Raw genomic sequence first — 72,089 nt, forward strand, 5'->3', positions numbered from 1 at the left:
TTGCGGCGCCGGCCAGGAGGCCCTGGCCGTGCACGTGCTCGCACTGTGGTGGCCACGTAGTGCTCGCGGCGACGCCAGGAGGCCCTGGCCGTGCCCGTGCTCATGCACACGCCGTGCTTGCGACCGCCAGAAGGCCCTAGCCACGCCCGTTCTGATGGGGGTGCAGGTCGCTCCCGTGCTGGCGGCGCCCACAGGGAGGCCTCGGCAACGCGTGCCGTTGTGGAGCGCCATGGCCACGACCGTGCTCGCGGCGCCCACAGGGAGGCCCCGGCAACGCGCACTGTTGTGGACCGCCATGGCCACGACCGTGCTCGCGGCGCCCGTCGGGAGGCCCTGGTCACGCCCTGCTTGCGGCGCCCGTCGGGAGGCCCTGGTCGCGCCCTGCTCGCGGTGGTGCCCCGAGGTGGAGCGCCTTGGCGCACCTGTGCTCGAGGCGGTGCACCTGGCGCGTGCCTCGCCGCGGTCACCGCCTACGGATCCTCTGGGGATGGCGACTACGACGTGAGATGATTGATGCGGGTGGTCCTCTGTCCGCGCCGGCAATCCATGCCTGCCTTCAGTCAGCGCCCTGCCACCGGCCACTATCGCGCGCCCGCACGACCGAGCTCCTAGAGGTGGCGTCGGGGGAGAAAGAGAGATGGGAGGAGGTAGCCCGCGCCAAGAGCGAGCTCCAGACAAATGGAAAAGGGAGAGGAGGATCTTAACGTCGAGCTAGGCTGCGCCTAGCTTGAGCAGGGGCTCAGCTGCCATGGCCACAGACCCCTTAGTTCGCACAGGCCCAGCCGCTCACAACCTGCTCGACGCAATGCTCCATAGAAATAGAGATGGGATCAATATGGCCGTGTATTCAATGATAGGTGGGGCCTGTAACTCATCTGCCACCTCAGTTGGTCAAAGTTTTTTTGGTGCTTGGTCGTTGCCACGTCAGCCCCACAGACGGGCCCCACCTGCCGGTTTCGCTGTCTTCGCGACCAAATTCGAGTATCAGTGCTACGTGTTACTAATTAGGCGCAATTTTGGTGGTTTTTTGTGCCCTGCCTAGAATGTGGAACAAGTTGTTAACCTTGCCCCAAGTGTGGTGTTTTTTGCGTAAATAACTCATGAAGGGGAGAAGACAGTGGCGTGTTTTCGGCTCGCTTCAGTGTTTGTAGTCGTTGCTAGGTGGTTTACGGATCTTGATGTAATTTTTATTATTTCTAGCGTTTGTTGTATTACTATGATTGAAGATGAATAGATTGAAAGTTTTTTTTTTAAAAAAAGATGAAGATAAGAAACACGAGCAAAACCGAATGCTCACGCGGCGGAAGATAACCGAACAGACCGCCCGCCATGAAAGAGGAATAACCCGAGGTGCGTTGCACAAGAGCTGACTCATGTAACCTTGCTTTGACTCCAACACTACATACCCACCGCGGCCGTTGGCATATTTGCCACACAAGCCCTGACACCATCAGCCCCATCTTCCACAAGTCGTTGCCGTGACCACCACGACGACCCCCACTAACCTCACGCATCCACTGGCCCCATCAGCCGGTGACCACTCCCGAAACCACGGGAGTTCTTGCTGCAAATCCACACCAAAGCGGCTCTATTCATCCGATGTTCTCTGGTTAAGCGTTACGCTTCATGCCAGATGACTAGCTAGATAGTATCATTTTCTTTTTTTATTACCTTTCTTAACTACTTGCAGTTGACTTGACCACCTGGATATTGTAGCCAAGGATATTGTGTGTGGTTTCATTTCTGTGAAATGGGACCGGGTACAGGGCCCCTATTTATCAAAAAAGCAAGGAGATTTAAGGTCTACCTTAGAATGGTGGAGCTTTCACCTGTGCCACCGTCGAAGCTTCTCCAGATCCATGGCCCTATCCACCCTTCTTGCCTATGTCACGCTAATTTCAAATTCATCATATGTTACTCCCTCCGTTCGGAACTACTTGTCACAAAATGGATGTATCTACAACTAAAATACATCTAGATACATTCATTTCTTCGATGAGTAATTCCGAACGGAGGGAGTACATATAACCCCTCAATCGGTGGCACTTCAATTGGCTTCTCTGGCCCGTACATAAGACCAACGGGGTCAAATCATATGTTCTTCATAGCGCTAGTCATCTAATCGACGGCTTTAGTAAACCCGTGCTTCTATTTTTTTATTTTATTTTAGGAATGTTATAGACGGTTTTAGCAAACCGCGCCCTTCCATTTCTACTTTTATTTTGTGAATGTGTTATGCACGGTTTTAGCAAACGGTGCCCTTCCATTTCTACTTTTATTTTGCGAATGTGCTATGCACGGCTTTAGCAAACTGCGCTCTTCCAGGATATGAATTCCCAACAGTGTGTGCACATTATTGTGATTCAAGACCTGCCGGTGTACAGTGCAGGATATTAACACTCTCTTAATTTCTTACCACGATGGAACAGGCCAACACGGCATTAACGTACCCTTGACCCTAATCCATCGAAATAAATAGTAGGGCATGCAGCCGCCTGGTCTGAAATGACAGGGCCTCCCATTATTAATTCATATAGTATAATCAAGCTTGTCAGATCGACATTACTCATTATCCTGTCTAAGTCGTACGGGGTGCACCATATGTATCCATGCAGAATTAACCGCGAGATTCATTGGTGTGCGATCATTCACCATACACACCTGGATACTGTGATTAGTGGAACCGACGCAAATCCCCAACGGAGACATATATGGTGGTGAAACTTAATTATCGCGATCATAATTAACAACTGAATTCGGCAATCGATCGGATGCGGTAAAAAAAAAACTACTGTAGTGTAATTTGTCGTGTTATTTTACTTATCGACCAAGGACAGGAACAAGAATGCAATAAACAAGAGCAGAGGCCCATTGATATATCATTAAGGCCTTCACCACTGCGGTGAGTAAAGTTTTTTTTTTTGCAGCCCAACGCTATTAATACTCATGTAGACATCCTAATTACTACCATGAGATCACGGCGAAGATCTTCTGCCCTGATATATTTGCATGCATGCGTCGATCCTGCATGCCTGTCGGATACACAGCTAGCCGCTGCACTGGCTCAGTACGTACGTCCTGGAGCCAATTTACCCGGAGGGCCGGAGGGGAATATGTTCAGTCTTATCAATCAATATAAGCACACGTACGCATCATTAGCCCAGTGAAATCCCTGCGAGAAATTTGTATCCTAGCCTGCCAGCCGCAGGCTAATTGCCATTTGCCACCATGTACGTGCCTGCAGCATGCGTACAAGATTTTCCTAGACGAACTATGAACATGCGTCCTAAATCCACTAATTATATTTGTTGGTTAGTTTAGCTAGTGCCAGAATTTATTAAGGCTGGATCGACCGAAGCTTGCATTTTGTTCCTGTGTCAAACAAAGCGGTGCAAAGTAAAAATAAACTAGACGCGAGCTAATTGTTTGTTGGACCTACTACCTGCTCAGCACTGGCTTGCTTCAAATGGTTGCACAGAGGGTTCACTCTAGTGAAAGAGCATCTCCAGCCGTTGGCCTCCCAGGGGCACCTAAAATCGCCGCCTGAGGCCGAGCCGGCGCAAAAAAACGTCCTGGGGACGAATTACCCCCCAGTCGCCGTCCCAGGGCCGCCCCCAGGCGCGTCTAGTTTTTTTCAATAAAAAAGACGTTTGGTGAAGTTCGGTTAAATTTTGGCGAAGTTCGGTTAAACACGGCTAAATTTCGGCAAACTTTGACATATATATTACATGTTCGACACGTTTACATAATATAACTAAAAAAAGAAATCGCTAAACGCGGAATAGTCGCCGTCGTCGCCGCCGACCTTCTCCTCCTTGACACGGCCGTCCCGACTGCACCCCTGCCCGGCGTCACCAAGGCGGACAGGTGTCGGCAGCGCGTCATCGTCGCTGTCGTTGAGGTAGACGACTCCTCCTTCTTCGCGGCCCCGGCGGCGCTGCTCGAAGCGCCGTAGTGCGTCGACCTGGCGCTCCCTCTCTATCCTGAGGAAGTCCTCGCGCGCCCATTTCAGGGCCGCATCATCATCGAGCGCCACCTCGCCGGTCTCCGTCTTCACGGCGGGGAGCCCCGGCTCCGTTTTACCGTCGCGTGCCCGGGCTCCGTCTTCGGCTTGACGAATCGCGGAGGAGCAGACGAGGGGGCGCGCCGGCCGCCTTCGTTGATGACAATACCGGTGCTGCGAGTGCGCCGGCCAAGCGACATATCCGCCGCGGGCTCGGTCTTGATGCCGAGCAACGCTGGAGAGCCAGAGAAGTGGGAAGAAGATAGCGACGACGAGGAGGAAGACGACGAAGAGACGAACCTCCTAGGCAGCCATTGCCCGGCGCGTCGACGACGGGTCGGGGCCGGGGCCCCCGGGGGAGGGTACGTCAGTGGCGGCTCGTTCCCGCCCTCAAGGTGTGCCAGCACGCCGCCGAGCATGCGGCCGGGGACGCCCCACCAAACGCGGCGGCCCTCACTGTTCTGTCTGCCGCCCACCACCGGCGCCCCGTTGGTGGACGCCAATCTCTGCTCTTGGCGGCGCTCAAAGTACGCCGCCCATGCCGAGTGGTTGTCGGCGGCGTACTGGGGGAGGGCGCGCTGCTCATCGGTGAGGGAGACGCGCGCGAGCTCGACCTTGTCGGTGAAGTAGGCGGTCCGCGCCGCGGCGTCGGGCAACGGCGGAACGGGCACTTCCCTGTTCTGAGCCGCCACCCCGACGGCCCGGCACGCATGTCCGGCGGCGCTGGAATGTTGGCCTCAAATAGGAGCCACGACTCCTGTTTGCGGAGGGAGCGGCGGCCGAAACCGTTGGCCGCCGCCTCATCACCGGGGAATCGTTCGGCCATTGGGTGAGGGAGGGCTTGGAGGAGGCGCACGGGGGAAGGAGAGGGAGAGGGAGGGCTCAACGGCGGCGGTGCACGACAAAGTTAGGGGGAGAGGGCTCGGCGGCGAAGGCTGGTGTGGACGGAGGCGAGGGAGGGCGCTGGCTTATATAGCCGCGCCCGTATGTACACATGGCGGGAGGGGAGGCGACGTCGCGCCGCCCCATGACACGCCGCCCGTGAGGAATCAATGGCAAGGCTGACCGTCGGCGGCAGCGTGATAGCCTTGGCATTGATTCCTGCGGGAACCGAGGCGATGAGGGCGACGAAGCGCCCGTCTCGCTGACTAGGCGGGCCCGCGGTTGCTTCACACCAAAACCACTCGCCCCGGCGCCCTCGGGCGCCTCCCAGCGCGCCGGGTTCGGCTTGCATCCGCCAGCGCTGATTTCGGCCCAGGCCAGCGAATATCGGGCTCCTGGGGGCGCGACTGGGCCGTTTTTCGGCGCCGGCGCGAAAAAAGCGCCTGGTGAGGCTGTTCCGGGTGCGCGGCTGGAGATAGCATCTCCAATGGACGCGCCAAAAGACGCGTGCGCGGTAAACGGGCATTTTAGCGCATGCGGCAAGTTTTGGCGCGTTCCAGCGAGGCGGGAAACTAGTGCGCGCGTGAGATAGCGGCAGCTCGCGCGGGATATTTGGCGTGCCGCTTCGCATGTGCCAATAAAATGCGGCACTCGCCACACGCTCTACCATACTGCCGCGCGTTCATTTTCCCCGCCTCCTCACCCCTTCCACCTCTTTCTCGCCGCTTCCAGCGCCCCGCCACCACCCCCGCAACCATGCCGCCGCGTCGCCGGGGATCTTCGGGCTACAGCGGCGTCCGCGAGCGCCCCAACGGCTGGTACTACGCCGAGATCCGGTCCGGTGACGCCCGGCTCGGGCTCGGCACGTTCCGGACCGTGCACGAGGCCGCCCGCGCGTACGACGCGGCAGCGTGGCGCCTAGAGAGGCCTCCGTCACACTTCCGTGACGTCTACACGCGCGAACAAGCATAGGCCGTCACCCCTCCGCCTCGTCTTATCACGGACCAGGACCGTGCGGACCACCTTCGGCGGCAGCGCCGCCTCCTCATCCCCGAGGAGGACGAGCAAGCCATGGCGGAGTGGCGCCGGCGTCACCCGGAGGACGTCGTCGACGAGCGCCCCTACTGGGCGGAGAGGACGGCAAGTCGCCGCGCGGAGCGGGCGGACTGGCGTCGGCGGAATGCACTGGCAATATCGCAGTGCGATATGGTTGAAGCAGGTGGGAAGTCGATCTTCACGTCAGACGATGAACGTTGGGAGGACATATGGATCGATACCTCGGACAACGCCGCCAAGGATGAGGATGATGATGTGGACGACTCGGATTAGTTCTAACTGCACCGCAATTTATCTAGTTGCACCATAGTTTAATTTTATGTAGTTGCACCGTAGTTCTGTTTATCTATCTATGCTATGAACTTGTTATCTATCTATACTATGTAAAATATATTTGTATTGTTTTTTTATTCTCTATGCTATGAGAGAATATTTATGCACCGTAGTGTTTGTGCGAGAGCGCGCTCTGCATTTTAGTACGCCGGCTGGAGCTACGCGCGCTGCGTCTTAGCGCGGCTGCTGGAGTCAATGCTGCGCGCCGCGTCAAACCCGACGATCGGCATGCTGCAAACTGATTTTAGGGCGCCGCGTTTTGGGCGGCTATTGAAGATACTCTAAGTATGTACTACGAGTTGAAGGCCGTGTCCCGTGTGGTTGCGCGTGCATGGGTGCCTGCACTGAGACACGCATGGTAATATACTGTAAAAGGCTCTCTCAACAGTACGTCACTACCGACCATGCACACTGTGTAACTATCAAATACGTACGGTTTACCTTACGGACACACACACACACACAGACTGCCTAGTGCCTACTACTCACTCCAGAGTACGCTCTAACGGTTCCCACGTGCCGGCCCGCCGGCCGACCCGTACGTGCGCTGGTCGATACTAACATGGCACGTACACGTACATTTAAAGTAAGTGCATATCGATCTGTATGCCGCGTTACGGACGGCCGGCTGCGGGCGTTCGTACGCCATGCATGCATGCACGTGACGCGATCATGCCAACCCGTATCTTGGGCTAGCTATAGAGCTAGCTAGCTCTTGATCGGTCGATGATCAACGTAATGCACGTACTGGCTTACGTACAGTCGACGTGTATATGGTCGTATAAATATAGGATCTATGCGTATATCGCACACTGTAGATCGACATATAACGCCTAGCTAGCTAGAGCTAGCCCATGTTCTCACAGTTACTCCACTGATGATCGATGAAGTTCCTACTATGTGCTTGCATGCGTTTGTCATATTGTTGTCCCATGCCTATTGTCAAAGGCGAAAAACATCAATGTCGATGCCATGCATATGATGGATCCAACGACATACATAGATCTGCAAAACAGTGGCCTCGCTTGCGCTAACTTGGGCAAAGGACGTAACGCCGCGCCTAGCAAGCCTAGGCATGGCCTCCTTTACTACTGCCTCTGAGGCCAAATCTCTGGGAGCAGGATCCTGCTCACACGGAAGTCAATGCTAGTGCAACTAATGCATGCATGCACGCATGTCAGCATGTGGATCCAGTTAATAATGCCGTGATGATCTATCGTCGACCCGTTGGGCTTTGTTTCCTTGTCCTTATTTCTTGCCTTTATCTCTTGCATACAAATGCCAGGAGAGATCGGGCGGATCTGAATCAGAGAGATACTATTTCTGTGTATGTGTGTGTGTGTGTGTGTGAGAGAGAGAGAGAGAGAGAGAGAGAGAGAGAGAGAGGGAGAGAGAGAGCATACATACATGGAAGCCATACATTGTGTACAAAGTAGGATCGATGGATCGTGTACGGTGTACCTACGTACCCGTGTCACACTCAAAGCGGGGAACATGCGCGCGCACGTGATGACAAGCTTTCCCGCAAAAAAAAGGACGTGATGACAAGCAAGTCAACGATCAGCTAGCTAGCCAACCAAACATGAATTTGGACGTACCGCGTAGCATGCATCGATAGCGAAAGATTCGTGCACGTTTGCACGAAAGATCCACGGGTGGCGGACGACATGAATAGCCAATTAATCATCGAGCAATGTCACGTCGTACGTGCGCGATCATTCCTTTTGCGCGTGTACGTGGTAACCACACACAAGCACGTAGTACGAAATACAAAAATGTCCGTGCGTACATAGCCTTATGCATTCAAGTGTGTGTTTTCCAATTCAGCTTCCAAATGCCATGTTAACGTTTTGTTAGGAATGTCAAGTTAGAGATGCGTTACCATGGTATAATACACTAGTAGAAAAAGGGCCAATTGTCCCGGTTCGTAAGGGCTTTTTGTCCCGGTTTAGGAACCAGGACTAAAAGATCGTTACTAATGCCCTTGACCTTTAGTTCCGGTTCTTACACAAACCGGGACAGATGGGCCTCCACGTGGCCGGTGCGGCGAGTCCAGGCAGGAGGCCCTTTGGTCCCGGTTGGTGGCACCAACCGGGACCAATAGGCATCCACACATCAGCATTTAAGGTGCTATTTTTTTGAAGGGGGGGGGTGTTAGGGGGTTTTGGGGGGGTTAGTTTAGGTGTTTCATATATTGTGTTAGCTAGCTAATTAATAGAGAGAAGTGTCATCTCTTATCTCCGTGCTTGGTCGACTCTACGTACTATACGTATAGAGAGGACTAGACACGCTAGCTAGTAAACAAATGAAGGAAACAGGAGATCGCCATGAACATATGCATACAGAGAGAAGTGATATCGACCACCTCTCCTTCTCTGAGAGATTGGTCGAACAACAAGTTCTCGTATATCTATTTGACTCTACTGGCTACATATATACAATATAATTATCTCTTACAATATAATCTCTTAATTAAAAACCAACTGATTAGGGTCCACATGGTATTCTCCGTCTTTAGCGATCACGTGGTCAAGAAAGAATGCCGCCAATTCCTCTTGAATTCCTCGCATACGATCTGGTGGTAGGAGTTCATCCCGCATCCAAAATATCTAATTTGAAGAAGGGGGTCAATACATATATATGAATAAATTAAATGAAACTGCACACAAATGATGGCAATAAAATAAAATTGTGAATATTATTTTTTACGCACTTCATATTGTTTCTCAGAGTAGCCCCGCTCACAGGCCGTGTGGCGGATGGACTCGCAAATGTAGTATCCACAGTAATTATTTCCTTGTTCCTGCCACAATCACTTTACAAGAAATAGAGGTCAATCAAACTGACAATTAGCAAGCATGCTAAATGGTATTGATGAAACTAGCGCTTGAATCACTAGGAGATGCGTGGAACATGCTACTATAGTACTTACTTTCGGGTGTCTAAATTGCAGCTTCTTCGGCAGTCCCGGAATTTTTGAGGTGAATTTTTTCCAAACCCTGCCAGGCAAAGAAAACAATTACTTGATATCAGGAAATGAACAAATTGAAGTTGCCGATATGGTCCGATAATGATCGATTTAACTTACTTCTCTAGAATTTTAGTCATGTCCGCATACTCCTTGGGATCTTTTCGTCTCGAGTCTGAGACGGTTACTAGTCCCTGCTCAAGCTTAATCTCTAGGAGAATATAGTGGAACCTGCACACGCATGCATAACTCATCAATTACATTACTATAACCTCGACTAATAAGGGAAACCGAATACGCACAAGACAGTAACACTCAATGGAATTCGTAAGGGAAGAGTATTATAGCTTTGTTTTGATTTAATACAAACGATTGTAGCAACTTGGCCTCGGTATCTTTGACCTGAAATTCAACCATATATGCATCTATGAGATTTGTGTTAATGAACCCAATATCACCGATTTGTCTTTTCTTCAATTCGGCGAACTTCAATCTGCATAATATAGTGAGGATAATTAAAAATACATGCAATGAAAGAGCTGACCTATATATAGAGACTTAATGACAGAAGTAGTACTACTTACAGGCAGTAGCAAGTGATCATTAATTTATCGAGGGCATTTAGATTGAAAAACTCGGAGAACTCCTCAAATGGAACATTCAACAGTTCAATTTCAATGAGGTCATGCTCCTCTCTAACTCTCAGCGTCAAAATATTACTCCCCTCAAACTCTCTGCAGGTTTTCATGTACCAATCATGCAATCTTCGCATCATCATTGTTAGAGATCTTTCATCTTTGACGAGAGCCTTCTCGTACACGTATTTGTGTTCGTCCACCTCCAAGAAATCATAATGTACATCGTCGGGCAGGTAATCTTCAAGATTGTTATAACCGGGCACCATCCCGCCCGGATGATTAGCGACGATATCGCTAGACACCTGGAGCGGGGGGAACGATTGGTTCGCTTGTTCGCCGAGCATGGCAACTTTTTTCCCAGCTCATTCTGCTAACCTTTGACCACTCACAGTACTTCCCGACCGCTCCGCTTCGATAAATGACTTTTTAAGAATGCGCTCATAGTTGCATTTCGCCGGAGACTTTGGTGGTTTCTTCAGGGCAGCCAGAGTACGCTTCGCTTTTACCAGATCTATCTTTTCCTCCGGAGGTGGATGTTTCTTTGCTTTCACCCCTTCAAAGAAGTTGTTCACTTCGGCTTGCACGATCTTCGTGTTTTCCTCTTGGCTCCTCTTGTATGGTAACTTCTCTGGAGTCTTCAGAGAAGGACCATATCTGTATTGCCTGCCTCTGGCAGTACTGCTAGACGCCGGAGCAGATGGAGCGGCTGCAGCTGTCGTTCCTTTCTTACGAGGCGGTGGAGAAGGATGACGCGCCGGAGCAGCCAGAGCGGCGGTGGGTCTCTTCCACCCTTGTTGACGAGGCGGATAAGGAGGAGGCTTTCAACTTTCCGTCTTTCTTACGGTCTTCTCATTGCCACCGCATCGCCTTCGCATGCTCTTTGTTTTGGAACAAACGTTTCAACCGTGGTATTATAGGAGCATACCACATCACCTTGGAAGGAATCTTCTTCCTGGGGTGCTCGCCCTCGACATCACCAGGGTCATCGCGACTGATCTTATAACGCAATGCACCACATACCGGGCAAGCGTTCAAATCCTTGTACGCACCGCGGTAGAGGAGCAGTCATTAGGGCATGCATGTATCTTTTGCACTTCTAACCCTAGAGGGCAGACAACCTTCTTTGCTTCATACATACTCTCGGGCAATTTGTTGTCCTTTGGAAGCATATTCTTTATCATTACCAGCAATTTTCCAAATCCCTTGTCAGATACACCATTCTCCGCCTTCCATTGCAGCAATTCCAGTGTGGTGCCCAACTTTTTTTTGTCAGCTTAGCAATTCGGGTACAACAATTTCTTGTGATCCTCTAACATGCGCTGCAACTTCTTCCTCTCCAAATCACTTGCGCAGTTTCTCTTTGCATCGGCAATGGCCCGACCTAGATCATCAGCGGGCTCATCTGATGCCTCTTCTTCAGCTTGTTCCCGCATTGCCGGCTCAGCTTCTTCCTCCATTGTTGTATCATCATATTCAGGGAACCCATGGCCAGGATAGATGTCTTCGTCCTCTTCTTCTTCATTGTCTTCCATCATAACCCCTCTTTCTCCGTGCTTGGTCCAAACATTATAGTGGGGCATGACACCGGACTCAAATAGGTGGACGTGAATGGTTCTTGACGTAGAGTAATTGTGACCATTCTTACAGCCAGCACATGGACAAGGCATAAAACCATCCGCCCGCTTGTTTGCCTCAGCGGCAAGTAGAAAAGTATGCACGCCATTAATGAACCCGGGAGAGCATCGGTCATCATACATCCATTCTCGGCTCATATCTTCATTATACACAACACCGAATAGACCAAATTAATACAAGTTCATAAATAAAGTTCATACATAAAGTTCATATACAACACTTAATTAAATGCAACATACAAATAACTCTCTAGCTAAAGAATTTAAATGCAACAACAAATGCGATCAAGATCACAACTAAGGTAACAATTGATCCAACAGCATATGATACCAAGCCACACTATTAATGGCATATTTTCTAATCTTTCTAATCTTCAACCTCATTTTCTCCATCTTGATCTTGTGATCATCGACGACATCGGCAACATGCAACTCCAATTCCATCTTCTCCCCCTCAATTCTTTTTAATTTTTCTTTCAAATACTTGTTTTCTCTTTCAACTAAATTTAACCTCTCGACAATAGGGTCGGTTGGAATTTCCGGTTCACATACCTCCTAGATAAAAATATCTATGTCAACTTGATGGGCATAATTTTTCATAAACACGAAATGCAACAACTAGTTTTAAAAGAGAATATACCACATCTGAATCATAACAAGGACGAGGGCCGACGGGGACGGATATCAAAACCATGGTACTATGTATAACAAACAACGTACGGGTAAGACAATTATACGAGTAACTATATATCCAAATCACACAAACATCAATTTGGTAATGTAAAACATTCATGAACAAGAGCCTCACCAAAAGGAGGTGCCGGCGACGGGACAGTGCGGGCGATCAACGGTGGTTATGACGGAGATTTAGAAGGCACTAAGTAAACCACACCTACATATGCAAACTAAGTGTTATTTTTGACCTCAAATTGCATATAAATCAAATACTAGCAAATATAATTCCTCCCAAATTAATCACTATACAAAGCATTGCAAGAGCTAATCTAGCAATGAGAATTGAAAGGACAAAGTTGCTAAACTTTGTGATCATTTGAATGGATGGGGGCCTTCAAATCTTGACAAATTTTGGGCAAACTTTTTGAGGAGCTCGAGGAAGAGAGGGGAAGAACAGAGGAAGTGAGGGGAAAGGGGAAGAACAGAGTGGCTCGGGTGGACGAAGGGTTTATGTACGTCGACCTTTAGTACCGGTTCGTGCCACGAACCGGTACTAAAGGTGCTGGACGGGCCCCAGACTGACAACATCCTACCACCACTCTCTTTAGTACCGGTTCGTGGCACGAACCGGTACTAATGAGAGCGGCCGTCTAGCCGTTGGAACTGGCACTAATGGACACATTAGTGTCGGCTCAATATCAAATCGGCACTAATGTGTCTCAGATTTGCCCCTTTTTCTACTAGTGGACCCTAAAATTGAAAAGCATTTGAAATGAACTCTGAAAAGGTTGAAATTTGGCATGGTATCATCATTTCACCCACATAGCATGTCCAAGAAAGTACAGAGGGTTACGACAAAAACTGGATGCACTTCGTGTACAAAACGGACAATCTCTTTCGAAGTATCAGGGTTTCATACGAAAACTCGTCTGTTACAAAGAGATTTCATTTTTTTGAACTTATTTGAACTCCATAGTTTTTCTGTGTTCAAAATTCACCATTCAAGGCCACGTCATCAATTTACAACCCTTTCTGGCTTCATTTGTTATTTTTCATGCATTTACTGATTATTTTGAGCAATAAGACCATGAAATTGAAAAGCATTTGAAATGAACTCTGAAAAGGTTGAAAGTTGGCATGGTATCATCATTTCACCCACATAGCATGTGCAAGAAAGAATAGAGGGTTACCGTAAAAACTGGATGCACTTCGTGTACAAAACGGACAATCTCTTTCGAAGTATCAGGGTTTCATACGGAAACTCGTCTATTATAAAGGGATTTCACGTTTTTGAACTTATTTGATCTCCATAGTTTTTCTATGTTCAAAATGCACCATTCAAAGCTACATCATCAATTTACAACCCTTTCTGACTTCATTTGTTATTTTTCATGCATTTGTTGATTATTTTGAGCTATAAGACCATGAAATTGAAAAGCATTTGAAATGAACTCTGAAAAGGTTGAAAGTTGGCATGGTATCATCATTTCACCCACATAGCATGTGCAAGAAAGTACAGAGGATTACGGCAAAAACTGAATGCACTTCATGTACAAAACAGACAATCTCTTTCGAAGTAACAGGGTTTCATAAGGAAACTCGTCTGCTATAAAGGGATTTAACCCACATAGAATGTGCAACATATAGCTCTCCGGAGCATCTAATTAAACCATACATCGAAATTATGTAAAACATTTAAATGCAAAAAAATGCGATCATAATCGCAACCAAGGTAACAACTGATCCAACTGCATAATGATACCAAGCCTCGGTATGAATGGCATATTTTCTAATCTTTCTAATCTTCAACCACATTGCATCCATCTTGATCTTGTGATCATTGATGACATCCGCAACATGCAACTCCAATATCATCTTCTCCTCCTCAATTTTTCTTATTTTTTCCTTCAAGTAATTGTTCTCTTCTTCAACTAAATTTAACCTGTCGACAATAGGGTCGTTTGGAATTTCCGGTTTAACCACCTCCTAGATAAATAAAATCTATGTCACGTTGGTCGGCATAATTGTCATAAAAAATAAATGAACCCAATAGTTATCAAAAGATAATATATACCACATCCGAATCATAGACATGACGAGGGCCGACGGGGGCGGATACCAAAACCATCGCACTATATACTAACAAGAAATAATAAAAGTAAGAAAATTAGATAAGTATCTATCTGAAGTACGAAGGATATAATTAGGCATATATGCCACTTTCTTTCTTTGTCATGTAATATAGGTCTCCCAGGCCATCTAAACAAATACGAAGGATATAATTAGGCACATATGCCACTTTCTTTCTTAACGTGTATGAAGAAAAAAGAAAACCTGTACTAGCAAGATTGTTCAATATTTTTAGTCGAGCAGTACACATGTATGAACAAAAAACGAACATGTATGAACAAAATCGTTCAATAGTTTTATTCGAGTAGTATATAGAAAAACCATCGCCCAAATGCATAAGGAGTATTCAAGCTGAACAAGCCAATTGGATGGTAGAATATGCTATCAGGCTTAAAGTTTATATTGAGGTTTGAAGAGACAATATAGAAAAGTAAGGGCCGAAGGTAAATAGAAATATAGAATACTGAAATGTGTTTAACTAAACATCAAGCATTCATATGTGCACTTCCTCATCTAAAATAATCATATCAGTTCTATTATCCTTTATCTCACATTCTCACAAGTGCACTGTGCCAGTCACTGGTCCTGCTATCTGAACTTCATTGCTCTTATCTTGGTTCATTTCTTTGCAACATTTTATTCCTATTGTAGCCTTCAATCAGTTTTAGCCTTTTGAATCATTCTGTATGTTTAGCCTTTAATCAGTTAGCATTTCCCCCTTATTTTGATACATTGCTCTACAACAGTTTATTCTTATTGTGTTACAGGTACTTCAATTGTAAGTGCATGCTTATGGAGTTCTATCATGCACAATCATGTGTGCACACCGGTCTCTCCAGAAGATTAGCTCGCGACCCTCTCCGTCGGCTCCCCAGGGGTCGCATCCGGCTTGCCGCAAGTACACCTACGCCACGGCCTCCCCGGGGGGCGCAAGGTGAAGTGGATGACCGGGGAGAAGGCATGCGGTGGGGGGCAGGCTCTCAAGTGGGAGACAGAGCTCGCCTCCCCCAACAATGACGACTTCGACCTCAAATGGAAGTGGGAGGCCAAGTCCAAGCCCAGCGCCGTTGGCAAGGCCAAAACCAAGTGGGCACTGAGGAAGCCAACAAGGATGACAAGAAGAAGCCGGTGAGGAAGTGTGTCTAGAGCAAGGAGATCCCCGTTGGCTGGACGTCTAGATCAAGGTACTCAACCTGACCCTGAATATAATGCCTCGTGACTCTACCCCCGGCTACACCATTTATTATCTATCCTTTTGTGATCTGTGTTTTATTCCTCTCACATGCATTCTTTTTTGTGCTTTATGTGATTCTGTTTTTATTCTAATGCATCCAATAGACTTCATTTGATAGACGCAATAACAGGAACTGGCTTCTATGGTGTACGAGACAAGCTCAAGCACTACAAGGACACAATGGGCATTGTCTAATGAATTGTGGAAATAGGGCATACCATTAAGTATTAGAACCATCAGAAGGTAATGATGGGGTAAAACTTCTCTAGGAAAGGACTTGCCATCCCCTTCTAATACAACTCGGCGTCACCGGGTAAGACACTGATACATTACAAGGCAGATCTCGGCTGAACTCTCCCTCCCCGCCCTTGAGTCCAAGCGTTTGTGGCCTACATCCGTGAGCTCCGTGTCTCAGTCCCTCCACCGAGTAGAGGCACACACACAAGGGGATCAAGCCCAACCAAATGGACGATGCTCCTTCCTGCCACACACCTGTGTCCCGTTCAGGTGGTGAGATGTCACTTTTTGTTCTCTTTCTCTAAATTATTTTACAAGCTGGTAGAAATTGCATACTCATAAGGCCATAATATAGGTTTCTTTGACCATTCTTGATAACAAGATAAGTTTAGAATATAGTCGTGAGAACTTTTTAGTTCCGAGAACTATATATGGTTTAGAACTATACAGCTATACACATATATATCTAGTTCAGAGCAATATATGTTAGATCAGATAGCTGAATTAGTTAGCTACAAACATTTGATTTTGCTCCCTGGTTCATTCAGTAGGTTTAGTTCCAATAGTCTTCTTCACAAAAATACACAAGCAAATGTATTAGTGTTCTCATCCAGGTTCTCATTGCCTCTATTTGTTTGCATTTTTTGTGTTGCCATACAGATTACAGGTTGCATGTATGAATATCCAAGTGGGATGCTTGATCTATTTACTGAAACAAGACGTGTTTATATATGTCAAAATGTCTGTTGGAGAGGCACGAAAGCGCAAAGGTCGTGATGTGTAAGGATTTAATCAAGGAGACAACCCGGTAGAGCTATCAAGTGTTAGGCTATAGCCTAACTAAGTAGGTTTATTATCTCCCATTGCATCTCTCTTGATCAAGACATGCCATGACCTGGTTTATTGTATTTGTCATTGTTCAAAAAAGCGCTAGGCGTTAATTGTGTTTTTTGCCACCGCCTTGCACTTTTTTGATCAAAGCGCATGCTTATGCGCAATTGTGCGCAGATTAAGTGCAGTTATGCGATAGGCGTTGTGCTATCGCATAGAGCCTAAGCACACTTAAGTGCTCGCTAGCCTTTTTTAACTATGGTATTTGTTATGTTATAATGGATTGTCTTGGCTTGCTTTTGGACTAAAGCCTTTTGTAGTTGTCTGGATCAATTGCTATGTACTGGATGTGTATGTATTGATGCAATGCTTCTGATATAAACTTGATATATTAGATTGATAAACACAACTACATTATGCTATTTTTTATATTTGTAATGCTTCAATAACTGTATTACCGGATTGGATATGAGTATACCCGGCAGCGGTGCTGCTGGGTGCGGCAAGCCGCAGTTCCTACCTAGTTGCTATGACTCGGGTCGTGCTTTCCCGATATGTAATTGCATTATATGTACAAAATTTTATGTATGCATGAATTCACGGACGCGGAGTTTTGGCTCCCAAGCTCATCTGCACCGATGCTCAGAAAACAAATCAAAACAAATATTAGAAAAATTCAAAAAAATCCAATTTTTTTTGGGTGGTACATAATTTGACGCATGAGGTCCGCTCCAAATTTCAACTCATTTGAGCTTCTGAGCAGCTCTCGGCAAAAAAGACAAAATCAGGGTATGTAAAAATGTTTACTGTTCATGCATTGTTTTGACCCAATTTGTCTTTTTTGCCGAGATCTACTCGGATGTCCAAATAAGTTGAAATTTGGAGCGGGCCTCACACGATAAATTATCTATCACACAAAAAAATTGGATTTTTTTTAATTTTTCTAGTATTTATTTTGATTTTTTTTCTGAGCGGCAGCAGATGAGCCTGGGCACCAAATTGGATATCCATGAATTCACCTAAATTACAATACATTTGCTTCTCCAAACATAGCTTACCATATAGAAAAATAACTTTAGTAGAATAATCACTGATTTGCATTAGTAATTTGATTTGCACTTATTAACTAAGCCTATGCAATCCAAAATTGCCACTTCTTAGTCCCATATTTTTTTGGTTAAGCCATACCCTTGAGCGTGCTATTCATCGAGAAGCTAGCTTGCCAACAACACTTCGGCGGCATTGGTCTAAAATGAAGGCGGCGCACTTGGACTCCGCCAGCCCTACTTTAAGGAGATGGTCTTTAATCCGCACCGGCTGCAGGTGTCCGACTAAAAGATGGTCTTAGGGCACCTAGTGTCGTGGGAGTAAGACTGATAGTAAGAATAGGGGGTACATATGAGGAGGCAAGGTCCTAGGTACGGTGAGGTGGTATACGCAAGTTTATGAGTTCAGGCCCCTCTCAGAGGAGGTAAAAGCCCTACGTCTCGGTGCCCTGAGGCTGCGTCGACTGGATATGCGTGAATGTTACAATGGGTGCAAACCCTTGTGCCAGAGGAGGAGGGTGGCTTATATAGAGTGCATCAAGACCCTCTCAAACCTCCGTTACACAGGGTTCAATGTGAGTTAATATGGGGCGTTACTGGTAACGGCTGCCATAAATGATCATTAAGATTATGGAGTGAATATCGACCGTTGCCATTCTGGGATAACTTTACATCTTCTATACACCAAATGGTTGTTCATATGGTCGAGTGACTATGTTGTGGTCGAGTGGAATTGGGGTATCGGAGTGGAGTCTTCTATCGACTGGAACATACTTCGGGGTGATTCCAGTCGGTATTCCCTGTTGGCCTTTGAATGCCTTTGACTGTAGGTCAGTGTCCTTGGGTGGGGTGTCTAGGTCAGGCCTAAGACCCTACCCTAGGTACATGTCCTCGTCATTAGCCCCAGAATGGATTGAGATCCGAGTGGAGAAAGGTTGAAGTTGACTCCGACCCGATTCAAAGCTACGGAGGCATCTCATTGAGGTCCGGGAAGTACATTGGTACCTACAATCTTGCTTCAGTTGGATCGATTCATTTTGATAGCTTGAAGTCATCGAGTGAATAAATGTGGTAATCCTTCGAGTGTATTAGGACGCGAAAACTTAGACGCGATTGACTGCTCTACGGTTTCCGGATTACACAGGATTCGAAATTTCAGAGAAGTGCGCCGGACGGGGCGTGGCGCGATAAACGGAACGAATCGGCCTGGGCCTCCTCGATTTTCATGCCGCCTTTTTTGCCACGTATTTCTCCTGCGCCTGCGAAGGGATATGATTTGATTTCTGGGGGCCACTGGTGAGCCACTCGAAGCCAACCTCATAAAAGGCGTCAGAGCCGAGGCACGACACAGTGCCTTCGATCGATCCCAATCCTCTCTTCTTCTCCGCCTCCTTTCTCCCTGCTCCCCACGCCCCTCCTTGGCCCTCTCAAGATCCATGCGATGGTGAAGGAAAAGACTGCGGCTCTGGAGTGCGCGAAGAAGGCGTCGGTGATGACGAAGCGGAAGAAGACGGTGCGGGGCTCGTTGTCGCGTTCCGCTCTCTTGCCCGGCTGGATCCAAGAGGATTGGACCCGCTCAACGGTCTCGCAAGAGGACTTGGAGAATCTTGCTCACGACGGCTTGATTAAACATGGGTCCTGGAGGTTGCCTGGAATTTTAAGCGCTGCTACTGTGTCTGCGACACTATGGATGTTGACGAGGATCGTGGCGATGCGGAAACTGCAGACGCTGCCACCTCTCGAGCAGGTATGAATCCATGACTGCCTTTGTGTTCTGTTAATAAACTTTAGGGTCGACTGAAGTTTCACTGTCGAGTGTTTGGAACACCAACAAATGTTATCTAGCTCCTTGATGATGATGAAGAAGATGTGCCTCTGAAGAATATTGGGAGGAGAGGTCGAACTCTGAGCAGGAGGGTCCCAGGATCTAGAACGCCTCGCTCGTCTTCTGAGCCTGTGATCTAGCCGGTCAACGATCCAGCACGAGCTTCTGTCTCCTTTGCTAATCCTCTGTCAACTGACCAGCCTTCAACATTGACTGCTCAGGCTTCAGATCCCATTGTGCAAGTTCAAGTTCCTACTCCACTAGTCCAAACGCCTGCTCCATCATCTCGCATGTTTGGTGCTTATCCTATCCCATAGGACCAAGTAGGAGCTGCCAAGGAGGCCATGATTTCGACAGGTCTAATGATGGAGCGACTAAAAGTGGTGTATGACACCATCAAGGCCACATATAACGCCAGCTCTGCTCTTCAACCCAATGTCCAAGTAAGTGGAATTGTAAGTTAATTTTCGATTGTTCTCTCTGTCTTGATTTTTGCTCTGTTCAGACATACTTGCTGCAAACTTTTGCTTTATTATTAGTAAGATGTTCATGCATCAAACTTGAATTTTGCAACTTGCGCTTGTTCACCCACTGGGTGTTTTATTTCCATAGTGTATCTTCTTCACGTGAGTCGACCAGGTCATGCCGAGTGAGAAACTTTTGGTCTAGTGGGAGCACGCTAAGTGCACCCACTGGGTGTAGTCCCCAAGACCGCCGTCGAATGTTTGATTCGGCGGGGTATTATCAAAATATTTGCTTGTAGCACATCCACTCTACCTAGACATGTCTTGTCGAGTGGGAACCGAAACTAGTGGGGCACGCGAAGTGCACCCACTGGGTGTAGTCCCCAAGACCATGGTCGACTGCGGGCAGTCTGCGGTGGTGTGAAAACCTATGTTGTTTGTTTTTTACTTCTTCCACTCCAGCTGGGCTGACCATGCTAAGTGGAAAATGAAACCAGTGGGGGCACGCTAAGTGCAGCCACTTGGTGTAGTCCACGAGACTGTTGTTGGATGTTTGATTCAGCAGCAGTCTTAAAACTCTTTTGCTATGTAATTAATTCATGTATCTTTCCATTCGGAGGTAACGGTCAACTGACTTGTCCAGTTGTTGTTTGCAGAAGTCTTGTGAGCTTGGGGCCCAATATGCCACTGTGGAGTAGGAGATGACCAATCTTAAGCTCGAGCTGGAACTAGCCAAGGAGAACTTGAAGAAAGCCCAAGAGGAAGTAGCAATCATGGGAGGTAACCACTCACTGACTGCATGCCTTGTCATTTTTCCTGTCTATCCTTTGAACCAAGTGATTTCACTCAAACATATGTGCGTAGTGAAAATCGTCAACTCCAAGCACGTCTGAGGAATGTTATTTCTTTAGACAAAATGAAGCAGGCTCTGGAGCAAAAAGATCTTGACCTTGGTGCAGCATAGAAGGATACTCATGAGAAGGCTCAGCTTGCCGACCAGATGTTGGCTTCAGTCAGAAAGTTGGAAGATGAGAACGCCAAGCGGAAGAGTGTTGTTGATGAAGCAAAGAAGGAAACCGTGCAACTGAAGGATGAACAAGCAGCTCTGACCAAGAAGAGGGACGAACTGAAAGCTTATCTGAGTGATCTCGCCCAAAAGATGTTCCTGAAGCTGGAAGGTATTCTTTTTTGGTAGACTGAAAAACTTTCATGCCATGTTGTTGTCGATTCACTAACTTTCCATGCTTGCAGAATTCTTTCAGAACTTTGAGGAGGAGACCGGGCAGATCGAGACTGGACTGGACCCCGTCAAACTCCCCTGTCAAAGATGAGACTGCCATGAACGTGTTGCGACTGGAAGCTCGTCTTGCTAATGTCTTGGACTACATCGTCGGCCTGAAAACCGCGATGTCTCGGGTCGACAAGGAGCTTTGGCCAGAGGTTGTGCAATAGAATGACCTCGAGTCACTAATGACTCAACTAAGCATCATCCCCGACCAAGTGCAGGCGTGGAAGAACTCAGTTGCGCGTTGTGGTGCCAATGTCACTTTATCCCTCGTCTTCGTTCACAGTAGAGACGTCAAAGAAGAGAAGCTGAAGGATCTGCAAGTATCTAACACCAAGAAGCATCAATTCCAATCCTTCATGAAGACCTTCATCGACACAACCACTCGCATCGCAAATGGCATTGACTTGGATTCATTTGTCGAGCCAGCCAACCCTCCTCCCGATGAGTGAATAACTTGATGACTTTATTTGCCTCAGAATGCCGAGTGGATTTTGTAATTGTTAAAACTCCTTCGAGCCTGATGCTCGAGTATTTTTGCTTGCAACTTTGAACCTTGCTAGATTTATCCGAACTTGGTTGCTTTATTTGAATGCAGTTTCTTTGTTTCCACTATTCTTTCGATTTTCTTGGTTCGAGTAAATCTGAGATCGCAACTGTTCCTCCGAGTGAGTGATACGTCTCCAACCTATTAACCAGAGGCGCGCCCAGAATGCAGTTGCTCTATAATTTATGAAGCATTCATGCTATTATATTACCTGTTTTGGATGTTTATGGGCTTTACTAAACACTTTTATATCATTTTGGGGACTAACCTATTAACCAGACGCCCAGCCCGACTTGTTGTTTTCTTGCCTATTTAAGTGTTTCGAAGAAAAGGAATATCAAATGGAGTCCAAACGGAATGAAACCTTCAGGAGAGTTATTTTTGGAACAGAAGCAATCCAGGAGACTTGGAGTGGAAGTCAGGGAAGCTTTGAGGTGGCCACGAGGCAGGGAGGCGCGCCCTACCCCCTGGGCGCGCCCCCACCCTCATGGGCCCCTCGTGGCTCCCCTGACCAACTTCTTTCGCCTATATATGTTCATATACCCTAAAAACATCGAGGAGCACAATAGATCGGGAGTTCCGCCGCCGCAAGCCTCTGAAGCCACCAAAAACCAATCGGGACCCTGTTCTGGCACCCTTCCGGAGGGGGGGATCCCTCACCGGTGGCCATCTTCATCATCCCCGCGCTCTCCATGACGAGGAGGGAGTAGTTCACCCTCGGGGCTGAGGGTATGTACCAGTAGCTATGTGTTTGATCTCTCTCTCATGTTCTTGATTCGGCACGATCTTGATGTATTGCGAGCTTTTCTATTATAGTTCGATCTTATGATGTTTCTCCCCCTCTACTCTCTTGTAATGGATTGAGTTTTCCCTTTGAAGTTATCTTATCGGATTGAGTCTTTAAGGATTTGAGAACACTTGATGTATGTGTTGCATGTGCTTATCTGTGGTGACAATGGGATATTCACATGATCTACTTGATGTACGTTTTGGTGATCAACTTGCGGGTTCAGTGACCTTGTGAACTTATGCATAGGGGTTGGCACACGTTTTCGTCTTGAATCTTCGGTAGAAACTTTAGGGCACTCTTTGAAGTACTTTGCGTTGGTTGAATAGATGAATCTGAGATTGTGTGATGCATATCGTATAATCATACCCACACACACTTGAGGTGACATTGAAGTATCTAGGTGACATTAGGGTTTTGGTTGATTTGTGTTTTAAGGTGTTATTCTAGTACGAACTCTATGATAGATCGAACGGAAAGAATAGCTTCGTGTTATTTTACTACGGACTCTTGAATAGATCAATCAGAAAGGATAACTTTGAGGTGGTATAGTACCCTACAATAATCTCTTCGTTTGTTCTCCGCTATTAGTGACTTTTGGGTGACTCTTTGTTGCATGTTGAGGGATAGTTATATGATCCAGTTATGTTATTATTGTTGAGAGAACTTGCACTAGTGAAAGTATGAACCTTAGGCCTTGTTTCCTACTATTGCAATACCGTTTACACTCACTTTTCATTAGTTACCTTGCTGTTTTTATATTTTCAGATTACAAATACTCATATGTACCATCCATATTGCACTTGTATCACCATCTCTTCGCCGAACTAGTGCACCTATACAATTTACCATTGTATTAGGTGTGTTGGGGACACAAGAGACTCTTTGTAATTTGGTTGCATGGTTGTTTGAGAGAGACCATCTTCATCTTACGCCTCCCACGGATTGATAAACCTTAGGTCATCCACTTGAGGGAAATTTGCTACTGTCCTACAAACCTCTGCACTTGGAGGCCCAACAAAGTCTACAAGAAGAAGGTTGCATAGTGGACATCAAGCTCTTTTCTGGCGTCGTTGTCGGGGAGGTGAGTGGTTGAATGTATATCTTTAGATCATGCAATCGAATATTTTAGTTTCTTGTTTTATCTCTAGTTTAGTATATAAAAGAAAACTACAAAAAAAATGGAATCGAGTTTGCCTCATACGCTTCATCTTTTTAATATCTTTCGTGAAAATGATGGAAAGGAAAATTGTTCTCTAGTTCTAGAAGAAGAAGTCTATAAAATGTTTGGCACTAAATCTTTGAGTGAGGAGCCTGATTGCAATGTTGATGGTATGAATTCTTTGAATACCCATGATGCTAATAATATGCAAAGCCACAAGCTTGGGGATGCTATGTTTGATGAGTATGATATTTTTTGTCCCCCAAGTTTTGATGAGCAAATTTATTATGATAAAAGCATGACTCCTATTTATGATGATTATTGTGATGATACGTATGCCATATAGAATAAACATAACCATGAAACTTGTCATCGTGATTTTAATTTTCAATTGGATTATGCCTCACGTGATAGTCATTTTGTTAAGTTTGCTCCCACTATTCCGAATGAGCAGAATTTTGCTTATGTGGAGAGTAGTAAAATTTCTATGCAAGTATATCATGAAAAGAATGCTTTATGTGCTGGTTATATTGTTGAATTCACTCATGATGCTACTGAAAATTATTATGAGGGAGGAGCATATGCTTGTAGGAATTGCAATAATATCATGTTTCCTCTCTATGTGTTGAAAATCTTGAAGCTATGCTTGTTTTGCCTTCCTATGCTAGTTGATTATTGTTCCCATAAGTTGTTTGCTCACAAAATCCATATGCATAGGAAGTGGGTTATACATAAATGTGCTAGCAATATTCTTCATGATGCTCTCTTTATGTTTCAATTCTTATCTTTTATGTGAGCATCATTGAAATCATCATGTGCCTAGCTAGGGGCGTTAAACGATAGTGCTTGTTGGGAGGCAACGCAACTTTATTTTTGTTTCTTTCTTTTCATTCCTGTTTAGTAATAAATAATTCATATAGACTCTGGTTAGATGTGGTTTCATGTTTTAGTTAGTGTTTGTGCCAAGTAGAACCTTTGGGAAGACTTGGGTGAAATCTTTATGATCTTGCTGTAAAAAATAGAAACTTTAGCGCTCATGAGATTAGCAGCCATTTTTTACTGGAGAGTGATTTTATGTTGATTATTTTTGCATATAATTAATATACAAATTCCTCAGGTCCACAAATTTATTTCAGAATTCTTGGAATTACATAATTATTCGAATGATACAGATTACTACAGAGTGTTCTGTTTTTGACAGATTCTGTTTTCTATGTGTTGTTTGCTTATTTTGATGAATCTATGAGTAGTATCGGAGGTTATGAAACATAGAGAAGTTGGAATACAGTATATATTACACAAATAAGAATTTAAAATGAGTTCACAACAGTACCTAAGTGGTGGTTTTATTTTCTTATACTAAGGGAGCTTACGAGTTTTGTGTTGAGTTTTGTGTTGTGAAGTTTTCAAGTTTTGGGTAAAGATTCGAAGGACTATGGAATAAGGAGTGGCAAGAGCCTAAGATTGGGGATGCCTAAGGCACCCCAAGGTAATATTCAAGGACAACCAAGAGCCTAAGCTTGGGAATGTCCCGGAAGGCATCCTCTCTTTCGTCTTCGTTCATCGGTAACTTTACTTGGAGCTATATTTTTATTCACCACATGATATGTGTTTTGCTTGGAGCGTCATTTTATTTTGTTAGTAGTTTCTTGCTGTTATTTAGAATAATGTTTTGAATCTATATTTTCAATAAAAATGTCAAGGATAGCCTTTACCATGCTTATTTTGCAAGTATACATGTTGCTGTTTCAAAACAGAAAGTTTACCGCTGTTGCAAAAATTCCCTAGAAAAGTCAGAGAATGATATAATATTGAAACTTTTTGCATATTGCGCTATGATAAATCTTCTACAATGTAGTATTTTTCTCATAATTTTTGGAGTTAGGCAAGTATTATGAGTCTTGCATTCTTTATAGACTATACTGTTTTGGCAGATTGCTGTTATGTTTGCATTGTTTGCATATGTTTGCTTGTTAATGGTTCTATTTGAGGATAGGAGTATTAAATATGCAGAGACATTCGGTATACAATGTTGAATAATAATTTTAGTGATTTGTTACAGTAGAAAATGTTAAGGTTTTTGCATTGGTTTATACTAACTTATCTCACGAGTTCTTGCTGAGTTTGGTGTGGATGAAGCTTTCGAGATTTAGGAAACCGAGATATAAAAGGAATTAAGGAGACACAAAAGCTCAAGCTTCGGGATGCCCGAGGCACCCAAAGATAATATTTCAAGAAGTCTCAAGCATCTAAGCTTGGGGATGCCCCGTTAGGCATCCCACCTTTCTTCTTAAACAATTATCGGTTAGTATCGGTTGAACCTAAGTTTTTGCTTCTTCACCTGAGTTGTGCTATCCTTGCAAATGCCATTTTATTTTGTTTTGCTTGCTCTTTGAATAAAATACCAAGATCTGAAATTCTTAAATGAGAGGGAGTCTTCACATAGCTACATAATTATTTAACTACGCGTTGATCTTCACTTATATCTTTTTGGAGTAGTTTGTCATTTACTCGTGTGCTTCACTTATATCCTATAAGTAAATGGTTGAATGAGTTGAATATCATAAATCTGAAATTATATATTTTTCATATGCCTACCCCATTGGGAGTAATGACTTCACATCTAAGAAGTAGAGGTGGTAAATTTATTAAAGGATAGCAAACATTGTATTGGTCACTTGAAAAATTCATGAAAGAATATTGAAGTAAGAGAGATTTCACATATAAATATACTATCCTAGACATCTTCTATGATTATGAGCCCCATTAATTATTTTCTAACCTGAGAAGATTAGTTGAAATTGGACAAGGAAGACAACATAATGAGTTATGTTTGGGTATATTTCAATAGAAGTTATATTGTTATAGATCCTCCAACATTTGGTGGTTGCTGTTTAGAATCCTTTGCTAGCCAAATATCTGTACTAAGCGGGAATACTACTTGTGCATCAAAATTGAAAAGCATTTGAAATGAACTCTAAAAAGGTTGAAAGTTGGCATGGTATCATCACTTCACGCACATAGCATGTGCAAGAAAGTACAGAGGGTTACGGTAAAAACTGGATGCACTTCGTGTACAAAACGGACAATCTCTTTCGAAGTATCCGGGTTTCATACGGAAACTTGTCTGTTACTAAGGGATTTCATTTTTTTGAACTTATTTGAACTCCATAGTTCTTCTGTGTTCAAAATGCACCATTCAAAGCCACATCATCAATTTCCAACCCTTTCTGACTTCATTTGTTATTTTTCATGCCTTTACTGATTATTTTGAGCTATAAGACCATGAAATTGAAAAGCATTTGAAATGAACTCTGAAAAGCTTGAAAGTTGGCATGGTATCATCATTTCACCCACATAGCATATACTTTGATATTCCTTTGCTAGCACATGTACTTTATCTCTTAGCATATACTGTGATTATGACGTGTGGGCTCTTGGAAAAGCCATCTGCCTGTGTTTCTGTAGTTATTTGTAGTAAGTGCTCCACATTTGTTTTTCAACATGGACAATCCATAATCATCTTGGTTGTTATGAGTGTAATATAATTTATCTTTGCTTAATTTGTATCTGATTCCACTGTTTGATTACTCCCTAGATTTGTGTCTAGTTTAAACATTACATGGAATATTTTTTAGCAGTCTGGTAGGCAACGATGATATCAATATAAGAGGTTATCTTAGCTTGTTAGTGTGTGCTTAGTGAACTATATGAGCTCTCTCTATTGCATCTTGTATGCTCATACATTAGCATGAAATAGTATTGCTCATACAGTACATGGAATATTTATGAGCATAGTTTTTGTGCCATATCCATTTCACACCTGGCATCTGCCATTGTAACTTCATGCTGATGTAACATGTGAATCTGTTGGTCCTTCTTATTGTCTTTAAAGAAGTCAATGTACCTACCTATTTTTATGCTCTGTTATTATCTTTGATCAGTGTCAGTTGTGTCTCTTAGAGATACACTCCTACCTTTTCTGACTTGAGTTGTTAACTATTGTTCCATACTTCTGTTACTTATAACAAAAAATCTTTGAATTTGGTAATGCATGAGTTTTTACTACTGCTAACAGGGAGTATTTGCTACTACTAAAACAGCGATTTTGTATGCACTGCTACCTGATGAGTGCTTTCTTGGTAATATTTCACCTTGGCATGCATATGTTTGTTCGGTTTGAACTTTGCATGACATGATATAATTATTTCTAGTGTTTTTCTCAACTTATTTTCATTGCCACTAGATATATACTTAGCTTGTACTTGAAGCTGTGGGTTAATGTGGTGATTTTGTTCTACTTGGATGCATTGGTACCCCCATAATCGAGTGCATGGATGCAATGGCAAGAAGATCATGGCTGTATGCATCATCCAACACACCATGGAGATAATCGACCTCCTCACCGATGGTAACTCAATCTAGATCATCACTTTATACTCTCCTACCTTTGTGGTGTTAGTATGCTTCTGCTGACTAGTATTGTTAGATCTTGCCAGTAGTAGAATGGTATTTTGTTTTAGGCACAATGTGTTGCAGTGAAGTCTTTTGCATGATCTGCACTTGCGCAATGCATATTTGTCTCTGTTTTCTTGTATGAATGAGTACCTCATTTTAAGTAGCTGGAGAACAAAAAGCATGCTACTAGCTGAATTTATGTTGTCATTCTAAATAACTGTCCTTTTTTGAATGGTCAATTCATACTATATATTGGCATCTGTCCTTTTTCTAATGGCCAATTCATAGTATATTTGGCTTCTATTTTCTAATTCTTCTCTGCTGATTCATGACAGGAGCAGGTGCCTAGTTTGTGATCGCTATTGAAGGAGCTCAATGCTGAAGAACATAACACTTGTAGAGTTCTGATGGCTATCTTGTATTACACTTGTAGAGCTTGTAACTGTTATTACACTTCTAGAGCATGTAAAGTATATGCTAAGAGCTTGTATCACGTGTTATTTGTACAACTAAGAAGTATTATGTGGTCTGTACTGAAACAAGCTTCTAAGATCTCTGTACTGAAACGAGCTGATATTATTTGAAGTATTATGTGGTCTATTCCAATTTAAATACTGGTTATTTATTTACTGTTAAATTGAAATAAGAAGAATATGACTCTGACATCTGGGACCCATTGATAAGAACCTGACAACTGTGGCCCAATCTGACTAGTGGACCCCTTTAAAAAAAGAAAAACTGAGTATTAAGAAAGAAGGCCATGGCCCAAAAACAAAAAGGCTGAAATATTAGGCCAGGCCCATGTAGCCGACCAGAATGACAAAAAATGATGACTAAAAAGGCTGAATTAATGGGCTCGGCCCATGTAAAAGACAGAATTGGACCGGGTTCATTCTAAGTAACGACCTTTTCAATTCGTCGCAATTTTGCCACGTCAGATTGCTACGTCGGATCCGACGTGACCTGGGCAGACAGTCAGTGACCAAAACAAAAGGTCATGGGTTCCATGACCTTTTGTTTTGGTCGTAAACGTCTACGACCTTATCCCGAAGAAGGTCGCTATAGTCAGTTTACGACCGCCAGCTTTTGACCTTCTGTTTTTGGTCAGAAAAAGGTCGCAAATGAAAAACCATGACCTTTCAGTGATCAATAGTGGTGGTCACAAGTTGACATATTTCTTGTAGTGAATGCGCTGAGTTGGACGAGGGTCCCACCTGTAAATGACTCAAGAGTTTTTCTTTATTTCTTTTTTTCTCCTAGGCATTTCAACAAACAGGTAATGTGCGCTCATTTACATATGTGCACTTCACGCCGCCGACACCGCTCGCCGCCCTTACTGGTCGTCGGTCATCCGAGACCTGGTCGCGCCCGTGCTTGCGGTGCCGCCGGGAGGCCCTAGCCGCGCTCGTACTTGCGGCGCCGGCCAGGAGGCCCTGGCCGTGCACGTGCTCGCACTGTGGTGGCCACGTAGTGCTCGCGGCGACGCCAGGAGGCCCTGGCCGTGCCCGTGCTCATGCACACGCCGTGCTTGCGACCGCCAGAAGGCCCTAGCCACGCCCGTTCTGATGGGGGTGCAGGTCGCTCCCGTGCTGGCGGCGCCCACAGGGAGGCCTCGGCAACGCGTGCCGTTGTGGAGCGCCATGGCCACGACCGTGCTCGCGGCTCCCACTGGGATGCCCCGGCAACGCGCACCGTTGTGGACCGCCATGGCCACGACCGTGCTCGCGGCGCCCGTCGGGAGGCCCTGGTCACGCCCTGCTCGCGGCGCCCGTCGGGAGGCCCTGGTCCCGCCCTGCTCGCGGTGGTGCCCCAAGGTGGAGCGCCTTGGCAACAGTTTGATATTCCTTTGCTAGCACTACTTTATCTCTTAGCATATACTGTGATTATGACGTGTGGGCTCTTGGAGTATGCACGCCATTAATGAACCCGGGAGAGCATCGGTCATCATACATCCATTGTCGGCTCATATCTTCATTATACACAACACCGAATAGACCAAATTAATACAAGTTCATAAATAAAGTTCATACATAAAGTTCATATACAACACTTAATTAAATGCAACATACAAATAACTCTCTAGCTAGAGAATTTAAATGCAACAACAAATGCGATCAAGATCACAACTAAGGTAACAATTGATCCAACAGCATAATGATACCAAGCCACACTATTAATGGCATATTTTCTAATCTTTCTAATCTTCAACCTCATTTTCTCCATCTTGATCTTGTGATCATCGACGACATCGGCAACATGCAACTCCAATTCCATCTTCTCCCCCTCAATTCTTTTTAATTTTTCTTTCAAATACTTGTTTTCTCTTTCAACTAAATTTAACCTCTCGACAATAGGGTCGGTTGGAATTTCCGGTTCACATACCTCCTAGATAAAAATATCTATGTCAACTTGATGGGCATAATTTTTCATAAACATGAAATGCAACAACTAGTTTTAAAAGAGAATATATCACATCTGAATCATAACAAGGACGAGGGCCGACGGGGACGGATATCAAAACCATGGCACTATGTATAACAAACAACGTACGGGTAAGACAATTATACGAGTAACTATATATCCAAATCACACAAACATCAATTTGGTAATGTAAAACATTCATGAACGAGAGCCTCACCAAAAGGAGGTGCCGGCGACGGGACGGTGCGGGCGATCAACGGTGGTTATGACGGAGATTTAGAAGGCACTAAGTAAACCACACCTACATATGCAAACTAAGTGTTATTTTTGACCTCAAATTGCATATAAATCAAATACTAGCAAATATAATTCCTCCCAAATTAATCACTATACAAAGCATTGCAAGAGCTAATCTAGCAATGAGAGTTGAAAGGACAAAGTTGCTAAACTTTGTGATCATTTGAATGGATGGGGGCCTTCAAATCTTGACAAATTTTGGGCAAACTTTTTGAGGAGCTCGAGGAAGAGAGGGGAAGAACAGAGGAAGTGAGGGGAAAGGGGAAGAACAGAGTGGCTCGGGTGCACGAAGGGTTTATCTACGTCGACCTTTAGTACCGGTTCGTGCCACGAACCGGTACTAAAGGTGTTGGACGGGCCCCAGACTGACAACATCCTACCACCACTCTCTTTAGTACCAGTTCATGGCACGAACCGGTACTAATGAGAGCGGCCGTCTAGCCGTTGGAACTGGCACTAATGGACACATTAGTGTCGGCTCAATATCAAATCGGCACTAATGTGTCTCAGATTTGCCCCTTTTTCTACTAGTGGACCCTAAAATTGAAAAGCATTTGAAATGAACTCTCAAAAGGTTGAAATTTGGCATGGTATCATCATTTCACCCACATAGCATGTCCAAGAAAGTACAGAGGGTTACGACAAAAACTGGATGCACTTCGTGTACAAAACGGACAATCTCTTTCGAAGTATCAGGGTTTCATACGAAAACTCGTCTGTTACAAAGAGATTTCATTTTTTTGAACTTATTTGAACTCCATAGTTTTTCTGTGTTCAAAATTCACCATTCAAGGCCACGTCATCAATTTACAACCCTTTCTGGCTTCATTTGTTATTTTTCATGCATTTACTGATTATTTTGAGCTATAAGACCATGAAATTGAAAAGCATTTGAAATGAACTCTGAAAAGGTTGAAAGTTGGCATGGTATCATCATTTCACCCACATAGCATGTGCAAGAAATAATAGAGGGTTACCGTAAAAACTGAATGCACTTCGTGTACAAAACGGACAATCTCTTTCGAAGTATCAGGGTTTCATACGGAAACTCGTCTGTTATAAAGGGATTTCATTTTTTTGAACTTATTTGATCTCCATAGTTTTTCTATGTTCAAAATGCACCATTCAAAGCTACATCATCAATTTACAACCCTTTCTGACTTCATTTGTTATTTTTCATGCATTTGTTGATTATTTTGAGCTATAAGACCATGAAATTGAAAAGCATTTGAAATGAACTCTGAAAAGGTTGAAAGTTGGCATGGTATCATCATTTCACCCATATAGCATGTGCAAGAAAGTACAGAGGATTACGGTAAAAACTGAATGCACTTCATGTACAAAACAGACAATCTCTTTCGAAGTAACAGGGTTTCATACGGAAACTCGTCTGCTATAAAGGGATTTCACCCACATAGAATGTGCAACATATAGCTCTCCGGAGCATCTAATTAAACCATACATCGAAATTATGTAAAACATTTAAATGCAAAAAAATGCGATCATAATCGCAACCAAGGTAACAACTGATCCAACTGCATAATGATACCAAGCCTCGGTATGAATGGCATATTTTCTAATCTTTCTAATCTTCAACCGCATTGCATCCATCTTGATCTTGTGATCATTGATGACATCCGCAACATGCAACTCCAATATCATCTTCTCCTCCTCAATTTTTCTTATTTTTTCCTTCAAGTAATTGTTCTCTTCTTCAACTAAATTTAACCTGTCGACAATAGGGTCGTTTGGAATTTCCGGTTTAACCACCTCCTAGATAAATAAAATCTATGTCACGTTGGTCGGCATAATTGTCATAAAAAATAAATGAACCCAATAGTTATCAAAAGATAATATATACCACATCCGAATCATAGACATGACGAGGGCCGACGGGGGCGGATACCAAAACCATCGCACTATATAATAACAAGAAATAATAAAAGTAAGAAAATTAGACAAGTATCTATCTGAAGTACGAAGGATATAATTAGGCATATATGCCACTTTCTTTCTTTGTCATGTAATATAGGTCTCCCAGGCCATCTAAACAAATACGAAGGATATAATTAGGCACATATGCCACTTTCTTTCTTAACCTGTATGAAGAAAAAAGAAAACCTGCACTAGCAAGATTGTTCAATATTTTTAGTCGAGCAGTACACATGTATGAACAAAAAACGAACATGTATGAACAAAATCGTTCAATAGTTTTATTCGAGTAGTATATAGAAAAACCATCGCCCAAATGCATATGGAGTATTCAAGCTGAACAAGCCAATTGGATGGTAGAATATGCTATCAGGCTTAAAGTTTATATTGAGGTTTGAAGAGACAATATAGAAAAGTAAGGGCCGAAGGTAAATAGAAATATAGAATACTGAAATGTGTTTAACTAAACATCAAGCATTCATATGTGCACTTCCTCATCTAAAATAATCATATCAGTTCTATTATCCTTTATCTCACATTCTCACAAGTGCACTGTGCCAGTCACTGGTCCTGCTATCTGAACTTCATTGCTCTTATCTTGGTTCATTTCTTTGCAACATTTTATTCCTATTGTAGCCTTCAATCAGTTTTAGCCTTTTGAATCATTCTGTATGTTTAGCCTTTAATCAGTTAGCATTTCCCCCTTATTTTGATACATTGCTCTACAACAGTTTATTCTTATTGTGTTACAGGTACTTCAATTGTAAGTGCATGCTTATGGAGTTCTATCATGCACAATCATGTGTGCACACCGGTCTATCCAGAAGATTAGCTCGCGACCCTCTCCGTCGGCTCCCCAGGGGTCGCATCCGGCTTGCCGCAAGTACACCTACGCCACGGCCTCCCCGGGGGGCGCAAGGTGAAGTGGATGACCGGGGAGAAGGCATGCGGTGGGGGGCAGGCTCTCAAGTGGGAGACAGAGCTCGCCTCCCCCAACAATGACGACTTCGACCTCAAATGGAAGTGGGAGGCCAAGTCCAAGCGCAGCGCCGTTGGCAAGGCCAAAACCAAGTGGGCACTGAGGAAGCCAACAAGGATGACAAGAAGAAGCCGGTGAGGAAGTGTGTCTAGAGCAAGGAGATCCCCGTTGGCTGGACGTCTAGATCAAGGTACTCAACCTGACCCTGAATATAATGCCTCGTGACTCGACCCCCGGCTACACCATTTATTATCTATCCTTTTGTGATCTGTGTTTTATTCCTCTCACATGCATTCTTTTTTGTGCTTTATGTGATTCTGTTTTTATTCTAATGCATCCAATAGACTTCATTTGATAGACGCAATAACAGGAACTGGCTTCTATGGTGTACGAGACAAGCTCAAGCACTACAAGGACACAATGGGCATTGTCTAATGAATTGTGGAAATAGGGCATACCATTAAGTATTAGAACCATCAGAAGGTAATGATGGGGTAAAACTTCTCTAGGAAAGGACTTGCCATCCCCTTCTAATACAACTCGGCGTCACCGGGTAAGACACTGATACATTACAAGGCAGATCTCGGCTGAACTCTCCCTCCCCGCCCTTGAGTCCAAGCGTTTGTGGCCTACATCCGTGAGCTCCGTGTCTCCGTCCCTCCACCGAGTAGAGGCACACACACAAGGGGATCAAGCCCAACCAAATGGACGATGCTCCTTCCTGCCACACACCTGTGTCCCGTTCAGGTGGTGAGATGTCACTTTTTGTTCTCTTTCTCTAAATTATTTTACAAGCTGGTAGAAATTGCATACTCATAAGGCCATAATATAGGTTTCTTTGACCATTCTTGATAACAAGATAAGTTTAGAATATAGTCGTGAGAACTTTTTAGTTCCAAGAACTATATATGGTTTAGAACTATACAGCTATACACATATATATCTAGTTCAGAGCAATATATGTTAGATCAGATAGCTGAATTAGTTAGCTACAAACATTTGATTTTGCTCCCTGGTTCATTCAGTAGGTTTAGTTCCAATAGTCTTTTTCACAAAAATACACAAGCAAATGTATTAGTGTTCTCATCCAGGTTCTCATTGCCTCTATTTGTTTGCATTTTTTGTGTTGCCATACAGATTACAGGTTGCATGTATGAATATCCAAGTGGGATGCTTGATCTATTTACTGAAACAAGACGTGTTTATATATGTCAAAATGTCTGTTGGAGAGGCACGAAAGCGCAAAGGTCGTGATGTGTAAGGATTTAATCAAGGAGACAACCCGGTAGAGCTATCAAGTGTTAGGCTATAGCCTAACTAAGTAGGTTTATTATCTCCCATTGCATCTCTCTTGATCAAGACATGCCATGACCTGGTTTATTGTATTTGTCATTGTTCAAAAAAGCGCTAGGCGTTAATTGTGTTTTTTGCCACCGCCTTGCACTTTTTTGATCAAAGCGCATGCTTATGCGCAACTGTGCGCAGATTAAGTGCAGTTATGCGATAGGCGTTGTGCTATCGCATAGAGCCTAAGCACACTTAAGTGCTCGCTAGCCTTTTTTAACTATGGTATTTGTTATGTTATAATGGATTGTCTTGGCTTGCTTTTGGACTAAAGCCTTTTGTAGTTGTCTGGATCAATTGCTATGTACTGGATGTGTATGTATTGATGCAATGCTTCTGATATAAACTTGATATATTAGATTGATAAACACAACTACATTATGCTATTTTTTATATTTGTAATGCTTCAATAACTGTATTACCGGATTGGATATGAGTATACCCGGCAGCGGTGCTGCTGGGTGCGGCAAGCCGCAGTTCCTACCTAGTTGCTATGACTCGGGTCGTGCTTTCCCGATATGTAATTGCATTATATGTACAAAATTTTATGTATGCATGAATTCACGGACGCGGAGTTTTGGCTCCCAAGCTCATCTGCACCGACGCTCAGAAAACAAATCAAAAAAAATATTAGAAAAATTCAAAAAAATCCAATTTTTTTTTGGGTGGTACATAATTTGACGCATGAGGTCCGCTCCAAATTTCAACTCATTTGAGCGTCTGAGCAGCTCTCGGCAAAAAAGACAAAATCAGGGTATGTAAAAATGTTTACTGTTCATGCATTGTTTTGACCCAATTTGTCTTTTTTGCCGAGATCTACTCGGATGTCCAAATAAGTTGAAATTTGGAGCGGGCCTCACACGATAAATTATCTATCACACAAAAAAATTGGATTTTTTTTATTTTTCTAGTATTTATTTTGATTTTTTTTCTGAGCGGCAGCAGATGAGCCTGGGCACCGAATTGGATATCCATGAATTCACCTAAATTACAATACATTTGCTTCTCCAAACATAGCTTACCATATAGAAAAATAACTTTAGTAGAATAATCACTGATTTGCATTAGTAATTTGATTTGCACTTATTAACTAAGCCTATGCAATCCAAAATTGCCACTTCTTAGTCCCATATTTTTTTGGTTAAGCCATACCCTTGAGCGTGCTATTCATCGAGAAGCTAGCTTGCCAACATGTCTTCGGCGGCATTGGTCTAAAATGAAGGCGGCACACTTGGACTCCACCAGCCCTACTTTAAGGAGATGGTCTTTAATCCGCACCGGCTGCAGGTGTCCGACTAAAAGATGGTCTTAGGGCACCTAGTGTCGTGGGAGTAAGACTGATAGTAAGAATCGGGGGTACATATGAGGAGGCAAGGTCCTAGATACGGTGAGGTGGTATACGCAAGTTTATGAGTTCAGGCCCCTCTCAGAGGAGGTAAAAGCCCTACGTCTCGGTGCCCTGAGGCTGCGTCGACTGGATATGCGTGAATGTTACAATGGGTGCAAACCCTTGTGCCAGAGGAGGAGGGTGGCTTATATAGAGTGCACCAAGACCCTCTCAAACCTCCGTTACACAGGGTTCAATGTCAGTTAATATGGGGCGTTACTAGTAACGGCTGCCATAAATGATCATTAAGATTATGGAGTGAATACCGACCGTTGCCATTCTGGGATAACTTTACATCCTCTATACACCGAATGGTTGTTCATATGGTCGAGTGACTATGTTGTGGTCGAGTGGAATTGGGGTATCCGAGTGGAGTCTTCTATCGACTGGAACATACTTCGGGGTGATTCCAGTCGGTATTCCCTGTAGGTCTTTGAATGCCTTTGACTGTAGGTCAGTGTCCTTGGGTGGGGTGTCTAGGTCAGGCCTAAGACCCTACCCTAGGTACATGTCCTCGTCATTAGCCCCAGAATGGATTGAGATCCGAGTGGAGAAAGGTTGAAGTTGACTCTGACCCGATTCAAAGCTACGGAGGCATCTCATTGAGGTCCGGGAAGTACATTGGTACCTTCAATCTTGCTTCAGTTGGATCGATTCATTTTGATAGCTTGAAGTCATCGAGTGAATAAATGTGGTAATCCTTCGAGTGTATTAGGACGCGAAAACTTAGACGCGATTGACTGCTCTACGGTTTCCGGATTACACAGGATTCGAAATTTCAGAGAAGTGCGCCGGACAGGGCGTGGCGCGATAAACGGAACGAATCGGCCTGGGCCTCCTCGATTTTCATGCCGCCTTTTTTGCCACGTATTTCTCCTGCGCCTGCGAAGGGATATGATTTGATTTCTGGGGGCCACTGGTGAGCCACTCGAAGCCAACCTCATAAAAGGCGTCAGAGCCGAGGCACGACACAGTGCCTTCGATCGATCCCCATCCTCTCTTCTTCTCCGCCTCCTTTCTCCCTGCTCCCCACGCCCCTCCTTGGCCCTCTCAAGATCCATGCGATGGTGAAGGAAAAGACTGCGGCTTTGGAGTGCACGAAGAAGGCGTCGGTGATGACGAAGCGGAAGAAGACGGCGCGGGGCTCGTTGTCGCGTTCCGCTCTCTTGCCCGGCTGGATCCAAGAGGATTGGACCCGCTCAACGGTCTCGCAAGAGGACTTGGAGAATCTTGCTCACGACGGCTTGATTAAACATGGGTCCTGGAGGTTGCCTGGAATTTTAAGCGCTGCTACTGTGTCCGCGACACTATGGATGTTGACGAGGATCGTGGCGATGCGGAAACTGCAGACGCTGCCACCTCTCGAGCAGGTATGAATCCATGACTGCCTTTGTGTTCTGTTAATAAACTTTAGGGTCGACTGAAGTTTCACTGTCGAGTGTTTGGAACACCAACAAATGTTATCTAGCTCCTTGATGATGATGAAGAAGATGTGCCTCTGAAGAATATTGGGAGGAGAGGTCGCACTCTGAGCAGGAGGGTCCCAGGATCTAGAACGCCTCGCTCGTCTTCTGAGCCTGTGATCTAGCCGGTCAACGATCCAGCACGAGCTTCTGTCTCCTTTGCTAATCCTCTGTCAACTGACCAGCCTTCAATATTGACTGCTCAGGCTTCAGATCCCATTGTGCAAGTTCAAGTTCCTACTCCACCAGTCCAAACGCCTGCTCCATCATCTCGCATGTTTGGTGCTTATCCTATCCCATAGGACCAAGTAGGAGCTGCCAAGGAGGCCATGATTCCGACAGGTCTAATGATGGAGCGACTGAAAGTGGTGTATGACACCATCAAGGCCACATATAACGCCAGCTCTGCTCTTCAACCCAATGTCCAAGTAAGTGGAATTGTAAGTTAATTTCCGATTGTTCTCTCTATCTTGATTTTTGCTCTGTTCAGACATACTCGCTGCAAACTTTTGCTTTATTATTAGTAAGATGTTCATGCATCAAACTTGAATTTTGCAACTTGCGCTTGTTCACCCACTGGGTGTTTTATTTCCATAGTGTATCTTCTTCACGTGAGTCGACCAGGTCATGCCGAGTGAGAAACTTTTGGTCTAGTGGGAGCACGCTAAGTGCACCCACTTGGTGTAGTCCCCAAGACCGCCGTCGAATGTTTGATTCGGCGGGGGTATTATCAAAATATTTGCTTGTAGCACTTCCACTCTACCTAGACATGTCTTGTCGAGTGGGAACCGAAACCAGTGGGGCACGCGAAGTGCACCCACTGGGTGTAGTCCCCAAGACCATGGTCGACTGCGGGCAGTCTGCGGTGGTGTGAAAACCAATGTTGTTTGTTTTTTACTTCTTCCACTCCAGCTGGGCTGACCATGCTAAGTGGAAAATGAAACCAGTGGGGGCACGCTAAGTGCAGCCACTTGGTGTGGTCCACGAGACTGTTGTTGGATGTTTGATTCAGCAGCAGTCTTAAAACTCTTTTGCTATGTAATTAATTCATGTATCTTTCCATTCGGAGGTAACGGTCAACTGACTTGTCCAGTTGTTGTTTGCAGAAGTCTTGTGAGCTTGGGGCCCAATATGCCACTGTGGAGTAGGAGATGACCAATCTTAAGCTCGAGCTGGAACTAGCCAAGGAGAACTTGAAGAAAGCCCAAGAGGAAGTAGCAATCATGGGAGGTAACCACTCGCTGACTGCATGCCTTGTCATTTTTCCTGTCTATCCTTTGAACCAAGTGATTTCACTCAAACATATGTGCGTAGTGAAAATCGTCAACTCCAAGCACGTCTGAGGAATGTTATTTCTTTAGACAAAATGAAGCACGCTCTGGAGCAAAAAGATCTTGACCTTGGTGCAGCATAGAAGGATACTCGTGAGAAGGCTCAGCTTGCCGACCAGAAGTTGGCTTCAGTCAGAAAGTTGGAAGATGAGAACGCCAAGCTGAAGAGTGTTGTTGATGAAGCAAAGAAGGAAACCGTGCAACTGAAGGATGAACAAGCAGCTCTGAGCAAGAAGAGGGACGAACTGAAAGCTTATCTGAGTGATCTCGCCCAAAAGATGTTCCTGAAGCTGGAAGGTATTCTTTTTCGGTAGACTGAAAAACTTTCATGCCATGTTGTTGTCAATTCACTAACTTTCCATGCTTGCAGAATTCTTTCAGAACTTCGAGGAGGAGACCGGGTGGATCGAGACTGGACTGGACCCCGTCAAACTCCCCTGTCAAAGATGAGACTGCCATGAACGTGTTGCGACTGGAAGCTCGTCTTGCTAATGTCTTGGACTACATCGTCGGCCTGAAAACCGCGATGTCTCGGGTCGACAAGGAGCTTTGGCCAGAGGTTGTGCAATAGAATGACCTCGAGTCACTAATGACTCAACTAAACATCATCCCCGACCGAGTGCAGGCGTGGAAGAACTCAGTTGCGCGTTGTGGTGCCGATGTCACTTTATCCCTCGTCTTCGTTCACAGTAGGGACGTCAAAGAAGAGAAGCTGAAGGATCTGCAAGTATCTAACACCAAGAAGCATCAATTCCAATCCTTCATGAAGACCTTCATCGACACAACCACTCGCATCGCAAATGGCATTGACTTGGATTCATTTGTCGAGCCAGCCAACCCTCCTCCCGATGAGTGAAAAACTTGATGACTTTATTTGCCTCAGAATGCCGAGTGGATTGTGTAATTGTTAAAACTCCTTCGAGCCTGATGCTCGAGCATTTTTGCTTGCAACTTTGAACCTTGCTAGATTTATCCGAACTTGGTTGCTTTATTTGAATGCAGTTGCTTTGTTTCCACTATTCTTTCGATTTTCTTGGTTCGAGTAAATCTGAGATTGCAACTGTTCCTCCGAGTGAGTGATACGTCTCCAACCTATTAACCAGAGGCGCGCCCAGAATGCAGTTGCTCTATAATTTATGAAGCATTCATGCTATTATATTACCTGTTTTGGATGTTTATGGGCTTTACTAAACACTTTTATATCATTTTGGGGACTAACCTATTAACCAGACGCCCAGCCCGACTTGTTGTTTTCTTGCCTATTTAAGTGTTTCGAAGAAAAGGAATATCAAATGGAGTCCAAACGGAATGAAACCTTCAGGAGAGTTATTTTTGGAACAGAAGCAATCCAGGAGACTTGGAGTGGAAGTCAGTGAAGCTTTGAGGTGGCCACGAGGCAGGGAGGCGCGCCCTACCCCCTGGGCGCGCCCCCACCCTCATGGGCCCCTCGTGGCTCCCCTGACCAACTTCTTTCGCCTATATATGTTCATATACCCTAAAAACATCGAGGAGCACAATAGATCGGGAGTTCCGCCGCCGCAAGCCTCTGAAGCCACCAAAAACCAATCGGGACCCTGTTCCGGCACCCTTCCGGAGGGGGGGATCCCTCACCGGTGGCCATCTTCATCATCCCCGCGCTCTCCATGACGAGGAGGGAGTAGTTCACCCTCGGGGCTGAGGGTATGTACCAGTAGCTATGTGTTTGATCTCTCTCTCATGTTCTTGATTCGGCACGATCTTGATGTATTGCGAGCTTTTCTATTATAGTTCGATCTTATGATGTTTCTCCCCCTCTACTCTCTTGTAATGGATTGAGTTTTCCCTTTGAAGTTATCTTATCGGATTGAGTCTTTAAGGATTTGAGAACAATTGATGTATGTGTTGCATGTGCTTATCTGTGGTGACAATGGGATATTCACGTGATCTACTTGATGTACGTTTTGGTGATCAACTTGCGGGTTCAGTGACCTTGTGAACTTATGCATAGGGGTTGGCACACGTTTTCGTCTTGAATCTTCGGTAGAAACTTTAGGGCACTGTTTGAAGTACTTTGTGTTGGTTGAATAGATGAATCTGAGATTGTGTGATGCATATCGTATAATCATACCCACAGACACTTGAGGTGACATTGAAGTATCTAGGTGACATTAGGGTTTTGGTTGATTTGTGTTTTAAGGTGTTATTCTAGTACGAACTCTATGATAGATCGAACGGAAAGAATAGCTTCGTGTTATTTTACTACGGACTCTTGAATAGATCAATCAGAAAGGATAACTTTGAGGTGGTATAGTACCCTACAATAATCTCTTCGTTTGTTCTCCGCTATTAGTGACTTTTGAGTGACTCTTTGTTGCATGTTGAGGGATAGTTATATGATCCAGTTATGTTATTATTGTTGAGAGAACTTGCACTAGTGAAAGTATGAACCTTAGGCCTTGTTTCCTACTATTGCAATACCGTTTACACTCACTTTTATCATTAGTTACCTTGCTGTTTTTATATTTTCAGATTACAAATACTCATATGTACCATCCATATTGCACTTGTATCACCATCTCTTCGCCGAACTAGTGCACCTATACAATTTACCATTGTATTAGGTGTGTTGGGGACACAAGAGACTCTTTGTAATTTGGTTGCATGGTTGTTTGAGAGAGACCATCTTCATCCTACGCCTCCCACGGATTGATAAACCTTAGGTCATCCACTTGAGGGAAATTTGCTACTGTCCTACAAACCTCTGCACTTGGAGGCCCAACAAAGTCTACAAGAAGAAGGTTGTATAGTGGACATCAAGCTCTTTTCTGGCGTCGTTGCCGGGGAGGTGAGTGGTTGAATGTATATCTTTAGATCATGCAATCGAATCTTTTAGTTTCTTGTTTTATCTCTAGTTTAGTATATAAAAGAAAACTACAAAAAAATGGAATCGAGTTTGCCTCATACGCTTCATCTTTTTAATATCTTTCGTGAAAAAGATGGAAAGGAAAATTGTTCTCAAGTTCTAGAAGAAGAAGTCTATAAAATGTTTGGCACTAAATCTTTGAGTGAGGAGCCTGATTGCAATGTTGATGGTATGAATTCTTTGAATACCCATGATGCTAATAATATGCAAAGCCACAAGCTTGGGGATGCTATGTTTGATGAGTATGATATTTTTTGTCCCCCAAGTTTTGATGAGCAAATTTATTATGATAAAAGCATGACTCCTATTTATGATGATTATTGTGATGATACGTATGCCATATAGAATAAACATAACCATGAAACTTGTCATCGTGATTTTAATTTTCAATTGGATTATGCCTCACGTGATAGTCATTTTGTTAAGTTTGCTCCCACTATTCCGAATGAGCAGAATTTTGCTTATGTGGAGAGTAGTAAAATTTCTATGCAAGTATATCATGAAAAGAATGCTTTATGTGCTGGTTATATTGTTGAATTCACTCATGATGCTACTGAAAATTATTATGAGGGAGGAACATATGCTTGTAGGAATTGCAATAATATCATGTTTCCTCTCTATGTGTTGAAAATCTTGAAGCTATGCTTGTTTTGCCTTCCTATGCTAGTTGATTATTGTTCCCATAAGTTGTTTGCTCACAAAATCCATATGCATAGGAAGTGGGTTATACATAAATGTGCTAGCAATATTCTTCATGATGCTCTCTTTATGTTTCAATTCTTATCTTTTATGTGAGCATCATTGAAATCATCATGTGCCTAGCTAGGGGCGTTAAACGATAGCGCTTGTTGGGAGGCAACCCAACTTTATTTTTGTTTCTTTCTTTTCGTTCCTGTTTAGTAATAAATAATTCATATAGACTCTGGTTAGATGTGGTTTCATGTTTTAGTTAGTGTCTGTGCCAAGTAGAACCTTTGGGAAGACTTGGGTGAAGTCTTTATGATCTTGCTGTAAAAAACAGAAACTTTAGCGCTCATGAGATTAGCAGCCATTTTTTACTGGAGAGTGATTTTATGTTGATTATTTTTGCATATAATTAATATACAAATTCCTCAGGTCCACAAATTTATTTCAGAATTCTTGGAATTACATAAGTATTCGAATGATACAGATTACTACAGAGTGTTCTGTTTTTGACAGATTCTGTTTTCTATGTGTTGTTTGCTTATTTTCATGAATCTATGAGTAGTATCGGAGATTATGAAACATAGAGAAGTTGGAATACAGTATATATTACACAAATAAGAATTTAAAATGAGTTCACAACAGTACCTAAGTGGTGGTTTTATTTTCTTATACTAAGGGAGCTTACGAGTTTTGTGTTGAGTTTTGTGTTGTGAAGTTTTCAAGTTTTGGGTAAAGATTCGAAGGACTATGGAATAAGGAGTGGCAAGAGCCTAAGATTGGGGATGCCTAAGGCACCCCAAGGTAATATTCAAGGACAACCAAGAGCCTAAGCTTGGGAATGTCCCGGAAGGCATCCTCTCTTTCGTCTTCGTTCATCGGTAACTTTACTTGGAGCTATATTTTTATTCACCACATGATATGTGTTTTGCTTGGAGCGTCATTTTATTTTGTTAGTAGTTTCTTGCTGTTATTTAGAATAATGTTTTGAATCTATATTTTCAATCAAAATGTCAAGGATAGCCTTTACCATGCTTATTTTGCAAGTATACATGTTGCTGTTTCAAAACAGAAAGTTTACCGCTGTTGCAAAAATTCCCTAGAAAAGTCAGAGAATGATATAATATTGAAACTTTTTGCATATTGCGCTATGATAAATCTTCTACAATGTAGTATTTTTCTCACAATTTTTGGAGTTAGGCAAGTATTATGAGTCTTGCAGTCTTTATAGACTATACTGTTTTGGCAGATTGCTGTTATGTTTGCATTGTTTGCATATGTTTGCTTGTTAATGGTTCTATTTGAGGATAGGAGTATTAAATATGAGAGACATTCGGTATACAATGTTGAATAATAATTTTAGTGATTTGTTACAGTAGAAAATGTTAAGGTTTTTGCATTGGTTTATACTAACTTATCTCACGAGTTCTTGTTGAGTTTGGTGTGGATGAAGCTTTCGAGATTTAGGAAACCGAGATATAAAAGGAATTAAGGAGACACAAAAGCTCAAGCTTCGGGATGCCCGAGGCACCCAAAGATAATATTTCAAGAAGTCTCAAGCATCTAAGCTTGGGGATGCCCCGTTAGGCATCCCACCTTTCTTCTTAAACAATTATCGGTTAGTATCGGTTGAACCTAAGTTTTTGCTTCTTCACCTGAGTTGTGCTATCCTTGCAAATGCCATTTTATTTTGTTTTGCTTGCTCTTTGAATAAAATACCAAGATCTGAAATTCTTAAATGAGAGGGAGTCTTCACATAGCTACATAATTATTTAACTACGCGTTGATCTTCACTTATATCTTTTTGGAGTAGTTTGTCATTTACTCGTGTGCTTCACTTGTATCCTATAAGTAAATGGTTGAATCAGTTGAATATCATAAATCTGAAATTATATATTTTTCATATGCCTACCCCATTGGGAGTAATGACTTCACATCTAAGAAGTAGAGGTGGTAAATTTATTAAAGGATAGCAAACATTGTATTGGTCACTTGAACAATTCATGAAAGAATATTGAAGGAAGAGAGATTTCACATATAAATATACTATCCTAGACATCTTCTATGATTATGAGCCCCATTAATTATTTTCTAACCTAAGCAGATTAGTTGAAATTGGACAAGGAAGACAACATAATGAGTTATGTTTGGGTATATTTCAATAGAAGTTATATTGTTATAGATCCTCCAACATTTGGTGGTTGCTGTTTAGAATCCTTTGCTAGCCAAATATCTGTACTAAGCGGGAATACTACTTGTGCATCAAAATTGAAAAGCATTTGAAATGAACTCTAAAAAGGTTGAAAGTTGGCATGGTATCATCACTTCACGCACATAGCATGTGCAAGAAAGTACAGAGGGTTACGGTAAAAACTGGATGCACTTCGTGTACAAAACGGACAATCTCTTTCGAAGTATCCGGGTTTCATACGGAAACTTGTCTGTTACTAAGGGATTTCATTTTTTTGAACTTATTTGAACTCCATAGTTTTTCTGTGTCAAAATGCACCATTCAAAGCCACATCATCAATTTACAACCCTTTCTGACTTCATTTGTTATTTTTCATGCCTTTACTGATTATTTTGAGCTATAAGACCATGAAATTGATAAGCATTTGAAATGAACTCTGAAAAGGTTGAAAGTTGGCATGGTATCATCATTTCACCCACATAGCATGTGCAAGAAAGTACAGAGGGTTACAGCAAAAACTGGATGCACTTCGTGTACAAAACAGACAATCTCTTTCGAAGTATCAGGGTTTCATACGGAAACTCGTCTATTACAAAGGGATTTCACCCACATAGCATGTGCAACATATAGCTCTTTGGAGCATCTAATTAAACCATAGATTGAAATTATGTAAAACATTTAAATGCAAAAACAAATGCAATCATAATCGCAACCAAGGTAACAATTGATCCAACTGCATAATGATACCAAGCCTCGGTATGAATGGCATATTTTCTAATCTTTCTAATCTTCAACCGCATTGTATCCATCTTGATCTTGTGATCATCGACGACATCTGCAACATGCAACTCCAATATCATCTTCTCCTCCTCAATTTTTCTTATTTTTCCTTCAAGTAATTGTTTTCTTCTTCAACTAAATTTAACCTGTCGACAATAGGGTCGGTTGGAATTTCCAATTCAACCACCTCCTAGATAAATAAAATCTATGTCACGTTGGTCGGCATAATTGTCATAAACAATAAATGAACCAAATAGTTATCAAAAGATAATATATACCACATCCGAATCATAGACAGGACGAGGGCCGATGGGGGTGGATACCAAAATCATCACACTATATAATAACAAGAAATAATAAAAGTAAGAAAATTAGACAAGTATCTATCTGAAGTAAGAATTTTTTTTTTCTTTCAGAAAGAAGATAAGAACAAGAGGCTCACCACGGTGGTGCCGGCGACGAGATCGGCGCGGACGATCGACGGCGGTGAAGACGGGGACAGGACGTGACAGACCGCTAAACCTAGACAATTCTCAGGGAAAATGGAGCTCGGAGGTCGAGTTTCGAGAGGAGAACGATTAACTAGCGTGGCTCGGACATTTCATCGAACACCTGATGTGCATAGGAGGTGAGCTAGAGCACCCAAATGCCCTCCCCTTGCCGGCCAGAAAAAACAGAGCACTGTGGAGTGCTCTGCTGTGGCGATGGGGTATATATAGGCGACTCATTTGTCCCGGTTCATGATAGAAACCGGAACTAAAGCTCAGCATTCTGTCCCGTTCTAGCCACGAACCGGGACCAATGATTGTAGGCCAGGAACGAGGACCATTGGTCCCGGTGCGTGCCAGGAACCAGGACAAATGGGGCCATACGAACCGGGACTAATGCCCACGAGGCCCCGGCCGCCCCCTGGGCTGACGAACCGGGACGAATACCCCCATGGGTCCCGGTTCTTGACTGAACCGGGACTAATGGGCTGGCCAGACCCGAACGAGAACCCTGTTTTCTACTAGTGAATAGCAGGACATGCATGCCACGCCAAGTAGTATAATAGCAGGACATGCGTGTATGATGCGAAATGTGATCGGCCATATGATTCCGACATTGAGAGTGGAGAATTACATTTTTCAAAGGTGCTATTCAAATTGCAAACATTAGTTCTCTAATGTGTATTACAGTCATATTTTTGCATTAATTTTTGCGGTAAACACTTGTCATAAGAACATATTCAAGAGAAGCGACTCTTGGTGTGGTGGAGCTATGCGGGCATGACTTCATCTTTCGGGGTTCAAATCCCGATGGTAACATTTAAGAGGCTCTTTGGGAAGAAATAAACTTTTTTGCAGGGTTCGGAAGAAATAAATTTGGAGAACCAAAAATGGGTACTACAATCCTAAGAATAAGAACTCCTTTCCTGTTCCTACGTATCGTATGAATGCACCAAAGAAATTTTCCACAATGCGGAAGTCAAACATGACTATCATTAATCTCCATTGAAAACTTTGTTTGTAATTTGCGGTTCTTCACGAAACTGAAGCTGGAATTTTCTGAATAGACCGAGACCTCGAAAATCTCAATCAGCTAAGACTAAGGAAAACTCAGTATATAGTTGAGCCTTAGCAAAACCCTAAAAATTTGATTGCAAATTTTCGTATGTAGCTTACTATGCTGACCACTTGGTAAAACCCTAAAAATTTGGTGAGACTCGCATGATTATTCATCTCTGTCATCCAGACGTAGCTAAAGGACAGATGTATATGTGTAATCTGTTTGCGCGTGGGGTGTACGTGCAGCGCAGTGATGTGCGAGCGTGGCCTTCCTCCATTTAAAAAAAGAGTTCAAGTAAATCACATACATTCCCAAGTAACTGTGTACGAGGGCATGGATAAAAGAAAAAAATCTCCCTTCAGAGATGTGCAGCTTGTCATGTACACGTGCATTTACCCCGCCGTGTGGTAACTACTGCTACTTCATCCCGTAACGTAAGATGTTTTTTTACACTAATGTAGTATCAAAAAAGTTTTATATCATGGGAGGGAAGGAGTACATACGTACGCTCAATACGTGCAAATGTGCTAGCTTCGCGCAGCCGGCTGCTGTAGTTTTACTGTGCACACCATGGGAACATGTTTTCTTACTCCGTGCCATCACATGCAGTAGGCAGAAGGCACTGTACATGATACGGTAACAAATGGCAGGGGGGAGGGTATATCGTTCCCGTCCGGAACTTGTCATTTCTCTGAAGAGGGAAGAACGGTTAAGGCGATATCGTCTCTGTGTTCTGTGAACTGCTACAGGTTGTGTTTTTCATGTACACAAGGCAATGTATGGCAGGGTTCAGGGTAGTACTAGTACTGCTGCATGCTCACCAATTCGTCTACTGATTATGATTACGGCACCGGTGCACCACGTCCACGTGTATGGATGTGATGCATGTGTGGGGCTAGGGTGCAAATTAGCTGAGCAAATGCTAACACAAATGATTAAGTGCCACACGTGTGACACGAACCACTTCAACCTAGACGTTTTTTATATCTAAAGTTGCCATTCGAAAGAGAAAACAAACCCCAAAAAACTAAAGCTTGTCATCTGACCAAAAAAGTTGTCATGCTTAAATACTAAAGTTGCCATCCTCGAGTTACTAAATTCTTCATAAAAAATGTTCGGAGTTGCTATGTATTCTGTCACAATGTGGCACATATTAGGGTTCGATGCTAATGTGCGCATTTCGAATGGCAGTTGACAAATTTGAGCCCCCATATGTCCATGGACTGCAGCGGGCGAGTCGCATTTGTCCGCCCCTATAACGGCACACTTCATATCCACTCCCCAAATCCATGCAACTTATGCAACGTAGGTCATTCGATAGGATAGAGTTTCGACATTCAATAGTTCAATATACGACATTTCATAGTTCAACATACAAAAAATTTAAAATTTAAAACCTTGCCACTAAGAAAAAAACATAGGACATGACAACATAGTTCAACACAGGACATAACATACTATGACATTGAATCTAAATACAAGACAAATTGCGTTGGCCATAATTTAATTCACAGTAGGTATCGGCGCCACACCCACCCTTTTGGACAGCCTGGGATGGAGCGGGCTATGAAAAACTGTCCCCGCAGCTGCTCCACTCATACTGCGATGCCGACCCGCTTTTGCTCGACCAGCGTCGTGGTGTCCGAGAGGATAGCCGACTGCTGGATCCGCGGTGGGCTGGTGGCGACTGCACCCAACCATCGGTCTCCACCCATGACTAGCAGACCGCGATCCGAGGGCGAGCTGTTGCCCTTCCTCGGCCTAGAGTAGCTCCATCCGAATTTGGAGCTGGACACGGGAAGGAGAAGAGAGGAGAGGAGACATGGGTGAGAGTGATAGCTAGGGTTAGGGTTTTGGGTAGATCAGTCGGAGGGGACTCCTATGGGGTCCGGGTGGGCTAGGCCTGTGCGGGCCAATGTGGAGGACATGTCCAGATGTGTTTGAACAGTCGCACATACCGGCCCCACATTTGGACCGGGTTTGGGGCGGTGTTGTCTGTTAGGACAAATAGGCCGGTTTTGCGAGCCCCGTTGGACCAGTGTATTTTGTCCATACAAATAGGTCAGCTATATGGTGAAGCGCAAATATGTAATCATAACTCGTATCACCTTATTCACATAGTTGAACTCAAATCGCAATAATCACAAGTATATCCCATAAAAATAAGTATTTTTACACCCATCACATTCCATTTCAATATGCATAGATGTATAAATAATATTGATATTTCACTGTTCCAACACGTCTTTGTGGAGCTGTGACAAGGGGTGAAAGTCTACGTGGTAGGTGTTTTTTTCTTCATGGTCTCATGAACTGTGATTCATACACATAATTAAATTATGCGAGGTGATGTGCATGTTTGTTGTTATAGATATGTGCTAAAACTTGTACTATCGAGAAATTCAACATTGTTGCCAACTACATGAATAATGTGAAGGACTATTGCTATGACTCGGGCCGTGCTTTCCCGATATGTAATTGCATTATATGTACAGAATTTTATGTATGCATGAATTCACGGACGCGGAGTTTTGGCTCCCGAGCTCATCTGCACCGACGCTCAGAAAACAAATCAAAACAAATACTAGAAAAATTCAAAAAAATCCAAGTTTTTTTTGGGTTGCAGATAATTTGACGCGTGAGGTCCGCTCCAAATTTCAACTCATTTGAGCATCTGAGCAGCTCTCGGCAAAAAAGACAAAACCAGGGTCTGTAAAAATGTTTACTGTTCACGCACTGTTTTGACCCAATTTGTCCTTTTTGCCGAGATCTACTCAGACGTCCAAATAAGTTGAAATTTGGAGCGGGCCTGGCACGATAAATTATCTATCACACAAAAAAATTGGAATTTTTTGAATTTTTCTAGTATTTATTTTGATTTTTTTTCTGAGCGGGAGCAGATGAGCCTGGGCACCGAATTGGATATCCATGAATTCACCTACATTACAATACATTTGCTTCTCCAAACATAGCTTACAATATAGAAAAATATCTTTAGTAGAATAATCACTGATTTCCATTAGTAATTTGATTTGCACTTATTAACTAAGCCTGTGCAATCCAAAATTGTCACTTCTTAGTCCCATATTTTTTTGGTTAAGCCATACCCTTGAGCGTGCTATTCATCGAGAAGCTAGCTTGCCAACATGTCTTCGGCGGGATTGGTGGCTCAAATGAAGGCGGCGCACTTGGACTCCGCCAACCCTACTTTAAGGAGATGGTCTTTAATCCGCACCGGCTGCAGGTGTCCAACTAAACGATGGTCTTAGGGCACCTAGTGTCGTGGGAGTAAGACTGACAGTAAGAATAGGGGGTACATATGAGGAGGCAAGGTCCTAACTACGGTGAGGTTGTACACGCAAGTTTACGAGTTCAGGCCCCTCTCAGAGGAGGTAAAAGCCCTATGTCTCGGTGCCCTGAGGCTGCGTCGACTGGATATGCGTGAATGTTACAAGGGGTGCAAATACTTGTGCCAGGGGAGGAGGGTGGCTTATATAGAGTGCACCTAGACCCTCTCAAACCTCCGTTACACAGGGTTCAATGTGAGTTAAGATGGGGCGTTACTGGTAACGGCAGCCATAAATGATCATCAAGACTATGGAGTGAATGCCCGACCGTTGCCATCCTGGGATAACTTTAGATCTTCTATACACCGAATGGTTGTTCATATGGTCGAGTGACTATGTTGTGGTCGAGTGGAATTGGGATATCCGAGTGGAGTCTTATATCGACTGGAATCGTACTTCAGGGTGATTCCAGTCGGTACTCCCTGTTGGTCTTTGAATGCCTTTGACTGTAGGTCAGTGTCCTTGGGTGGGGTGTCTAGGTCAGGCCTAAGACCCTACCCTAGGTACATGTCCTCGTCATTAGCCCTAGAATGGATTGAGATCCGAGTGGAGAAAGGTTGAAGTTGACTCCGACTCGATTCAAAGCTACGGAGGCATCTCATTGAGGTCCGGGAAGTACATTGGTACCTTCAATCTTGCTTCAGTTGGCTCGATTGATTCTGATAGCTTGAAGTCGTCGAGTGAATAAATGTGGTAATCTTTCGAGTGTATTAGGACGCGAAATCTTAGACGCGATTGACTGCTCTACGGTTTCCGGATTACACAGGATTCGAAATTTCAGAGAAGTGCGCCGGACGTGGCATGGCGTGATAAACGGAACAAATCGGCCTGGGCCTCCTCGATTTCATGCCGCCTTTTTCGCCACATATCGCTCCTGCTCCTGCGAAGGGATATGATTTGATTGCTGGGGGCCACTGGTGAGCCACTCGAAGCCATCCTCATAAAAGGCGTCGGAGCCGAGGCACGGCACAGTGCCTTCGATCGATCCCCATCCTCTCTTCTTCTCCGCCTCCTTTCTCCCTGCTCCCCACGCCCCTCCTCGGCCCTCTCAAGCTCCACGCGATGGTGAAGGAAAAGACCGCGGCTCTGGAGTGCTCGAAGAAGGCGTCGGTGATGATGAAGGGGAAGAAGACGGCGCGGGGCTCGTCATCACGTTCCGCTCTGCCGCCCGACTGGATCCAAGAGGATTGGACCCGCTCAACGGTATTGCAAGAGGACTTGGAGAATCTTGCTCATGACGGCTTGATTAAACATGGGTCCTGGAGGTTGCCTGGAGATGAATTTGAGCCTCAGCCGCGCGATGGTGAGTGTGTTCTCCTCACCACCCACGTCAAGCGTGGTTTTTCTTCGCCTCCGCACCCTTTGTTTCGGGGATTCCTAAACTTTTTCAGAGCCCAGATTCATCACTTCTCTCCCAACACCATATTGTACCTTGCTGCATTCATTTCTATGTGCGAAAAATTCTTGGGCTGCCAACCGCACTGGGGTCTCTTCAAGCATATATTCACTTGTCGATCTCAGACGGTGAAGAAAGCTAACCCAGTCGACCAGAAAACACACATAATCCAAATGTGTGGGGGTTTAGGGATTCAAATGAGGGGTAGGAGCTGCTTCCCCCCTGTGACTTTTCCCGAACCAGTTAGAAGGTAGCAGTCGACCTGGTTTTACTACAAGGATGTTCTGACTCCTGGCCAGTCGACTGGTCTCCCTCCTTTCACTCCAAAGAGACTCCAGAACCCTCGCTCACTAGTGGTAGCTCCGAAGGAGAAAGAGGAAGTGCAGATGCTGGTTGCGGCTGTTGTTGAGTTGGTGAAGGGAGGAGTGACGGGGATGGATCTGTTGGAGGTGTATCTCAGTCGACGGATCCAGCCCCTGCAAGCCTGTGACAACCCCATGTTAATGTAGTCGGGTCCATAGGATAGCGCTCGCACCCACCTGGAGGAGGTCGACGAGGAGATGGTGGCCCAGTGGCTCCGGAGCGTCACTGTCAACAAGGACAACCCAAGGGGGGGGGGGCAAAAGGATTCTGCTATTCGACGCCGACAACGCTCCTGGAGAGGTTAGGCTCACATATCCGAGTGTTTTACATTCTTTTATGTTTGTCGAGTGGTGTTTTTGGAATCCGACTCATATGTAAAACGTGTGTCTTGTAGGTTTTCACCAAACTGCACTTGATGCCCAACGGAGAAGAGTATCAGGAAGGGATTGACAGCGACAGCGAGAGCAGCGATGACCGCTATGCTGAAGACTGTGAAGACGAGTGTGAGGACTCGAGCAACGGCAGCGAGGAAGTCGACTCCCCGCCTTGTTGTGAGCGTTGATCCAAGCAGTTGCAAGAGCCTGCAGGGGGACGTGGCAAGGCCGCTGCGTCGAGTGCTGAGGTCTCGAAGCGCACTCGAATGTCGACTCCCGAGCCGACAGAGAAGGCCGCGAAGTAAGACAAGGTTGCCCCGCCCAAGCCTCGGAAGGCCCTGCCAAGGATCAAGGTGGCTGTGCCCATGACTTCAACGTAAGCATTCCTTTCATGTGTTCCTTTGCGTTACTGTAAGCTCATTGGCTTGTTTGACCGAGTGAAATCTGGAATTTTAAGTGCTGCTACTGCGTCTGCGACACTATGGATGTTGACGAGGATCGTGGCGATGCGGAAACTGCAGACGCTGCCACCTCTCGAGCAGGTATGACTCCATGACTGCCTTTGTGTTCTGTTAATAAACTTTAGGGTCAACTAAAGTTTCACTGTCGAGTGTTTGGAACACCAACAGATGTTATCCAGCTCCTTGATGATGATGATGAAGATGTGCCTCTGAAGAATATTGGGAGGAGAGGTCGAACTCTGAGCAGGAGGGTGCCAGGATCTAGAACGCCTCGCTCGTCTTCTGAGCCTGTGATCTAGTCGGTCAATGATCTGGCACGAGCTTCTTTCTCCTTTGCTAATCCCATGTCAACTGACCAGCCTTTAACATCAACTGCTCACGCTTCAGATCCCATTGTGCAAGTTCAAGTTCCTACTCCACCAGTCCAGACGCCTGCTCCATCATCTCGCATGTTTGCTGCTTATCCTATCCCAGAGGACCAAGTAGGAGCTGCCAAGGAGGCCAGGATTCTGGCAGGTCTAATGACGGAGCGACTGAAAGTGGTGTATGACACCATCAAGGCATACAACACCAGCTCTGCTCTTCAAGCCAATGTCCAAGTAAGTGGAATTGTAAGTTAATTTCTGATTGATTTCTCTGTCTTGATTTTTGCTCTGTTCAGACATACTCTCTGCAAAATGTTGCTTTATTATTCGTAAGATGTTCATGCATCAAACTTGATTTTTGCAACTTGCGCCTATTCACGGTGTTTTGTTTCCGTAGTGTATCTTCTTCATGTGAGTCGACCAGGTCATGCCGAGTGAGAAACTTATGTTCCAGTGGGAGCACGCTAAGTGCACCCACTAGGTGTAGTCCCCAAGACCGCCGTCGAATGTTTGATTCGGCGGGGGTCTTATCGAAATATTTGCTTGTAGCACTTCCACTCTACCTAGACAGGTCTTGTCGAGTGGGAACTGAAACTAGTGGGGCGCACGAAGTGCACCGACTGGGTGTAGTCCCCAAGACCACAGTCGATTGCGGGCAGTCAGCGGTGCTGTGAAAATCGATGTTGTTTGTTTTTTACTTCTTCCACTCCAGCTGGCTGACCATGCTAAGTGGAAAATGAAACCAGTGGGGGCACGCTAAGTGCAGCCACTGTAGTCCCCGAGAGTGTTGTTGGATGTTTGATTCAGCAGCAGTCTTAAAACTCTTTTACTATGTAATTAATTCGTGTATCTTTCCATTCTGAGGTAACTGTCGACTGACTTGTCCAGTTGTTGTTTGCAGAAGTCTTGTGAGCTTGGGGCCCAATATGCCACTGTGGAGTAGGAGAAGACCAATCTTAAGCTCGAGCTGGAACTGGCCAAGGAGAACTTGAAGAAAGCCCAAGAGGATGTAGCAATCATGGGAGGTAACCACTCGCTGACTGCATGCCTTGTCATTTTCCCTGTCTATCCTTCGAACTAAGTGATTTCAGTCGAACAGATGTGCGTAGTGAAAATCGCCAACTCCAAGCACGTCCGAGGAATGTTATTTCTTTAGACAAAATGAAGCAGGCTCTGGAGCAAAAAGATCTTGACCTTGCTGCAGCGCAGAAGGATACTCGTGAGAAGACTGAGCTTGCCGACCAGAAGTTGGCTTCAGTCGGAAAGTTGGAAGATGAGAACGCCAAGCTGAAGAGTGCTCTTGATGAAGTAAAGAAGGAAACCGTGCAACTCAAGGATGAACAAGCGGCTCTGACCAAGAAGAGGGACGAACTGAAAGCTTATCTGAGTGATCTCGCCCAAAAGATGTTCCTGAAGCTCGTATTCTTTTTCGTTAGACTGAAAAACTTTCATGCCATGTTGTTGCCGATTCACTAACTTTCCATGCTTGCAGAATTCTGTCAGAACTTCGAGGAGGAGACCGGGCAGATCGAGACTAGACTGGACCCCATCAACTCCCCTGTCAAAGATGAGACTACCGTGAACGTGCTGCAACTGGAAGCTCGTCTTGCTAATGTCTTGGACTACATCGTCGGCCGAAAACCCACGATGTCTCGGGTCGACAAGGAGCTCTGGCCATAGGTTGTGCAACAGAATGACCTCGAGTCACTAATGACTCAACTCAACAGCATCCCCGACCGAGTACAAACGTGGAAGAAGTCAGCTGCGCGTTGTAGTGCTGATGTTGCTTTATCCCTCGTCTGCGTTCACTGTAGGGACGTCAAAGAAGAGAAGCTGAAGGATCTGCAAGTATCTAACACCAAGAAGCATCAATTCCAATCCTTCATGAAGACCTTCATCGACACAACCACTTACATCGCAAATGGCATTGACTTGGATTCATTTGTCGAGCCAGCCAACCCTCCTCCCGATGAGTGAAAAACTTGATGACTTTATTTGCCTCGGAATGCCGAGTGGATTTTGTAATTGTTAAAACTCCTTCGAGCCTGATGCTCGAGTATTTTTGCTTGCAACTTTGAACCTTGCTAGATTTATCCGAACGTGGTTGCTTTATTTGAATGCAGCTGCTTTGTTTCCACTATTCTTTGGATTTTCTTGGTTCAAGTGAATTTGAGATCACAACTGTTCCTCCGAGTGAGTGATACGTCTCCAACGTATCTATAATTTATGAAGCATTCATGCTATTATATTACCTGTTTTGGATGTTTATGGGCTTTACTAAACACTTTTATATCATTTTTGGGACTAACCTATTAACCAGAGGCCCAACCCGAATTGATGTTTTCTTGCCTACTTCAGTGTTTCTAAGAAAAGGAATATCAAATGGAGTCCAAACGGAATGAAACCTTCCGGAGAGTTATTTTTGGAACAGGAAGCAATCCAGGAGACTTGGAGTGGAAGTGAGGGAAGCTTCGAGGTGGCCACGAGGCAGGGAGGCGCGCCCTACCCCCTGGGCGTGCCCCCACCCTCATGGGCCCCTCGTGGCTCCCCTGACCGACTTCTTTCACCTATATATGTCCATATACCCTAAAAACATCGAGGAGCACAATAGATCGGGAGTTCCACCACCGCAAGCCTCTGTAGCCACCAAAAACCAATCGGGACCCTGTTCCGGCACCCTACCGGAGGGGGGGATCCCTCACCGGTGGCCATCTTCATCATCCCCGCGCTCTCCATGACGAGGAGGGAGTAGTTCACCCTTGGGGATGAGGGTATGTACCAGTAGCTATGTGTTTGATCTCTCTCTCTCTCATGTTCTTGATTCGGCACGATCTTGATGTATCGCGAGCTTTTCTATTATAGTTGGATCTTATGATGTTTCTCCCCCTCTACTCTCTTGTAATGGATTGAGTTTTCCCTTTGAAGTTATCTTATCAGATTGAGTCTTTAAGGATTTGAGAACACTTTGTGTATGTGTTGCATGTGCTTATCTGTGGTGACAATGGGATATTCACGTGATCTTCTTGATGTATGTTTTGGTGATCAACTTGCGGGTTCAGTGACCTTGTGAACTTATGCATAGGGGTTGGCACACGTTTTCGTCTTGAATCTTCGGTAGAAACTTTGGGGCACTCTTTGAAGTACTTTGTGTTGGTTGAATAGATGAATCTGAGATTGTGTGATGCATATCGTATAATCATACCCACGGACACTTGAGGTGACATTGAAGTATCTAGGTGACATTAGGGTTTTGGTTGATTTGTGTCTTAAGGTGTTATTCTAGTATGAACTCTATGATAGATCGAAAGGAAAGAATAGCTTCGTGTTATTTTACTACGGACTCTTGAATAGATCGATCAGAAAGGATAACTTTGAGGTGGTATCATACCCTACAATAATCTCTTCGTTTGTTCTCCGCTATTAGTGACTTTGGAGTGACTCTTTGTTGCATGTTGAGGGATAGTTATATGATCCAGTTATGTTATTATTGTTGAGAGAACTTGCACTAGTGAAAGTATGAACCTTAGGCCTTGTTTCCTACTATTGCAATACCGTTTACACTCACTTTTATCATTAGTTACCTTGCTGTTTTTATATTTTCAGATTACAAATACTCATATGTACCATCCATATTGCACTTGTATCACCATCTCTTCGCCGAACTAGTGCACCTATACAATTTACCATTGTATTGGGTGTGTTGGGGACACAAGAGACTCTTTGTAATTTGGTTGCATGGTTGTTTGAGAGAGACCATCTTCATCCTACGCCTCCCACGGCTTGATAAACCTTTGGTCATCCACTTGAGGAAAATTTGCTACTATCCTACAAACTTCTGCACTTGGAGGCCCAACAAAGTCTACAAGAAGAAGGTTGCGCAGTAGACATCAAGCTCTTTTCTGGCGCCGTTGCCGGGGAGGTGAGTAGTTGAAGGTATATCTTTAGATCTTGCAACTGAATCTTTTAGTTTCTTGTTTTATCACTAGTTTAGTATATAAACTAAAACTACAAAAAAAATGGAATTGAGTTTGCCTCATACGCTTCATCTATTTAATACCTTTCGTGAAAATGATGGAAAGGAAAATTGTGCTCAAGTGCTAGAAGAAGAAGTCTATAAAATGTTTGGCCCTAAATCTTTGAGTTAGGAGCATGATTGCAATGTTGTTAACATGCAAAGCCACAAGCTTGGGGATGCTATGTTTGATGAATATGATATTTTTTGTCCCCCAAGTTTTGATGCGCAAATTTATTATGATAAAACATGCCTCCTATTTATGATGATTATTGTGATGATACGTATGCCATAAAGAATAAACATAAACATGAAACTTGTCATCATGATTTTAATTTTCAATTGGATTATGCCTCGCGTGATAGTTATTTTGTTAAATTTGCTCCCAGTATTCCGAATGAGAAGAATTTTGCTTATGTGGAGAGTAGTAAAATTTCTATTCAAGTAGATCATGAAAAGAATGCTTTATGTGCTGGTTATATTGTTGAATTCTCTCATGATGCTACTGAAAATTATTATGATGGAGGAACATATGCTTGTAGGAATTGCAATAATATCAAATTTGCTCTCTATGTGTTGAAAATCTTGCAGCTATGCTTGTTTTGCCTTCCTATGCTAGTTGATTATTGTTCCCATAAGTTGTTTGCTCACAAAATCCCTATGCATAGGAAGTGTGTTAGACTTAAATGTGCTAGTAATATTCTTCATGATGCTCTCTTTATGTTTCAATTCTTATATTTTATGGGAGCATCATTGAAATCATCATGTGCCTAGCTAGGGGCGTTAAACAATAGCGCTTGTTGGGAGGCAACCCAACTTTATTTTTGTTTCTTGCTTTTCGTTCCTGTTTAGTAATAAATAATTCAAATTGACTCTGGTTAGATGTGGTTTCTGCTGGAAATATGCCCTAGAGGCAATAGTAAAATGGTTATTATTGTATTTCCTTGTTCATGATAATTGTCTATTATTCATGCTATAATTGTATCGACCGAAAACCGCAATACATGTGTGAATACATAGACCACAAAATGTCCCTAGTGAGCCTCTAGTTGACTAGCTCGTTAATCAACAGATGGTCATGGTTTCTTGACCATGGACATTGGATGTCGTTGATAACGGGATCACAACATTAGGAGAATGATGTGATGGACAAGACCCAATCCTAAGCCTAGCACAAGATCGTGTAGTTCGTATACTAAAGCTTTCCTAAATGTCAAGTATCTTTTCCTTAGACCATGAGATTGTGCAACTCCCGGATACCGTAGGAATGCTTTGGGTGTACCAAACGTCACAATGTAACTGGGTGGCTATAAAGGTGCACTACGGGTATCTCCGAAAGTGTCTGTTGGGTTGGCACAAATCGAGACTGGGATTTGTCACTCCGTATGACGGAGAGGTATCTCTGGGCCCACTCAGTCGGATATCATCATAATGTGCACAATGTGATCAAGGAGTTGATCACGGGATGATGTGTTACGGAGCAATTAAAGAGACTTGCCGGTAACGAGATTGAACAAGGTATCGGCATACCGACGATCGAATCTCGGGCAAGTACTATACCGGTAGACAAAGGGAATTGTATACGGGATTGATTGAATCCGTGAGATCATGGTTCATCCGATGAGATCATCGTGGAACATGTGGGAGCCAACATGGGTATCCAGATCCCGCTGTTGGTTATTGGCCGGAGAGTTGTCTCGGTCATGTCTGCATGGTTCCCGAACCCGTAGGGTCTACACACTTAAGGTTTGATGACGCTAGGGTTATAGGGAATAGATATACGTGGTTACCGAATGTTGTTCGGAGTCCCGGATGAGATCCCGGACGTCACGAGGAGTTTCGGAATGGTCCGGAGGTAAAGATTTATATATGGGAAATCCTGTTTTGGTCACCGGAAAAGTTTCGGGTGCTATCGGTAACGTACCGGGACCACCGGGAGGGTCCCGGGGGTCCACCAGGTGGGGCCATTGGCCCCAGAGGGCTGTGTGGGCCATGTGTGGGAGGGGACCAGCCCCAGGTGGGCTGGTGCGCCCCCCCACCAGGGCCCAAGGCGCCTAGGGTTGAAAACCCTATGGGAGGGGGCGCCTCCACCTTGCTTGGGGGGCAAGTCTCCCCCTCCTGGCCGCCGCCCCTCCCCTCTAGATGGGATCTGGAGGGGGCCGGCCCCCTCTCCCCTTCCCCTATATATAGTGGGGGTTTTGGGGCTGCCAAGGACATGAGTTTTTCCTCTCCCTGGCGCAGCCCTACCCCTCTCCCTCCTTGTCTCTCGCAGTGCTTGGCGAAGCCCTGCTGGAGTGCCACGCTCCTCCATCACCACCACGCCGTTGTGCTGCTGCTGGACGGAGTCTTCCCCAACCTCTCCCTCTCTCCTTGCTGGATCAAGGCGTGGGAGACGTCACTGGGCTGCACGTGTGTTGAACGCGGAGGTGCCGTCCGTTCGGCACTAGGATCTTCGGTGATTTGGATCACGACAAGTACGACTCCCTCAACCCCATTCTCTTGAACGCTTCTGCTAGCGATCTACAAGGGTATGTAGATGATCTTGGTGATGTGTAGAAATTTTTGAATTTCTGCTACGTTCCCCAACAATGGCATCATGAGCTAGGTCTATTGCGTAGATTCTATGCACAAGTAGAACACAAGTTGTTGTGGGCGTTGATTTTGTTCAATATGCTTACCGTTACTAGTCCTATCTTGTTTCGACGGTATTGTGGGATGAAGCAGCCTGGACCGACCTTACACGTACACTTACGTGAGACAGGTTCCACCGACTGACATGCACTTGTTGTATAAGGTGCCTAGCGGGTGCCAGTCTCTCCCACTTTAGTCGGATCGGATTTTCTGAAAAGGGTCCTTATGAAGGGTAAATAGCAATTGGCATATCACGTTGTGGCTTTTGCGTAGGTAAGAAACGTTCTTGCTAGAAACCCATAGCAGCCACGTAAAACATGCAAACAACAATTAGAGGACGTCTAACTTGTTTTTGCAGGGTATGCTATGTGATGTGATATAGCCAAGAAGGATGTGATGAATGAAATATATGTGATGTATGAGATTGATCATATTCTTGTAATAGGAATCACTACTTGCATGTCGATGAGTATGACAACCGGCAGGAGCCATAGGAGTTGTCTTTATTTATTGTCTGACATGCGTGTCACTGAATAACTCCATGTAATAACTTTACTTCATTGCTAAACCGTTAGCCATAGTAGTAGAAGTAATAGTTGGCGAGACAACTTCATGGAGACACGATGATGGAGATCATGGTGTCATGCCGGTGACGATGATGATCATGAAGCCCCGAAGATGGAGATCAGAAGGAGCAAAATGATATTGGCCATATCATGTCACTTTTTGATTGCATGTGATGTTTATCATGTTTATGCATCTTATTTGCTTAGAACGACGGTAGTAAATAAGATGGTCCCTCATAATAATTTCAAGAAAGTGTTCCCCCTAACTGTGCACCATTGCGAAAGTTCGTTGTTTCGAAGCACCATGTGATGATCGGGTGTGATAGATTCTAACGTTCACATACAACGGGTGTAAGCCAGATTTACACACACGAAACACTTAGGTTGACTTGACGTGCCTAGCATGTACAGACATGGCCTCGGAACACAAGAGACCGAAAGGTCGATCATGAGTCGTATAGTAGATACGATCAACATGAAGATGTTCACCGATGATGACTAGTCTGTCTCACGTGATGATCGGACACGGCCTAGTTGACTCGGATCATGTATCACTTAGATGACTAGAGGGATGTCTATCTGAGTGGGAGTTCATAAGATGAACTTAATTATCCTGAACATAGTCAAAAGGTTTTTGCAAATTATGTCATAGCTCGCACTTTAGTTCTACTGTTTTATATATGTTCCTAGAGAAAATTTAGTTGAAAGTTGATAGTAGCAATTATGCGGACTGGGACCATAAACTGAGGATTGTCCTCATTGCTGCGTAGAAGGCTTATGTCCTTAATGCACCGCTCGGTGTGCTGAACCTCGAATGTCGTCTGCGAATGTTGCGAACATCTGACATACACATTTTGATGACTACGTGATAGTTCAGTTAAACGGTTTAGAATTGAGGCGCTAAAGATGTTTTAAAAATGTCGCGGAACATATGAGATGTTCCAAGGGCTAAAATTGGGATTTCAGGCTCGTGCCCACGTCAAGAGGTATAAGACCTCTGACGAGCTTCTTGGCCTACAAACTACGGGAGAAAAGCTCAACCATTGAGCTTGTACTCAGATTGTCTGGGTACAACAATCACTTGAATCGAGTGGGAGTTAATCTTCCAGATGAGATAGTGATGTTTCTCCAAAGACATTGCCACTAAGCTACTAGAGCTTCGTGATGAACTATAACATATCAGGGATAGATATGATGATCCTTGAAATATTCGCGATGTTTGACACCGCGAAAGTAGAAATCAAGTAGGAGCATCAATTGTTGATGGTTAGTAAAACCACTAGTTTCAAGAAGGGCAAGGGCAAGAAGGGATACTTAATGAAACAGCAAAACAGTTGCTGCTCTAGTGAAGAAACCCAAGGTTGAACCCAAACCCGAGACTAAGTGCTTCTGTAATGAGAGGAACGGACACTGAAGCAGAACCACCCTAGATACTTGGTAGATAAGAAGGCAGGCAAGGTCGACAGAAGTATATTGGATATACATTATATTAATGTGTGCTCTACTAGTACTCCTAGTAGCACAATGGTAATAGATACCGTTTCGGTTGCTAAGTGTTAGTAACTCGAAATAAAAGGCTACGGAATAAACAGAGACTAGCTAAAGGCGAGGTGACGATATGTTTTGGAAGTATTTCCAAGGTTGATGTGATCAAACAATGCACACTCCCTCTACCATCGGGGTCGGTGTTAAACCTAAATAATTGTTATTTGGTGTTTGCGTTGAGCATAGACATGATTGGATTATGTCTATCGCAATACAGTTATTCATTTAAGGAGAATAATGGTTACTCTATTTATTTGAATAATACCTTCAATGGTCTTGCACCTAAAATGAATGGTTTATTGAATCTCGATCGTAGTGATACACATGTTCATGCCAAAAGATATAAGATAGTAATGATAGTACCACCTACTTGTGGCACTGCCATATAAGTCATATTGGCATAAAACGCATGAAGAAGCTCCATGTTGATGGATCTTTGGACTCACTCGTTTTTTTGAAAAGTTTGAGACATGCGAACCATGTCTATTGGTATGTACGCATGAAGAAACTCCATGCAAATGGATCATTTGGACTCACTTGATTTTGAATCACTTGAGACATGCAAATCATACCACATGGGCAAGATGACTGAAAAGCCTCATTTTCAGTAAGATGGAACAAGAAAGCAACCTGTTGGAAGTAACACATTTTGATATGTGCAGTCCAATGAGTGCTGAGGCATGCAGTGGATATCGTTATGTTCTTACTTCACAGATGATTTCAGTAGATGTTGAGTATATTTACTTGATAAAACACAAGTCTGAATTATTGAAAGGTTCAGGTAATTTCAGAGTGAAGTTGAAGATCTTCGTGACAAGAGGATAAACTGTCTATGATATGATCATAGAGATGAATATCTAAGTTGCGAGTTTGGTACACAATTGTGACATTGTGGAAATTGTTTCACAACTAACACCGCCTGGAACACCATAGTGTGATGGTGTGTCCGAACATCATAGCTGCACCCTATTGGATATGGTGCATACCATGATGTCTCTTATCAAATTACCACTATCGTTCATGGGTTAGGCATTAGAGACAACCACATTCACTTTAAATAGGGCACCACGTATTTCCGTTGAGATGACACCGTGTGAACTATGGTTTAGAGAAATCTAAGTTGTCGTTTCTTGAAAGTGTGGGGCTGCGATGCTTATGTGAAAAGTTTCATCCTGATAAGCTCGAACCCAAAGCGGATAAATACATCTCATAGGACACCCAAAACAGTTGGTATACCTCCTAATTTAGATCCGGAAGCAAAAGTGATTGTTTCTAGAAACGGGTCCTTTCTCGAGGAAAAGTTTCTCTCGAAAGAATTGAGTGGGAGGATGGTGGAGACTTGATGAGGTTAATGAACCATCACTTCAACCAGTGTGTAGCAGGGAACAAGAAGTTGTTCATGTGGCACCTACACCAATGGAAGTGCAAGCTGATGATAGTGATCATGATGCTTCGGATCAAGTCACTACCGAACCTCGTAGGTCAACAAGGACGCGTACTACTTCAGAGTGGTACGCAATCCTGTCTTAGAGGTCATGTTGCTGGACAACAATGAACCTACGAGCTATGGAGAAGCGATGACGGGCCCGGATTCCGACAAATGGCTCGAGGCCATAAAAATCCGAGAGAGGATCCATGTATGAAAACAAAGTGTAGACTTTGGAAGAACTACTTGATGGTCGTAAGGCTGTTGGGTACAGATGGATTTTAAAAGGAACACGGACAATGATGGTAAGTGTCACCATTAAGAAAGCTCGACTTGTCACTAAGATGTTTTCCGACGAGTTCAAGGAGTTGACTACGATGAGACTTTCTCACTCGTAGCGATGCTAAGAGTCTGTTGGAATTATATTAGCAGTTACTGCATGATTTATGAAATCTTGCAGATAGGATGTCAAAACATTGTTTCCTCGACGATATTCTTGAGGGAAGTTTGTATGTGATACAACCAGAAGGTTTTGTCAATCCTGAAAGATGCTAACAAGTGTGCAAAGCTCCAGCAATCCTTCTAAGGACTGGAGTAAGCATCTCGGAGTTGGAATATATGCTTTGATGAGATGATCAAAGATTTTGGGTTTATACAAAGTTTATGAGAAACTTGTATTTCCAAAGAAGTGATTGGGAGCACTGTAGCATTTCTGATGAGTATATGTTGTTGACATATTGTTGATCGGAAATGATGTAGAATTTATGGAAAGCATATAGGGTTATTTGAAAAGTGTTTTTCAATGGAAAACCTAGATTAAGCTACTTGAACATTGAGCATCAAGATCTATAAGGATAGATCAAAACGCTTGATAGTACTTTCAAATGAATGCATACCGTGACAAGATTTTGAAGGAGTTCAAAAAAGATCAGCAAAGAAGGAGTTCTTGGCTGTGTTATATGGTGTGAGTGTTGAGTAAGACTCAAGACATGACCACGGCAGATGAGAGAGAAAGGACGAAGGTCGTCCCCTATGCTTCAGACGTAGGCTCTATAGTATGCTATGCTGTGTACCGCACCGGAAGTGTGCCTTCCCATGAGTCAGTCAAGGGGTACAAGAGTGATCCAGGAATTATCACAGGACAGCGGTCAAACTTATCCTTAGTAACTAGTGGACTAAGAAATTTTCTCCATTATGGAGGTGGTAAAAGAGTTCGTCGTAAAGGGTTACGCCGATGAAAACTTTGACACTAATCCGGATTATTCTGAGTAGTAAACCGGATTCGAATAGTTCCAAATAGAGCGTGGTAGCTGCATCTAGGAGATGACATAGAGATTTGCAAAACACACACGGATCTGAAAGGTTTAGATCTGTTGACTAATAACCTCTCTCACAAGCGAGACATGATAAAACCCCATGGGTGTCGATTCGTTACAATCACATAGTGATGTGAACTAGATTATTGACTCTAGTGCAAGTGGGAGACTGTTGGAAATATGCCCTAGAGGCAATAATAAAATGGTTATTACTGTATTTCCTTGTTCATGATAATTGTCTATTATTCATGCTATAATTGTATTGACCGGAAACCGCAATACATGTGTGAATACATAGACCACAACATGTCCCTAGTGAGCCTCTAGTTGACTAGCTCGTTGATCAACAGATGGTCATGGTTTCCTGTCCATGGACATTGTATGTCGTTGATAACGGGATCACATCATTAGGAGAATGATGTGAGGGACAAGACCCAATCCTAAGCCTAACACAAGATCGTGTAGTTCATATGCTAAAGCTTTTCTAAATGTCAAGTATCTTTTCCTTAGACCATGATATTGTGCAACTCCCGGATACCGTAGGAATGCTTTGGGTGTACCAAACGTCACAACGTAACTGGGTGGCTATAAAGGTGAACTACGGGTATCTCCGAAAGTGTCTGTTGGGTTGGCACAAATCGAGACTGGGATTTGTCACTCCGTATGACGGAGAGGTATCTCTGGGCCCACTCGGTAGGATATCATCATAATGTGCACAATGTGATCAAGGAGTTGATCACGGGATGATGTGTTACAGAATGAGTAAAGAGACTTGCCGGTAACGAGATTGAACAAGGTATCGGCATACCGACGATCGAATCTCGGGCAAGTACTATACCGGTAGACAAAGGGAATTGTATACGGGATTGATTGAATCCGTGAGATCATGGTTCATCCGATGAGATCATCGTGGAACATGTGGGAGCCAACATGGGTATCCAGATCCCGCTGTTGGTTATTGGCCGGAGAGTTGTCTCGGTCATGTCTGCATGGTTCCCGAACCCGTAGGGTCTACACACTTAAGGTTCGATGACGCTAGGGTTATAGGGAATAGATATACGTGGTTACCGAATGTTGTTCGGAGTCCCGGATGAGATCCCGGACGTCACGAGGAGTTCCGGACTGGTCCAGAGGTAAAGATTTATATATGGGAAATCCTGTTTTGGTCACCGGAAAAGTTTCGGGTGCTATCAGTAACATACCGGGACCATCGGGAGGGTCCCGGGGGTCCACCAGGTGGGGCCACTGGCCCCAGAGGGCTGCGTGGGCCAAGTGTAGGAGGGGACCAGCCCTAGGTGGGCTGGCGCGCCCCCCACCAGGGCCCAAGGCGCCTAGAGTTGAAAATCCTAGGGAAGGGGGCGCCTCCACCTTGCTTGGGGGCAAGTCTCCCCCTCCTGGCCGCCGCCCCTCCCCTCTAGATGGGATCTGGAGGGGGCCGACCCTCTCTCCCCTTCCCCTACATATAGTGGGGGTTTTGGGGCTGCCAAGGACATGAGTTTTTCCTCTCCCTGGCGCAGCCCTACCCCTCTCCATCCTCGTCTCTCGAAGTGCTTGGCGAAGCCCTGCTGGAGTGCCACGCTCCTCCATCACCACCACGCCGTTGTGCTGCTGCTGGACGGAGTCTTCCCCAACCTCTCCCTCTCTCCTTGCTGGATCAAGGCGTGGGAGACGTCACCGGACTGCACGTGTGTTGAACACGGAGGTGCCGTCCGTTCGGCACTACGATCTTCGGTGATTTGGATCACGACGAGTACGACTCCCTCAACCCCGTTCTCTTGAATGCTTCCGCTAGCGATCTACAAGGGTATGTAGATGCACTCCTCTCTCTCATTGCTAGTCTCTCCATAGATTGATCTTTGTGATGCGTAGAAAATTTTGAATTTCTGCTACGTTCCCCAACAGTTTCATGTTTTAATTAGTGTTTGTGCCAAGTAGAACCTTTGGGAAGACTTGGGTGAAGTCTTTATGATGTTGCTGTAAAAAACAGAAACTTTAGCGCTCATGAGATTATCTTCCATTTTTTACTGGAGAATGGTTTTAGGTAGATTATTTTTGCATATAATTAAGAGACAAATTCCTCAGGTCCACCAATTTATTTCAGAATTTTTGGAGTTACATAAGTATACGAATGATACAGATTACTACATACTGTTCTGTTTTTGACAGATTCTGTTTTCTATGTGCTGTTTGCTTATTTTGATGAATCTATGAGTAGTATCGGAGGGTATGAACCATAGAGAAGTTGGAATACAGTAGATATTACACCAATATGAATTTACAATGAGTTCACAACAGTACCTAAGTGGTGGTTTTATTTTCTTATACTAAGGGAGCTTACGAGTTTTGTGTTGAGTTTTGTGTTGTGAAGTTTTCAAGTTTTGGGTAAAGATTCGAAGGACTATGGAATAAGGAGTGGCAAGAGCCTAAGATTGGGGATGTCTAAGGCACCCCAAGGTAATATTCAAGGACAACCAAGAGCCTAAGCTTGGGGATATCCCGGAAGGCATCCCCTCTTTCGTCTTCGTTCATCGGTAACTTTACTTGGAGCTATATTTTTATTCACCACATGATATGTGTTTTTCTTGGAGCGTCATTTTATTTCGTTAGTATTTGCTTGCTGTTATTTATAATAATGTTTTGCATCTATATTTTCAATAAAAATGTCAAGGATAACCTTTACCATGCTTATTTTGCAAGTATACATGTTGCTGTTTCAAAACAGAAAGTTTACCGCTGTTGCAAAAATTCGCTAGAAAAGTCAGAGAATGATATAATATTGAAACTTTTTTCATATTGAGCTCTGATAAATCTTATACAGTGTAGTATTTTTCTCATAATTTTTGGAGTTAGGGAAGTATTATTAATCTTGCATTCTTTATAGACTATACTGTTTTGGCAGATTGTTGTTATGTTTGCATATGTTTGCTTGTTTAATGATTCTATTTGAGGATAGCAGTATTAAATATGCAGAGACTTTCAGTATGCAATGCTGAATAATATTTTTAGTGATTTGTTACAGTAGAAAATGTTAAGGTTTTTGCATTGGTTTATACTAACTTATCACACGAATTCTTGTTGAGTTTGGTGTGGATGAAGCTTTCGAGATTTAGGAAACCGAGATATAAAAGTAAATTAAGGAGACACAAAAGCTCAAGCTTCAGGATGCCCAAGGCACCCCAAGATAATATTTCAAGAAGTCTCAAGCATCTAAGCTTGGGGATGCCCCGGTAGGCATCCCACCTTTCTTCTTCAACAATTATCGGTTAGTATCGGTTGAACATAAGTTTTTGCTTCTTCACATGAGTTGTGCTATCCTTGCAAATGCCATTTTATTTTGTTTTGATTGCTCTTTGAATAAAATACCAAGATCTGAAATTCTTAAATGAGAGGGAGTCTTCACATAGCTACATAATTATTTAACTACTCGTTGATCTTCACTTATATCTTTTTGGAGTAGTTTGTCATTTACTCGTGTGCTTCACTTATATCCTATGAGTAAATGGTTGAATGAGTTGAATGTCATAAATCTGAAATTATATAGTTTTCATATGCCTACCCCATTGGGAGTAATGACTTCACATCTAAGAAGTAGAGGTGGTAAATTTATTGAAGGATAGCAAATATTGTATTGGTCACTTGAACAATTCATGAAAGAATATTGAAGGAAGAGGGATTTCACATATAAATATACTATCCTAGACATCTTCTATGATTGTGAGCCCCATTAATTATTTTCTAACCTGAGCAGATTAGTTGAAGACAACATAATGAGTTATGCTTGGGTATATTTCTATAGAAGTTATATTGTTATAGATCCTCCAACATGTGGTGCTTGCTTTTTAGAATCCTTTGCTAGCCAAATATCTGTACTAAGCGGGAATACTTCTTGTGCATCCAAATTCCTTGAACCAAGTTTCTTCCATGAGTGTCCACCATATCTACCTATTTGCGGTATTTACCTGTCGTTCCAAGTAAATTTGCATGTGCCAAACTCTAAACCTTCAAATAATAATCTGTTTTGTATGCCCGAATCGCTCATGTAGCGACTAGGGGCTGTCAGTATCTTCCATGCTAGGTGGGTTATTCTCATGATGAGTGGACTCCACTCATCATTCACGAGAAAAATGGCTGGTAACTAGGATGCCCAGTCCCATGATCAAAAGATCAAAATCAAATCAAAATAATTGCAAACAAAACTCCCCCGGGATTGTTGTTAGTTGGAGGCACCCGTTGTTTCGGGCAAGCCATGGATTGATGATTGTTGGTGGAGGGGGAGTAAAAACTTTACCATTCGGTTTGGGAACCGCCTATAATGTATGTAGTATGGAAGATATTGGGAACTCTTTGTTGTTATGTTGACAATGAAAGGATACCTCTCAAAATTATATATCTCTATTTCAAAATCAAGCTCTCGCACCTCTGCAAATCCCTGCTTCCCTCTACAAAGGGCCTATCTTTTACTTTTCTGCAAGAGTGACTAGTATTCCTTCTCATTCCAACTTACTCTTTAGTTGGCAAGCATCATGTGATGGGGAAAGATCTAAGCATATATGGCCATTCAAATATATTTGATCATGAATTATTATTGTTGACAATTATCTATATGATAAGTAAGTTGGGAGGCGAAACATTAAGCCCCTATCTTTATCTGTGTTCGATCAATGCTATTTGTTCTAAAAATATGCTTTGAGTGGTAGGAATCATGGAAGATTATATGATAGTTGAGTATGTGGGATTTTCTAAATCAAAGCTCTTACATAGACCCTTCCTGAAAATAAGATGAATTGCAGTTGTTTGATGACTGAGAACATAGTTTCCTAGTTCTCAAGAAAGTTTATGGTCTATGCTTTAACGTTTGAATAGCTTGTTACTTGATCATGAGAAGTTTTATGAAACGAGCTACTGTTATGACATATAATGAAGCTAGAAAAGGTGATTCAAATTATCATTGATCAAACTTATGCACCTGCTAGCATTCAAACTTTATAAATTCTTTTATCATTTACCTACTCGAGGACGAGCAGGAATTAAGCTTGGGGATGCTGATACATCTCGAGCGTATCTATAATTTATGAAGCATTCATGCTTTTATTTTACCTGTTTTAGATGTTTATGGGCTTTACTAAACACTTTTATATCATTTTTGGGACTAACCTATTAACCGGAGGCCCAGCCCAAATTGATGTTTTCTTGCCTATTTCAGTGTTTCCAAGAAAAGGAATATCAAACGGAGTCCAAACGGAATGAAACCTTCAGGAGAGTTATTTTTGGAATGGAAGCAATCCAAGAGACTTGGAGTGGAAGTCAGGGAAGCTTCAAGGTGGCCACGAGGTAGGGAGGCACACCCTACCCCCTGGGCACGCCCCCCACCCTCGTGGCTACCTTGACCGACTTCTTTCGCCTATATATGTCCATATAGCATAAAAACATCGAGGAGCACAATAGATCGGGAGTTCCACTGCTGCAAGCCTCTGTATCCACCAAAAACCAATCGGGACCCTGTTCCAGCACCCTGCTAGAGGGGGGGATCCCTCACCGGTGGCCATCTTCATCATCCCCGCGCTCTCCATGACGAGGAGGGCGTAGTTCACCCTCGGGGCTGAGGGTATGTACCAGTAGCTATGTGTTTGATCTCTCTCTCTCTCTCTCTCTCTCTCTCTCGTGTTCTTGATTCGGCACGATCTTGATGTATCACGAGCTTTGCTATTATAGTTGGATCTAATGATGTTTCTCCCCCTCTACTCTCTTGTAATCGATTGAGTTTTCCCTTTGAAGTTATCTTATCGGATTGAGTCTTTAAGGATTTGAGAACACTTGATGTATGTGTTGCATGTGCTTATCTGTGGTGACAATGGGAAATTCACGTGATCTACTTGATGTACATTTTGGTGGTCAACTTGTGGGTTCATTGACCTTGTGAACTTATGCATAGGGGTTGGCACCCGTTTTCGTTTTGAATCTCCGGTAGAAACTTTGGGGCACTCTTTGAAGTACTTTGTGTTGGTTGAATAGATGAATCTGAGATTGTGTGATGCATATCGTATAATCACACCCACAGATACTTGAGGTGACATTGGAGTATCTAGGTGACATTAGGGTTTTGGTTGATTTGTGTCTTAAGGTGTTATTCTAGTACGAACTCTATGATCGATCGAACGGAAAGAATAGCTTCGTGTTATTTTACTACAGACTCTTGAATAGATCGATCAGAAAGGATAACTTTGAGGTGGTTTTGTACCCTACAATAATCTCTTCATTTGTTCTTCGCTATTAGTGACTTTGGAGTGACTCTTTGTTGCATGTTGAGGGATAGTTATATGATCCAGTTATGTTATTATTGTTGAGAGAACTTGCACTAGTGAAAGTATGAACCTTAGACCTTGTTTCCTACTATTGCAATACCGTTTACACTCACTTTTATCATTAGTTACCTTGCTGTTTTTTATATTTTCAGATTACAAACACTCATATCTACCATCCATATTGCACTTGTATCACCATCTCTTCGCCGAACTAGTGCACCTATACAATTTACCATTGTATTGGGTGTGTTGGGGACACAAGAGACTCTTTGTTATTTGGTTGCAGGGTTGTTTGAGAGAGACCATCTTCATCCTATGCCTCCCACGGATTGATAAACCTTAGGTAATCCACTTGAGGGAAATTTTCTACTGTCCTACAAACCTCTGCACTTGGAGGCCCAACAAAGTCTACAAGAAGAAGGTTGCGTAGTAGACATCAGTGAGAGGGTTGCTCCACACTTGGAGTCGATGTTGTACTTGTGGCGCAGCACAGGGTGCATCCATACGTTGTACTTGTGGCGCAGCTCAGAG

This window comes from Triticum dicoccoides, chromosome 7B (genome assembly GCF_002162155.2).
Source record: "Triticum dicoccoides isolate Atlit2015 ecotype Zavitan chromosome 7B, WEW_v2.0, whole genome shotgun sequence".
Classification (NCBI taxonomy): Eukaryota; Viridiplantae; Streptophyta; class Magnoliopsida; order Poales; family Poaceae; genus Triticum; species Triticum dicoccoides.